Consider the following 72,089-nt stretch of genomic DNA (forward strand, 5'->3'; position numbering starts at 1 on the left):
AGAGTATGTTTTGAGAGTAATCAATTTCAAAACAAGAAATAGACTACTGACATTATTGAAGTTAGAAGGATTTCAACAACCTTGTTTAAAGTCTAGATTTCTTTACATTTCTATTGACGATATTATGGCATGGTTTGCAAATAAATGCTAACATTTTGACTGCTTTCTGTCCAAGAGTAAAGAAGATTTTTTAAGAAAGCTCTAATTTTGATGGTTTTAGCCCCAGCCCTCAGGCTGCCGGGGGGAGATGAAATTTACAATTTTTATACCCCTTTACGCATTAATGCCATATTATAGAATTGGTTTAATTTGTTCGATCAGTAGTTCAAGAGAAAAAGCTGAAAATGTTCATAAGTTTACGATCGTTGGACGACGCACATCACTCAACGCACGACGACGGACGAAAACAGACAGCAATAGGTCAGCTGAGTGACTCTGGTAACCTAAAAACAGACAGCAATAGGTCAGCTGATTGACTCAGGTGACCTAAAAACAGACAGCAATAGGTCAGCTGATTGACTCAGGTGACCTAAAAGGCAAATAGCAATAGGTCAGCTGATTGACTCAGGTGACCTAAAAACAGATAGCAATAGGTCAGCTGAGTGACTCAGGTGATCTAAATGGCACCAAGATTTACACCAAGTTCCAGTATTCAACGAGTTTGTAACACCTGCTTCTTTACCTGTGAGTTACCTCACATTTCTTAGATAATTTCATGCAATCTACAAATATCTAATATAAAACGCAACAAAGAGATATATACAGTGCACATGGTAGGTTATGAATTGAAATACAATCCTATGAACAAAATAAGCTTTTGATATACCTTGATAAAAATGACGTCAAAATTAGCAAAAACAAGCTGCGGTGAACAGAGTACATAAAGAGAAATTATGTTTAAAAAGCCTCTATTTAACTCTATGGGAAACGATAGGGAAAAAAATACTTGTTCAATCACGTGTAATACTACTAAGTTTTCTTTAGCACTTTTATACTATCTTAATTAGCAGATGTTATTCTCATTGGCTGATGATTTAAAGTTATCTTCTCTCCATAAGAGATATCCAATTGCTGACTCGAATTATTTTTTTCATTACATTACCCACGCCTCATTCTTCATGTGTCCCACATTATAATAAAAAAAACCCAAACATTTTTTTACCCTAATATCACATGGCTTAAAAAATGCCATCCCAAATTCTAAACATAAAAATTCCTTTCTTATTTATAAGATACACAATTAGTTTGTAAAAAAAACATTCTCATTGTACACACAAGTACTCTGAAGTTGGCATTAAAAAAATGCTTGAGTTTTTGATTGACAATATCTTTGTTGTTTTTGGAGACCAGGTCTTCCAACAATCTATTGGAATTTCCATGTGTATCAATTGCGCCCCTGTTATTAGCAGACCTATTTTTGCATTCATATGAAGCAGAATTTGTCCAAAATCTTATGCTAGAAGAGAAGAAAACACTTGTTGTGGCCTTCAACTCGACATTTAGATATATCGACGACGTATTGTCAATTAACAATGGTAATTTCCATTCTTATGTCAATAATATATCCTGGTGGACTTGAGACAAAAGATACCACGGAGTCTGACACATCTGTTTCATATTTAATCTAAAAACCAAGCTCTATGATAGACGTGATGACTTTAATTTTTCTATCGTCAACTTCCCTTACTAATGCAGCAATATACCTTATATTAACCACCTACATATGGCGTTTATATATCTCAGTTGATTAATTCGATACGCAAGAGAATGCTCTACGTATGAACAATTTCTAAAACGAGGTTAATTATTGACAAACAAGTTGATGAAACAAGAATATCAGCAGTCTCGTTTAAAGTCATCATTTCGCAAGTTCTATGGTCGATACAATGACCTTGTCAGCAAATACAATTTATCATTGATCAACTTCTGACTGACGTTTTTCATACTAATTGTTAGTCCATTATTTATATTCTGATTTGACAACAGATTTCTCGGTTATTTTCCGTTCATGACAAGGAGCACACGGCGAGTGTGACCGGTCGGCAGGGGATGCTCACTCCTCCATGGCACCTGATCCCACCTCTGATGTTTTGGAGGTTCATGTTTGCTCTGCTCCTATTTGGTATTGTTTATTGGATTTTTTTTAATATCTTGAATGCTGTTTGTTATTTCCATATGTCTCATTACAGCTGACTGGAACTTCCCATTTTCTGCATTTCTCTTTGGAACATGAGTGAGCAGGAGTGTGTTCCCTCGGTTTCCAAACTATTCTTCCAAGGCTGCATTTCATTTTTCCGGAATTTTTTGTAATTATCAACTTTTCATTTCCGACATTTTTTTTCATTTCCGACATTTTCCAATAAAAAATGTCGGAAATGAAAGAAAAAAAATGTCGGAAATGCTATGCAGATTTCCGGAAATGAAATGCAGCATCGTCCAACTTCTAACTCTTTTTGGATCTCAGCAGAGGATCTCTGATCTTCTGTGTGTACCACTCCTGGTTCTCTGGGATTCTCAATTTTTTCTTCGGAGAGTCTTGACAATCAGAGTCATTTGAACTAAACTCTCTTCTTCCGATCCCCTCCCAAGACTACTGACATGGTTTCAATTAATGAAATCATGAACATCATCTGCCGTCTACTGGAGAGTTCCTAATTACTAATTAACTCGAATAATTTATGATCATCACAATCAAGGAATCAGGAATGTTAAGGAAAATATTCGAAGGTATTTTTTCAAGTTTTTATGAAAACTTTCTATAAATATTCTATTTAAAAGCAGTTCTGACAATTCTCCTGGATGAACCTTCATAGAAACAGATCGAGTATTTCGGGGTAATATATACAGAGACTCTTGGTACAAAAAAAATTAGTGTCTTTACTTTGTTCGGGTTTTTTAGATTACCTATTGCAAAGGCATCTGTTCCTATGTTTGAAGATGTTTAGAGTCCATCTTTTTATAGATTCAAGAAAACTACTTCAAAATCCCAATCAGCAACTGTTTATTTTTGCAAAACAAATAATGATCACGCAAATTATCAAGACAGAATCTCTTAAGTAAATACATTAAATAAATGTCAATAAGACTTAGTGACGAAGCATTTCATTTAATAAGGAACATAATAATTGCAATAACAAAATCATCACGTAAGAAAAAAAATAGTTGTTTAAAATACCATCAAAGCAGAAAGGATTTGTTCAGTGTATATTATCAATCAATTAACTTCTCGTTTCTTGACAAAAATATTGGCCAAAAAAGGGAATTAATTGGTTTAAGCAGAACCTATTATTTCCTGAATAAATGATTCAAAAACTTGTCATGAAAAATCACAATCTATTTGGTAAAACGGATGCAGACCAAAGACATACCCGGTACTTATAGCATCAAAATGAAGAAAGATATACAGGTGACCATTTATCAACTAAAAAGGTTTTATACGTCTCCGTTGAAGTTACGAGTGATTGTAGGTCAAAAGCAACAGACTAAATGTGAAGCAAACGTTTGGAAGATGTTCCCTCGCAGTAGAAGATAAAACAAAACGTTTTGGTTTAGACCTTACACAAATTCGTGGCCATTGCCTTTGATTCGAGACTTTAAAACAGATCATGATCCATTAAAAAAGAAAATAAATTAGATATTTACATCATTGGGTTCGTATTAACTAATCAAGGTACTTTCAAATCAGTGGGATAATTTATGGGGTTTCGCCCTTTATGCAAATTATGCCATGTTTCCAACAATCGTTTATGCCCTGGCATACCCAGCAAACTTGACAGTGATTCCTTAATTAAATATAAAGAGTCAACTTTAACAGATGCTGTCATGTACATGTAAGACGGCAATGCCTGCATTTATGTAAATAAATACAACAAAATTTCCGAAGTTTGATTTTGCTGTTCATTTTCTAAAATTAGTATTGTATATGGTGTGTGTATAGCGCATCTATGTGCGCTTCACGGAAGCTAGGTCATCATCAACCTAATTAAATGTATTACCCATGTATATTGCAAATTATGCCATGTTTGCCAAAAATTTCAACTATTCGTTTATGCCCTGGCATTCCCAACAAACTAGACAGTGATTCCTTAATTAGATATAAAGAGTCAACTTTAAAAGATGCTGTCATGTACAGTGTATGTAAAACGACAATGCCTATATTTATTTAAATAAATACGATAACATTTCCGAAGTTTGATTTTGCTGTTCATTTTCTCAAATTAGTATTGTATATGGTGTGTGTATAGCGCATCTATGTGCGCTTCACGGAAGCTAGGTCATCATCCTAATTAAATGTATTACCACATGTATATTACGCACTAGTCACCTTACATGCAGAAGGATCCGTGATTCGATAATTTAATCCCAAATGAGATAAGCAGTCTGTATATACACATACACAGTAAAATTAATTTTACATATTTCCATTTATATTTGTTTTATCTGTGATAACTTTTTGAAAGGTAGTAGAGCTGATTTCTTGAACTAATTCTACCGGAGTGTAAATAATGCCAAAAAAAAAAAAAAAAAACGGGTCAGGAACTACATGTAAGGAGGCCTAATATGCCTGTAAATCTCGTGCGTCTGTCTTTGTAGCTGACGTTGAGGAGGCCGGCATGTAAATTTCAAGCGGTTGTCTTATTTAAGGAATCACTGTCTAGTTAGTATAGTATGCCAGGGCATCAACAAGAGTGGGAAACATGGGATAATTTGCATAAGGGCGAAGCCCGTTATGCATAAATTATCCCATGTTTCCCACTATTGCTGATGTCCCTTGCATACTATACTAACTAGACAGTGATTCCTTATATTTCCATTTTATTGTGAAATAAAATTGTAGATTTAGACTTTAAAATTGCAGACATAGATTTCAATTACACGAGGATTCCCATCCCAATTTCAATAGTCCTCGCCCTCTGACGTCAAACACAACAGCAGCCGCACGAGATTTTCATGCATATTTGGCCTCCTTAGCGTCAGACTCAGAGACAGATGCACACGAGATTTGCATGCATATTAGGCCTCCTTAGCTCCTGACATATTGACCTGCCTAATTTACATTCCGGTAGAATTATCAAGAAATTAACTCCGCTACCTTTCAAAGAGTTATCATCTAGAGAAAAATTAGAAATGGAAATATTTGTGTTTGACGTCAGTGGGCAGGGACTATTGAAATTGACATGTGGGCCCTCGTGTAATTAAAATATTTTAAACAATTAACATTTGCAAAATCTTAATCAATTTTACAATTTTATTTAGCAATGAAATGAAAATATAAGGAATCATTGTCTAGTAAGTAAAGAGTATGCCAGAGGCATCAATGATACAGTATTTGAAAACGTGGGATACTGGTAATTTATGCATAACGGGCTTCGACCGTTATGCAAATTATCACACGTTTCCAACTATCGTTGATGCCCTGGCATATACTCTTCTAACTAGACAGTGATTCCTTAAATCATAGAGGTCTATGCTTAAATTAATTCTGACAAATTTTTAACAAATTTGAAACAATATATAACAGACACCAGTCCTATATATTCTTCCGACATTTTTCATCTTGTATATCTATGGGAATAATTTCTCGAGAGCGGTTTTCTGTTTTTAATGAATAAAATCGATTGTTTCTTCATTTCTCTTTAATCTTATGATTAAAGAAAAAATGAAGAAATTAATCGATTCCATTCAATTATTTTTCTTCAAGAAATTGTTCCTATATACATGATATATACAAGATGAAAAATGTCGGAAGAACATTCAATTCTTTTCTTAGCTTACTTAGTCATGTTATAGTCTTAAAAAGTATTACTAACAATTGAATAATGTACACATGTACGTAACACACCTGGCCGCGGATTTAAATGATTTACATGTAATTAAGCTTTTTTAAGTTTAAAAACCAGCCATTCAATCTGAATAAGATCATTCGTAAGCACAGGCTGTAATCAGCATGCATGGTCACTGTGACATTTTGTATTCAGGCTCATCATGCAGTGGCGGATCCAGGGGGTTTGGTTCGGGACCCCCCCCCCCCCACACACACACACTCATTGATTTTTTTTTTTTTCTTTTTTTACAAATGTCATTTTATCATTTTGTTGCATAGATATTTTTTTATGAATAGGCATCCCCTCCCGAAATTCGGCCCTTTGGGCCTACACCCCCCCCCCCCCACATGAACTTCTGGATCCGCCACTGTCATGCTCAATCAAAGTTCATATCTTATGATTAAAAATAAAGGGGGGGTGACAAGACTCATGCTGAAACAAATAGGGTGCGACTGGTGTCCTTTCAACATGTTTATTGATCATTGGTTCTTCTCAAAAACGACTTTGCAGATACTCCTTGGCTTTATCCTATAGTTACATGAAGAAGAATTGTAATGTGTCACGGAAGTTTTCATTTTTTTTGTATGAATAGAACATTCTGACTAGAAATTTAATCTTCAACTACATATGTACATTGTTTGAATGCTAATTGAAAACGAATAAAAACTTCAAATTATGCTTTCAAATTTCTGTGTGTGGTAGAACAGGAACTACGTGGTCTTTCACATCTCGTGTATACTTGTAGATTTACGGTGTTTAGTGCATCCTTTCCGATCTGGATCAAACAGATGCTTTCATGTTTACAAAACAAAGTTGGTAGAAAGGTAGGTAAGTGCGCAATAAAAATATAACATCAGGAAATGAGTATCAAAATATTTTCACGCTCTAAATTTTATATTATCCGCTCATTTTGGAAATTTCATACTGATGTTCATTTATCAATTATCACATTGCATTGGTGCCAGCAGATTGCTCAATTTTATATAACTGCCAATTTAAGTGTCTAGATATCTTTCTATATATTTGAAGGGCGACGGAAAAAATATATATACTAGTAAGCAAAGTGTATAGATGTAAAAAGATATAAAAAGGTCATTGTTTTAATCTTTGGCTTCTTGCAAAAAAGGGAAGAAAGAAACATATGTCGTGCAGATATAATTCAGGAAATTAATTTTTGATAAAAAATGAATAATATTCTGAAATGTCAATTATTTTGGATGGAATTCATGTTCTATATTTCAAATGAAACACAGTGAAATATATGGAGAAAACAAACACAGGTATTCAAAATCAAAAGTCCATTAAACAATACAAAATAAGGAGCAGAGCAAACACACATCTCCCAAACATCAGAGGTGGGATCAGGTGCTATGCAGGAGTGAGCATCCCCTGCATCCATAAAAACAACATTCCTACAAACCATATTCCCCCCAATTTAATGACTTAATTTTGAACAATTTTGCAACACATTTTAAACAGGACTTTTATGTATTCAGCTTCATTTTATTTTTAGAGAGCCAAATAATCTTTGAAGATTGGCAGTCTTTAATAACAGATCAACAGAGCTTTACAGCCAAGGAAAATATTGTGAGCTTTTGAAATATCTGATTAGTGTAACATGTCAGCAGGAGAAAAATGTTAATGTAAAGGACTAGGTTGGGGCCAAAAACGGGGATTGTATATATATCATCATTTTCCAGATATATACATATGTAAGCATGAGTAATTGCCATATTGCCCTATTGGAGGCAGTACACAAGGGCGACAGCAGTCAGGTCGTCAACTTATTACTGCAAGGGTGTGAACAAGGAGTGATTGATTCAGCACTTTGTTGGGCAAGTCGATATGGAAATGTAGAAATCTTAGAGCACCTGCTAAGAACAGGAGGCGACCCCAATGCCAGGGTTTGGGGAGGATTCACTCCTCTGCTGTGGGCCGTAATGTACTCCTCAAACGCAGATGTAATTCACATTCTCCTCCAAGCTGGGAGTGATGTCAACCATTTCTCGTCAAGATATCGTCAGACTGCCTTACATGCTGCTGTTATAAGAGGCAATGAAATGTTTGCTAGTTTGCTCTTAGAAGCTGGGGCAAATCCGGACCTTCAGGACAGAATGTTCAAGACCCCCCTTCTCCACGCTGTCCAGAAACGTCAACCATCCTGTGTAGCGCTGCTGATAAAACACAACTGTAATGTTGACTTATCAGGCTGGGTGTCAGGACTTAGCACCACTCCACTGACTCTAGCCTTGATACAGGGGGACCTAGAGATCACAAAAATGTTATTACTGGCAGGGGCTAAATTCAGTAACCCAGCTATTTATCACTCATTCACTATCGAACAGTACTATAAAACGGTGGAGGATAATCTTGATATAGATGTACGACCCGTGTACCTACAACAGCAGTGTCGAGTCTGTATCAGACAGCTGCTCAAACCACACTTCCTGCAGAAGCTAAGGGAGCTCACTCTTCCTCGTCCATTAAAAGGCTTCTTAGAAATATCAGAACTTGACAGTGTTAATGAATCCATGGCTTAATTAATCCTTAATGATTGTATCAAATAATACATTGAATTATTTGTTATGAAACTATGACATTTTCAGAAAATATATTTGCAGTGTACAATATTGTACAATATTATACATTTATAAAGAATACTAAGAAAGTTAAGGATACTCGAAATTTGTTTTAGTACTATCACACTGGCTACAATTAAGTTAGCAATTGATAATATGACAAAAACAGAGTAAATGCATTAATATAAAATATAAGGAAACTGCCTGGATATAAAAATTATTATTTTCACTTTGAAATAAAATTGGTCTTATTTGCATTTAATGATGCAATAAATTGTATTACCAGGTAATTTTTATGAGAACTATAATGAGAAAAGTTCAAACAAAGTTCTTTCCTTACTTTGTCCAGACACTGATTATTTATTATCAACTATATATAATTGGCTGAGGATAGATTTGAGACAGGATTGTTCTCTAAATTACCTTTGTAGTGATTACCAGTGATCATGAGCCAATGCTTTGACAAGGGACTTTAAATATAAACCGGTACCCTGTGAAATATCAGGTACAAGAAATGTGTTCCGTTTTTTTGGTACAAAACCCAATTATTATACCTTTGTATCTCAATCTACAATTTTGTTAAGATGTTATTTTTGTTAGTTTTGTTTTGTTTATAAAAAATAAAAGTGTATTTATTTATTGTTATATGTTTTATTTTTTTTCAAAGCTTATTTAATGTCACATACATAAATGGATAAACTATATATAGACATATGTAAACTTGATGAAATAATCTAGAATTTTCCTCCTTTCAAAATGTTAAGAAAGTTACAAAGACAAAGATTTATATATTACAATTTTTGAAGATGAAATATGATTCATTTCATAATCAAGTCACACTGTACACCGTACATGTATCACAATTATCTTTAACTACTGTATAAGTAGAATTTTTAGCGATGATTTAATTTTGGCATTATTAGCGAGGGTGCTGTCATTGCTAAAATTGAATATCGCTAAAAATTAATTGTGTATTATTTGTAACAGCTTTCTTTAGTTAGCATTTTAAAATCACTATAATTACTTCTCGCTAAAAATAAAATACCAGATTTTAGGTAGAAATCGCTAAATTTGCGTCTCGCTAAAATTTCCACTTATAGTACGGTATGTTTGCTTGCCCGCTCTAACCTGAGGATAAAAATATTGGGTCAGTAGATAGGGAAATATTTTTTTTTAATTTAGAAATTACTTAAAACTATGATGTTGAAATAATTTTAAATGAGAAAACTTCCAAAAGAATGAAAAAATGTTTCCTAGAGGTTAAGAAGAGTTATGAGTCCGGGCTCCCTAAATTATTTTGTAAGGAGAGGCCTGAGGGCAATTGCAAATACAATTTTTTTTAAAGGTGTCCTTATTAATTGTTTTATTTCTGGTTTCAAACAACCTGTAAATGTGACCATTTTAAAACCTATCACAGATAAACTGGTAAATTTATACAAACACTCCAAAAACAAACAAGTCCTCAATCCTGAGTTACAAGTTGTATGCAGGGAAACAAATTCAACGTTCACATCCATTCAATGTAACCACAAGAGTTCTCCTTCCTGAAAGTGAAGAGAAATATTTGATAGAATTATTGGTAAACTTGATTATCAATTGCAGTACCTAAATATATACCCCAGTAATTATACACAGTGCTGATAAATGAAGACATTCTTATACTCCTGTCCACATATGAATGTGTAACAGTGCAGCAATAACCAAAATAATTTTTATCTTACAATATTGTAATCCATGAATTTCTACCTTTCCCTGAAGAATTGTAGGTCATTATACAGTAGAAGCATATATTTTCATATGGAAAAATTTTGTTGTTTTATCTATAAAGGATGCTTGGGTATTAAATTTCATTGTGTAGGAAGTAATCCTCTTCAGTAAATATGATTCTGTTGATAATACTTTATGATGAAATAAACAAAATTTAATCCCCAATGAATAGTCTGCTCTTATAAGTTTAAAATTCCAATAATTCGAAAAAAGACTACTACATGTATCTTGTCATTTGTTGAAGAAAAAAAAATCACGGATTACTTCCCCTTAACACAATTTTTATATAAGGCCATCTTTAAAATAAATATCCCATCTCCCAACTTAGGGTAAATATTATTGAGTCAGTAGGTAGAAAAATCTTTCTTCCTGAAAATTTCAGTATAGTTGTTGACGGGATAGAGGAATAAAAAGGAAAAAAATATCCTATCCTGGATTGTAAAAAAAAATGTTTTGAGTCTGGTTTCTTTAAGCAGTCGGCTAGGAGAGGGTAACTAAACATTTTTTAAAGATATGGCCCAAAAGAAATTCCATCATTGTAAGATTCATGTGGATGTAAAAATGAAAGCTGAGGGCTTAAATTGTGTTACAAACTTACCAGCAGAGTTTCTGTGTTCACACAGCCAGAGGCCCTGCCACGTACCTAGATTAAACTTGCCATCTGTGATAGGTATACTGACACCTGTACCTATAAACGCTGCCTTCACATGGGCTGGCTTAATGAAAAGTAAAGTTTAGAGATGAGTCATTTAAAATTGAAGGAATACAAGTCAATAATGTTAATATGATTTTTTTTCAATGAACAAGAGTTGTGGATTATGGATTGTAGTGCATTGTAAAATTGTTTCCAACAACAATAAATTCTCATATTGACCTGTGATCATAAAATATGACACAAGAAGTGACAATATACAAAAATACTGATGATATTTAATGGTTATTTATTAATGCTTTTGTTGCTTGTAAACTGTGGATATCATAGCTATAACTACAATTTATTTGTTGTTCACATTTTACAATAGTTACATGCAGTCACACCTCATTATTCAGATATCTGAAGTTTTGGGATATATCAAGGGTAAAATACTAAAAGATTAGATGAAAGGGACTACAAAATCAGTGTGACATATCCATAGTATTCAAGATATCAGTGTTGGAGATAATGGGAGTTATACTGTCGTTTAAAAACATTGCAAATCAAACATATTACATGTAATCAATAGGTAAAAGTGATAATATTTAAAAAGATATTAAGGCCAAAAAAAATTAATAAATAGTTTCTCAGGCCCAAAAATTCAAAATCCAATGCGGCAGGCAGGCTTTTTTTTTTTTTTTTTTTGAAGCATGTTTTACACTTTTTTTTAAAATTTAATTTGTTCAATAAAATGGTAATATCTACTAATTCTTAAGTTTTGTTCTCTGAAATTAGTTATAATATGTATTCAACTTTAAATAATGTTATTCCAAACATTTATTTAAAAGTTAACTCATAAAATAGTTTAGATTTAGAAGAAATATATTGTTTTTCCAATAAAAAAGGTCTTTCTTTGCATTTATGAAAAGGGGAATAACTCAATTTTCTTTTTCAACTTGGAAAAATAGAAAATTGAGTTATTTCCCTTTTCAATATGTCAATAAAATTGATCAATGCGGCCGTTTTTGAACTGATGCGGCGGTGCCTGAGAAACTATTGATTAATTTTTTTTGGCCTAACGTACCATATCATCTGGACCTTCACAACTATGTTTGAATGGCGTACTCTGAAACAAAAGGACAACAATTCAGAAATTACACATGGTAGTCAATACAACTATTTTACCATATTAAGGCCATGCAAAGTTAATTCCTTGGTTCTCAGGCCTTTTTTCAAGAAATATGATGAGGGAGGGAGGCATTTTTTTCTTTTTTATTGCCCCTAAAACATGATGAGGCAGCTTTTTACATTGTACAAAACCCCAAAAAATGATGAGGGAGGTGATTTATTTTTTTATTTTATTGATTTAGCAATAAAAAGGGTCAATGAGGCACCCTTGGAAGAGATGAGGGAGGGCCTGAGAACCAAGAAATTAATTTTTTTTGGCCTAAAATCAAACAAATGTACTTTATACATGTATAAGGCTTACTGCCTAATATTTAAAGTAATTAGGCTAATGCCTTATATTTAAAGTAATGAATTAAACATATGAAATGTGTCAAAAAAAAAAAAAAAAAAAAAAAGAAAGAAAATGACAAAGATTGGGTAAATGTCAGGTCAATTAGAAGATTTGATTTCTGGAACCAAAACAAACTTCACTTGCAGACAAACTGTTTTATTGTGGGTTTCTTTCTGGACATTTTTGCAATCTAATTAAAATTAGATGTTAGATCCGCTCGCATACTCGCTTCACTAACATCTAACAACATCCCATTAAGGGTCACATCAGAGGTCAAATTCTATTAACCAATCAAATTGTCGCCTGCAACATCATTATATATTGTTGAAGCGAATAAGACTAGAGGTGTTCCGAATTTGACCCTCTATGGGATGTTGTTAAATGTTAGTGTAGCGAGTATGCGAGCGGATCTAACATCTAATTTTAATTAGATTAGACATTTTTGTAGACACTAAGGTAATTAAATCTTGGAAAATTATATACTGTAAAATCACATATTTTCGTGGGGTCAATTTTTCCTTTTCTCAGGAAAAATATGGGTTCATGGGGATTTGATTTTGTGGAAAACAATGAAAATTAAACCCAACAAAAAATAGTAATTTCACAGTATATCTTTCCTTCTTATTACCGTGTATGTGTAATTGGTTATATTAAAGGTACCAAACTAATTAACTTTTCACTATTCTAAACGTGCCAATCTCAACTGCAATCTTCATTTAATCATCAAATAATGCCCCTACCTCTGGAATCAACTTGTTCATCATCATCTCCATGTCCACTCTAGTAAAACATTATTTGAGCATTAACAACAGAAGATGAGAATGATGTAGTATGATAAAAAAGATTTGGTCTACATTATTTATGATTATTAAATATTTATTAGTTTTGTATTTTCTCTTACCTGACATCAGGATCCCAGTTCTACAAAAAAAAAAAAAAAATCAAAACAAAATCATTTCCTTTAATTATCACTTAATTTCTTTAATTGCCTAGATTGTGTGCATGCATATACAATGTATTAGCAAAATTACACCATGTAGACAGAAGAAAATCAGAACTTTGTATGTTATCTACTTATAGAATGCATCTTCCTCTAACAAACGTTTCAAAAAACTGTAGTCTCAGATACTGTGAGCACTGAGCTAAGAAAATGATACTCTTAGCCTCCCATATGTTTAAAATGACAAGGTCCATGTTTTGCTATGGGAGAATTGATATAAGTGTCCAATCAAAAAGTGAAATAGTAGGTGCACAATGGCTCTAAGAAACAACAAATCTGTGATCATAAAATTTTATTCAGGGGATTTAAACAAATTTATAACTTCACTTTATATTGAAGTTTACATACAAGTTTCATTTTTTCTGGCCAAAATAGTTCTTTAGAAATTTCTTTTCTAGATTGCCATTAAATTTAATACACTAATTCATAATTATCTCCCCTTGAAAGTAGGAGTAGATGTGTGTCTCTTCATGTTAAAGAACTTAATTCCCCTATAGCTATATCTAAGAATGCTTTGTGGCCAGTTTATAGACATATATACAAATAAATCATAATTTAAAACTAGAACTGTCCAAATGGGACAAAATACCCCCTACTGGGTTTTTCAGAAGTGCTAAATCATGAATATTTTATGGATCTAAGAGAAGAAAGAAATGCTAAAACATTTTTAGTGCAAATGTAGTTGCTCATTATATTTTTTATAAATGAAACGAAGGCGCAGCCTAATAAAGAAATTAGACTAAATATACGGACCAGACACGAATTATGAATTTTTTCTGTCAGTGACCTTGAACTTGCATAAATGACCTTGGTTCAAAGTCATGACACAACCTCATGTCATAAGCAACGTTTGTGTGAAGTGGTAGATTCATGTTTTCCCAGAATAAAGAAGGATATGGACCGGACACAAATTATAAAATTTATTTCCAGTGACCTTAAACTTTCCAAAATGACCTAGATGCAAGGTCATGACACATCCTTAGGTCATGAGCAATCTTTGTGTGAAATGAGAACTTACCATGTTTATCCATAAGAAAGATATGGACCGGGCACAAATTAAGAAATTTTTCTTCTAGTGACCTTGAACTTCCCCAAATGACCTTGGTTCAAGGTCATGACACACCCTTGGGTTATGAGCAATCTTTGTGTGAAATTAGAACTTACCAAGTTTATCCATAAGAAAGATATGGACTGGACACGAATTATGAAATTTTTCGTCCAGTGACCTTGAACTACACCAAATGACCTTGGCTCAAGGTCATGACACACCCTTAGGTCAGGAGGAATCTTTGTGTGAAATAAGAACCTACCAAGTTTATCCATAAGAAAGATATGGACCGGACACGAATTATGAAATTTTTTCTTCCAGTGACCTTGAACTTCCCCAAATGACCTTGGGTCAAAGTGATGACACACCCTTAGGTTATAAACAATCTTTGTGTGAAATTAGAACCTACCAATTTTATCCATAAGAAAGATATGGATCGGACACAAATTATGAATTTTTTCTTCCAGTGACCTTGAACTTCCTCAAATGACCTTGGGTCAAGGTCATGACACACCCTTAGGTTATGGGCAATCTTTGCGTGGAGTAGCAGATTCTAATGTTCCTCCGTAAGAAAGATATGGCCCGGACACGTTTGCACAGACAGACCGACAGATGGACAGCTAGACAGACGGACAGCTAGATGGACGGACAAGGTGATTCCTATATACCCCCCCAAACTTCGTTTGCGGGAGGTATAATAAAATTTATTTATTTCAAAATAAATGTTCTACATACCTCATTTAAGCATAGACTTGCTGATGTGTGCTTGACTGAAAAATTAGGGAAAGAAAATTATTTATACATGACCCTTTAATGAAAAGCTCTCTATCCCAAAATGTCAGTTACAGGTATACAATAACTTGCATTTAAGCTATTCAATTCCTTTCATTTTCCAAGGTGATGAAAAAAAAAATTCTCAGCTGTGACTCGAATCCTGTCAGGTCCTCTGTTGTACCATGCCACTGAGCTATTGAGACCCGGGTCCGCCGTCATAAAACATACTTAAGTCTGAGAATGCTCTCAAGTCTGAGAATTTTCTCAAATCCAAAATTATCAGAATCAGCGGCCGTCATAAAAAGTTGAGAAAAACAAAAATACTTTAAATTCTTTTATTCTCAAAATCTCAGCTGAGTAATTCTAAAGAGTTGAGTGGAGAATTTTTTTTGAGAATTTCCAAAGTTTTATGACCCCGATTATTTATTGACTGACTTTCAGATACATGTGAACCCTATGACATATTCCCCCTCTCCTTAGCCCATGTTGGGCGCCATGAAGAAAAAAATCAAATCACAACCAGGACTCGAACCCAGGACCTCTTACCACTGAGATATTGAGACCCAATATATTGAGTTGCCAGACTGACTTTCACACACCTGTGAACCTGGTGACATATTCCCCCTCTCCATAGCCCATGTTGGGCACCATGAGGTGAAAAATACAGTCACAACCAGGACTCAAACCCAGGGCCTCTGGCGTACTGTGTCAGCGCTCTAACCAATGAGCTATTGAGACCTGATATATTGAGTAACTGTTGTCAGACTGACTTTCACACACGTGTGAACCTGGTGACATAATTAGATGCAATGTGCTTTCGGTATTTTTTGTAGTAAATGCATTTTGCGACTCAGAGCATGATATCCAATTATTACCCATTTATTTTCCTCCTAATCTACACGTAGTTATTAATTAACCTTGAAATAAATGGTTATATAATATAGTCCACTGTAACATTGGAATATGTCCGAGTTTCTAAAACTAATGGCATTCTGAAGGCTGTGTTTAAGGCTTATTGGCTATGCTGATACATGTAAATACACACGTTGAAGAAAATGCATATGCCAAGAAAAACCCTAGGCCTAATGTAAAAATTTTAAGGGGTCAAATTTCATTGTCTTCTGATATTGTTTATAAATTTCTGAAAATTATTTTCTAAAAACTTCTAAATTAAAATAATAGCGAGCGCAGCAAGCGTCGCGAAGCGACGCTCGCGAAGCGAGCTCAATAGACTAACGTGTATGAACAGAGGAAATTCGGATTGAAATCTGTACATACGTCAGCCAAATTTCTCTGTGCAACATTCCCAGAATTCCTGCACTACCCAATGTCCTTTGCGCGAATAAATCAAAAATAGTAAAAAAATAAATCTTAACGAAATGATTTTGCCTTACCTTATTCAAAAAAATACCCCCATGCCACAACACCGGCCTTCACCTTGCCCTTCGGAAATGATACAAATGACGTCACCGGAAACTTACGAATTTTGACGAAGTTATGTCAATTGCTTGTGTGAAACTAAAAAAAAAACATGTTGCAGTGCATAGCAACATGGTGGCTAAAATACAGCAACAACTTACTTGAAAAGAACGATTTAATGCAATCTCTTCTCCATAAAACTAGCGTTTGCGTCCTAAGTCAACAGAACTTTTTATCTGACGTCATACTTTCGTCACTTCAACGGTTCGGGCATTTCCGATTTTGTCGGAAACTTCCGAGAAGTTTGGAATCTCGATCCCGATGCTTTGGAAATGATTTCTTTTTATTGTTTTGTTATTGTTTTGTTTTATTCTTTTTGCTTTCTTTTTCTTGAATGATAGACAGTACATGTGTAGGTTTATGATAGTAAATAAACTGCGCTCGCCCCAACGGTCACACCGTAAAACATATTAAAGCTATAAAGGGATGTCTAAAAAACGTACTATGTATATTTGCGACTCCTATTTTTATCTTCTTTATTTCTGGGACCTGATGGAGAACATCGTCTGTAATTAAGTGACATCCCCGTTTCTTGGCAGCTATGGCAATCTCTCGCTGATACCACACACTTCCTCCCGACTGAGACATTTCTGGCTAAATAAAGCGTCTTGGAGACAAAGACTTGGTACAGCTAATAGCAGAAATCACAAGAATCTTTAGGTAAAAGATAATTAATGATTCTGAAATGTAATTTAACCCATGCCTTGCTCAGGGTAACACTGCAAGCGCTTTTTATAAATAAAAAATCACGACGAACATTGGATTTTTTTTCAAGTCGGAGGGAAATATTTTATTTATATTTATGAATATTAATATATAGTTGTCAGTGAGATAAAATATGATGAACAGAAAAAAAACTATGCGAAAATACGAATAAATCAAAAGTGTAATTTTGAAAATATATTTTCTATATACGACCTCTATATATTGTTATTTTTTCCGTCATCATTCAAGACTTTGTAAATTCTGAAATTAGACCAACCCTTGCGACAGAGACTGGCAAAACGGAGGTAAGCTGCCTACTTGGTAAGGATGTGTTCAGTGTACTTTATTGTTCTAGCTTTGTTGGTGACATATATTGTAATTCCTGGACTTATTTTTAACATGTTGTGTGTTTAAATCCTCTCATCATCTGCACTGATGCGATTTTTAAAATTGCGTTTCAGCAGTGATGTATCATGTAGGCAGGTCCAGCTGGTAGGCGACCCTGGTTTCAGTAAAATCAATTTATATTTGTAAAAAATTATAAATTGAAGAAAAACACTGCAGGAGAGGAGAAAAACAAAACCAGGATTTGAACCCCCCCCCCGAACCTTCAGTCAGGCGCTCTACAAACTGAGTTATCTGACCATTTGGATTTAACATGCTGACCACTACATTCCTCCCTTTTTAAAGGTCTTTTGCCCTGAAAACTCCCCCCTTCAAAAATCTTTAGCACCCAAAAACACCAACACAGGATCTTTCTTGGCAGGTCTTTCACCTCCCACTTCCTGGGCATATGGCATGGTACCAAATGTAGTGATTGTGAAGGCCAAGAAGGTCAATGGGACTATGGCCCAACTATCAAAATTTTAAATGTTTTTTTTTTTTAAGTAAATGGACTGTCCATGTATTCTGAAAGACCCTTTTGAGAAATAAGAAAGTGACAAACAAATATGAAATAATGAAATATGAAAGAATAAAAAAAAAACAAATCTTAAAATAAGCCTAATTCTTATGAAAAACTAATCATAATACCGTATAAGTAGAATTTTTAGCGAGGATTTAATTTTGGCATTATTAGCTAGGGTTCTGAGATCGCTAAAATTAAATATCGCTAAACAAAACTTTGTTTAAATTGTTATAGCTTCTTTAGTGATCATTTTAAAACGCTAAAATTACTACTCGCTAAAAATAAAATACCATTTTTTAAGGACAATTCGCTAAATTTGCGTCTCGCTAAAATTTCCACTTATACGGTATTATAATCTATGCAAGTTATCATACTCATCATACACACCAAAAATATTATGCATTACCTGATTAATTATTCATATATTCAAATGTTATATATCACGTACAGTATTAGTATGAACCATGATAACTATAACCCTATACACCTGGAGCAAACTAGACACTTATAGAGAGTAGTTTATGCATACTTCACAAAAACTATAAACTGTATGCAGGATTATTTTCGCCCTTTTACACTTTCAAACAATATTGCCCCATTTTTTAAATTCGCCCAGTCACGATTCTGTTTATCAACTTCAACTGTGTGCTTTGAATTTGTACCGTTTTACACCTGTGAGGAGGACTAAAGGGGTGAAATCATGGACTTCTTAGGAAAATAGCTTGCCTCGTAATAATGAGCAACTCTAATAGTTTTTCCTTAAATTTACAAAATACATTTGTCTTGGGTTCAGGCAACAGGATTAGATTATAGAAATTTAAATCATGTTTATTGTACACATTGTTAATTATAAAGTGAATCTTAATTAATACAGGTGACTCTCGATGGCTCAAAAATATCCGATCTCTCAGATTAGTGAACCTCATATATTCAAATGTTATATATCCCCTCTGTATAACTAAACAAATTTACTCCTGATCTCTGAGCTTCTATCTCTCGAAACTCACTATCTCTCGAAACTCTCTATCTCTCGAACCAAGACATGGGTCCCTTACACATATTTCATTGATTTTTACTGTCTATCTCTCGAAGTTTTGATTGCGCTTGTATACACACCAATCAAGCGTAAAATTGATGCAGCCTGGACTTACCTGGAAAACAGTGAACGCCTGGGGCTATCATGGAGGTGTTAATTGGATGCTTACATAGATGACACTACACGTGTGGGTCGTCCGTGTTTTGATAAAATTAATTGGTGATTATAGATAAATTATAAACAAATTCACAACTTATTTAGACTTGAATCCGAGATGATAATTTTTAGAAAATAATTTATAGACGTTCGTTTCAATCAGTTTCCATAGACTATGAACTTTTATTAGAGTCTAAATAATCCCAGTATTGCAAATATTGCACAAGAAATTCATTTCTCAAGGACTGAATACCCTACCTATTAAGAAAAATCTGGTGTCAGTGGAGAACACTGGTGAAGGACCTGATCAAGCCGCAGAATAGCAAAACCGACAATGTTGCTTTTCGGGTTTCATTTAATCATGAAATAAGAACAAATAAATTTTGAAACGTTAGGAATTCGTTTTAATTATTCGAAATACGAACATTGTCGTTGAAATCATTAGACAAGAGAATTACCTGTAAAATACGATTAAAAACGTGCAAATGACTTTATTTACATATACTTCCGGTATCTATAACTATAATAGAACATCGATGATCAGAACTGAAAAATCCGAATTTTATTTTCTTTCTATCTCTCGAACCCCTCGATCTCTCGAACTTTTCTTGCGGTCCCTTGAACTTCGAGAGATCTAGAGTCACCTGTATTGTCTTATCCAGACATCCCACTGCTTCCAAGGTTGTGACGTAATGCAAAACTGCACACATAATTGAAATTGATAATAACTAAGTTTACTATAATGCCCTGGACTTAAAGTGTACATTGTATATTTAGGCAAGGTTTTGGAATACACAACAGCTGGATTAACAAGTTTCACTGTACCTTAAATTATTTTCTTTAAATAGAAATTAGTTGCAACTTGCGTGAGTATGATAATAATTATTTAAGTCCTTACCAAACTGAAATTTTTTGATCTATGTAAATAGACCTGAGGCAAGAGTTTCATTATATGCTTAAATCATCATGATCATTGTAAATGTTCATTACCCTAGAAACTTGAGATATTTTTGGTGATTCTCAAGACCTATAGGCCTAATAGTTTTTAATTTTCTGTTAAATATCTCTAAACATTCAATTTTCTTGACACCTTTTTCATGGTTTTTAATTTTCAAAAACAGATCTCGGGTTACTTACATAAAGATCAGGTTATAGAAAAGTATATGCTTTTTAAATCTTATCTTTTCTGATCCTGATTTTGATTTAAATAGAAAGAGCAAAGGGGTTTTGCATTTTGTAATTTGAAAGAGCACCAACTAGACCGATGAAAATGGGGCAACAATTTAAACGCAACAAAAACGATATAACTGCGTTTGTAAGATCTCTGTAGAACTAATGTAAGAGAGGAAATTTATGTACTTTGTTATTTAACAGACCGCATTGCATGTAACTGGGACTCATAAGATGAAGAAAAACTAACACTAAAATTGCACCGGTTGTACTTAAAAAAATTTAATAAAGTATAATTGATATGTAAATTCTCTGGACAATTTATTGAAAGTGTACATACTTTGATAAATTTTATTGTAATATGTACCAATTCACAGTAAACAATAATAAATGTGAAAATACAGTACAGCTAGAGTACCATTAATTAATATACCAATGTATTAATGAACATAAATTCACTTTGTGACATATACTTGTACAGGTATTAGCCTTTTTGATTCATGTATTCATATATTACGATCTGAATTAGACTATACATGCAGTTCAGGCATGGATTTTACCTGACAATAAGATGCAATGTCCATATGTTCACCGAATGCAGTATAAATAGCCCGAAGACATTTTTTTACACTTAAAATGCTCTATTAACCTTTGAATAAACCAGACCTTTTGTCTGCCTGTTGACTATGTACAGTAAGGCTTACATAGAAATAACAAACTTACTGGACAGTTCCCATTGAGTGACCTATGTTTTGACCGCTTCACTTGCCCTGGCGTACAAGTTACTTTTTAGTACTTTTGGAGTTAAATGACCTCATGCATTGCTTACTTAGAGTTGGAATGTTTCTAAACATGCTAAAGGCTTAGGAGTATAATTTTCGAACCAATTTTTCTGGAATATACTAGCTGATACTGAATGAGTTGAATATATACCTTTGGGTAAGTGCTTAAGTTGTGGATTTCAACACAGTATCTAATTCTTTGGCTGTTATCATGTACATTATAGATATAGATTCTTTAATGGCAATATACTCAAGGATGTTTTAAAATGCAGTATTTCCATAATGGGAAATGTGCCATAGTTTTTTATAGGCATCTTGTGATTCCCCATATGACTGTATATGAGTACTTGTCTCTCTATGGAGTATATACAGTACTTATAAGTATACTGTTGAATGGGATTGCTTTCATGAATGAGAAATATATTAACCCAGTTTATTTACATGTACACGTACTACTCTATTTATACTTCCAGGAAATTTATACCAGACTTTTAATAGGATTGTATTAACCGTCAAAAGTGGTGACAGTCTTCGAAGGAATGTTACATATACAGGAATATAACAGAATCCTTCAATTATAAGGTGGTTATGTGTAATATATATGTTAAACAATTGATATCAATTGATTAAAGGGATTTTGACAGCTGGCACAGAATATTCCAAATGTTTCAATACATTATTGTACTTTGAAAGGGTTTTAAAATCATGCAGTTTAAGAAGTCCTCAATACATTAAAAATTGAGAGGGAGTTCTTCTAGCTAGGTGTCAGTTTTATTATCCCTCTGTTAGATAACTGTAAATGTATAATATTTAGCATGTGGAATAGTGTGTAATATTTGGTGAATATTGAATTAGGACAAATAAGTGTAGATTTGATCTAGTGCATTTCTTCAAGTTCCTGTTTATGTATATATAAGTGCAATACATTTATTATTGTCCTAGAAATAGCAGGGATCGACACTAACTTTCAAACCATAGTTGTCAGCAGGGCTAGCCATTTATAATTTCCATTAGCCCTGTTCATGTATTAGTTGTCCAGTAGCCGAAGCGGGGTGGGGGGGGGATTGGTGCGGGAGGGGGTTTCCCCCTCCTGCTTGTGGGGGTACGGGGGGCCTCCCCCGGGGAAATTTTGAAAATAGAGATGCCAAATCCTGCATTCTGGCTGTGATTTATATGTCACTCTATGATTGTACCTAAGACATTTTTCTATTAAAAAAATTCCATATTTATAATCATTTAGGGTATTTTGAATCAACTTCAAAGTTTTACATTTTGACTTACAAAAATAATAAGTATGATGATAAAACATATGTTTGAAAATAAATTTAACAATGATCAGGTACATTGTGTGTAATTAGGTCTTTCCACCTTTCTGTGGAAAGACCTAGTCCTGCAGGGCAAGTTTAAAGGCATGTTTCTGTAGCCCGACCTTTTTTTCCTTTTGTACCCTGAATTTTTATTGCTTTTTCCAAAGGCCGTACACAGTGATTTTGCATTTCACTTCAAATTTATCGTAAAGATTTTTAACCTTCATAAGAATGTACTTCAGTAAAATATTTTCACAGTTGATCCTGTGTATATGCGCGAAACTAGAAAGTTTGCACCATAGGTAACATGCCGGTAGAATAATTCGCCCTATTCGAATTAAAATATACCATTCATTAACAAATCGCACTTTTAATTCTGCATACCGCATTTACATATTCATTGGCAGATCCAATTTTCTCTCTTTTACATATACCTTTATATACAAACTAAACATTGATTCTATGGTATAAGAATTTTAAGAAGTTATATGTAACTTAGGAATCTGAATGAAAAACGTCATTCAACGAATAGAGATAGCTTTTCAAAGATAGAGCAAGTTTTTGCCGGCATTAGTTTTGTGCATCAGGGCTCGCAAAATAATTTAGTGTTTCAGCAAACAAAATATCGTTTGATAAAGGTCTATAGCAACGGCTTTTAATGTGCGTGTGTGTGTGTGTGTGTGCCCGACAAAAAAATTTAAGAATTTTACAAATATTTCTCATGATAAATTTCTTCATAAATCCAGAACAGATGTCAAGTCCAAGTCAGTATGAGTTACACGAAGCAAAATAACCCGATTTTTTAAACTGACAAAACTAAAGGTCGCTAATCGGAGATAAAATTTCACAATTTTGATTTGACACTTGACTACAGTCAGTTATAAGTAGGCAGAATTGTAGAAAAAGTGAACAAAATGGTATTCCACACCTAGAAATTTTCTAATTGAATTTATATCTCTTTTGCAGTCTTTTTTAAAACAGCATACTTGTTGACAAATGCATTTTAATGCTCAATTTTTTTTTTATTTTGAGTATGTTCTCAATCAGAATTTTCTATTGCATGGTCTTTGCATTAAGGAAGCCAAAAACCAGGGGCTGTTTTACAAAAGAACTTCCAACTAGGACCCAAATTTAATTATGCCTTTAACTTTCTAATTAAAATTGACATCCCTAACCTGGTAGTTGTAAGCCCTTATTGAACAGGGCCAGACCTCTTAGAGCCTCGATCAGTAAGGCATGAAATCATTCAAGTTGAAAATCTGGTCAAATCTCAATTTATCTCAAATTATACATTTCTCCTTCCTTTTCTTTCAGTCTGAGAATAATGTCATTCAGCAATTTTCAGCTTTTAAGCTCACCTGAGCCGAAGGCTCAAGTGAGCTTTTCTGATCAAAATTTGCCCTTTTACTTCTCGTTGTCGTTATTATTAAACACATTTTCATCTTCTTTAAAAACTACCAATTTCAACCAAACTTGGTACAAAGTATCTTTGGGTGAAGCATGAAGGGCCAGGCCCTTTTCCAATTGATAATTATGAATTAGAGAAAAATTTGACATTTTTAAAAAATCTTTTTCAAGAACCACTGGGCCAGGAAAGATGAAACTCATGTGGAATCATCCTCAGGTAGTGTAGATTCAAGTTTGCTTAAAGAGAGTTTTGGCCAAAATTCAAAGTTTTACATAGGAATATATGGAAAATCTTTAAAAATCTTTTTCAAGAACCACTGGGCCAGGAAAGATGAAACTGATGTGGATATAAGTGTAGACAAAGTTTTCAAAGACCCCGGGGGGTAGGTGGGGCCAAAATGGATCAAAGTTTTACATAGGAATATATGTAGAGAAATTTTTTAATAATCTTCTTCTCAAGAACCTTTTCAGGAAAATTATCATTTGGAATCATCCTCAGATAGTGTAGATTCAAGTTTGTTAAAATATACCCCGGGGGTAGGGTGGGGCCAAAATGCAGGGCAAAGTTTTAAAGGAATATATAGGGAAAATCTTTAAAAATCTTCTTGTCCAAGAACCTTTGGGTCAGGAAAGATGAAACTCATGTGGAATCACCCTGATAGTGTAGATTCAAGTTTGTTTTTGCCAAAAGGTCAAAGTTTTACATAGGAATATATAGAAAATCTTTAAAAACACAGCCAAAAGATGAAACTGATGTGGAATCTGCAGGTAGTGCATTTCACTTCAAATGCCTACTATGGGGTCTTTCAAAAACTTGTTAATTTTTAACCTCACATTTATTGACAATATAGGGAGCATTTTAATGCTCAATTTTTTTTTTTATTTTGAGTATGTTCTCAACCAGAATTTTCTATTTCATGGTCTTTGTATTAAGGAAGCCAAAAACCAGGGGCTGTTTTACAAAAGAACTTCCAACTAGGACCTAAATTTAATTATGCCTTTAACTTTCTAATTAAAATTGACATCCCTAACCTAGTTGTAAGCCCTTATTGAACAGGGCCAGAAGTTTTACATAGGATCAGTAAGGAAACCATGAAATCATTCAAGTTGAAAATCTGGTCAAATCTCAATTTATCTCAAATTATACATTTCTCCTTTCTTTTCTTTCAGTCTGAGAATAATGTCATTCAGCAATTTTCAGCTTTTTAATGATAGTTTTAAGTTCAGAAAGGTTATTCAGTACATGTGACCTTTCTTTAATTTGCCATCTGTCATCTAAACTGAAGATGTGTCATTGTATCAAATATGCCCCTGTTGTCTTCCTCCTCTCAAATTCTAATGTGTCCAATTGATTAGATGTTTGTCACTTAAGCATTTGATATCTCAGATTTCCAAAGTTGAAAAGTTTACCAGGCAAATTTTGAAGGAAATCTCCTCCAGTTGATTTTATAGAAAATGTAGTTTACATATACATACAGGTGAGCTTAAAACCTCAGGCCAAGCTTAAAAAATTCTTTGTTTGCATGCCGACCAAAGGCATTCTTTTTTTTTTGAAAAAAAAATCAGTTTTTTGTTAGATAACCAAAAAAAAGAGGTTTTCATACACTTACTAGCCATGAATAAGCTCACCTCTTGTTATTAACCACTGATTGATAAAAAACGTCAAAATTTATGAAACTGTTTTATTCTGAAAAATTGAAAAAAAAAAAAAATTACCAAATGTCCAAAAAAAGGTTTGGGTCGTGTGCATTTTCAGTGGGTCGGTAGGCAACTGCAAACAAACTTAATTTTATTTTAGGCCTCATACTTTTATTTTTTCAATCACTCACACAATCTATGGCAACACTATATTTTAGTGCATTTTTCTGGGGACTGATAAGATAGTCATATCCCTAACAATTAATTATGATTATCAGTTTATGAATTTTGTGTGAATGTTTAATTGCTTGATGACAGTTAAGATATACATATTACATTAATAAATTGATAATTACACTTTACATGCTTATTAAAGTTATGTCTATATGTTGAATGTATGAAGGAAGTCATATATTATTCACATAATAATAATATGATACATACACTACACTCTGCATTCTAGTTTGTGAACCCACTCATAAATAAACACAAAAGCTTCTTTTGTATAATTCCTGTAAACATTCTTGACAATAAATCAGACATCGTTTAACATTACATAATTCATTCCAGATTTTAACCTTTATCATATCATTAGTTTCTTCTGTCGGTTTGCAAATTGTATAGAAATTAATAAATAATGAATTTTATGATTTCACCAATACTCAATTAATAATAATTATCTATTGTGTATTTTTTCTACCCATACAATTTTTATACTGGCTTTGTAATTATATAAATCCTATTTTAATTAGCAGATACATGCATGCATGCAGTCATACATATTATTATATGTATTACATGTACATGTATATTCTGAGTTTTCTGCCCTATATGGCATTTGATTTTAAGGATGGCTGCAGACGATTTAATTGGAAATTGCTTATACATGTATTGTGTAAACAGTAAAATGAATGCATATTCAGTACATGTAAAACCCTTTCGAGTCAAGGTAAAACAGATTGGTCACATGATAGTTAATGTTTAGAGCGGAAAGGGGAATGTCAAATCGATTGCATTTTCTTCAGTCTACTTGTTCACCTGTTTTGTCACAGATACTAACCTTTAAATAGACTTATATTTATAAAAGAGTTAGAAAAGGACAAAAGGACATCTCTATATTTCTTACTACAGCATATGCAGCTTCTTTTTAGCAAGCATAGTTAAATGTTTTTCTAATGAACAAAATGCACATAGTATTGGGTAAATGTCAAAAAAGTGTGAATATTTAAGGAATTATCTCAAAAGATTTAAGAATTAATTAATAGATCATTTATTAGTTGGACTTTATTGACCTTTTCTTTATAGGTAAGTAATTTTTTTTTTCACTGTTTTCAGTCTGTACTGCACATGTTTGCATGTGTACAGCAGGCCTGTTTACAAAAATTTCCTAGTAAGATTTTTTTTTTAATGAGAAAGTATCTCAAATAATTCTTTACTCTGCAGTGAATATAAGAAAGATTTGAAATGGGAAATGTGGTTTTATAATGTTGATTTTGTAAAAATATTTTTAAGAGAAATTTAAGATCACTCTTTATAACATTTTCTGTATAGAGCATGGTGCAAATATTTTCCTAAGGGATAAAATTTTGTTGGTATGTCATCTAAAAAGGTTGTGTAGATATTAAAATATTCTGTATAATTATATATCATGTATGTAGTCATGTTAAATTTTATTTATTTTTCAGGGATCCATAGAAGAAAGGGACCTTGAAGTGTATAAACAGCAATAAACCTTGTGTCCACGATAAAGAGGATTTAAGTACAGGCACGTGTCTATACAGTTGAACTTTTTATTTATATGAAAGAGGACGGTCAGTTAATTTAAACTTTTATTAAGAATGTGAATATAAATTGAATGTGGTCAAGATACTAAGAAAATCTACCATGTTTGTCATGTTTATGGAGGAAATTTATGAAGAGGACCTATTACATCTATTGAACAGTTGAATTCACATTAAAATTTAGAATAATTTCCATCAGTGAAGACCTGAGCCGTGTGTCAATCAGTTTATAATGGAGAAAGAGAATACACAAATGTCTGCATTGACCACCAATGATGTCATCATGGACACAGAAAAAGTGGTTAACCCTAATGGTGTGTCGGTGTCAAATGGACATGCCGAAAATGGAGTTCTACAGAAGGAAATTCTCGAACCAGGGAAAGGTCAGACCAAAGTTACCATTAATCCTGAAGTAGAGGTCAAGAAAGTGAAAAAAGGCAGACAGAAGGAGAAAATACAACATATAGGATTCTTTCAGCTGGTAGGTCTAAAATCATCACAGCCATTCTGGGAATTAGAGCTGCAGTGATGTGCATTCACTAAGTAGTGAGAAAGTTTTCTGATTTTTTTTTTTTTTAACATAATAATGACAGGACAGCTATTTCTTTTCAAAGGAAAAATTGTTCTCTGAGGAGAATTAATTATTTTCCAATTAACACCAGTACTTTTACTCCCACTAACCAGCACATGCCTTGGGTTTTTCCTATGATGCAGGGATTTTATGAAGTTAGTTAAAGAGATTAAATATGATTTTGGTTGACAAATATCATTTTATAAAGAGAGATTAAAGGGGGATTAATCTCAGACTCACCTCTTTTGATCCTCATTTCTCTAAAATCCCCACCACTTACAGCAGAAGCTACATGAAGTAGCAGAGGAGGGACATGTTTAATACATAAATTGCCTATCTCTTTAACAAAGAGTTAGTTCAAGGCAAATGTGCGATGTTCTAAATATCAGCATAAGAAATGTTTTACCAAGTGTTTTTTTTTTTTCAAAATTATCTTAAAATTAATCAATATGACCATGATGACTTAATTTATATATAAATAATAGAGAAGCCAATCGTAATATTTTTTTTTCAAATATGAAATATAACGAAATTAATATTTGGTAAACATGGTAAAAGAAAACATTTGGTAAATGGGTAAAGAGATCCATAAAAATGTTGTATATAATTTGATGACTGAAAATTTCTAGGTCATCATGCAAATTTTAGAATAGAGACTAAGATTAATATTTTACACATTTTTTTAAAAAGGGGAAATAACTCTTACAATTAACACTTTTACATGCACACATTTCATTTAGTTTATGTTGTTATCATCTCTTACCACTTCATAATGTTAAAAGTATAGCTTTCAATAAGAACAAAACAATTTTCAAACAGAATTTAATAGGAAAACAATTTTCAAAGGTATAACTAAATTTTTATATTTCCCTTCTAGTTCCGTTATGGCAGTGCCTGCGACAAGTTTATCCTGGTCATCGGGATTCTGTGTGCCATGGGCGTTGGTTGTGCCACACCTATTAACTTTTTCGTCTATGGAGAGCTCGCTAACACTTTTATTCTGTATGATGTTGCCAGTAAAATAAACTTCAGGTAAGATGATTCACCTGTATTAAAACTATACTTGCTTATTACTCTAATGGTCTTGGTATAGAGGTACCGTACCAACTACTATTCACGAGCGAGAAATATAAGCGAGTTTCTCGAACTAAAAATTTAACACACGAATATTAAATTGCTTCGGACCATTTATTTTGCTTTGTATTGAGGGAGACTCAGACTGTTTCCTCAGTCGCAAAAATTGAACATTAAGGACTAATTGCAAACTGACGAATTTCAAATAAAAGTTGGTTTGCAGTACATTAGCCTCAAAGAACTCAGTAATAGAGTTTTTTTGTGGGAAGCAGGAGGCCAAAGGTTCAAATCCTAGTCTGGCTAACATATTTTTAGCATGTTTGATATCTAAATTCTTAAAAGTTTTAGATTCCTTTATTTGTAATAATTTTTTCTTGAAATATTCTGTTCTTATTTGGTGCTGTTTTTATGGTCCATGCTATCAGTACCATTTATGCATATGCTTGACATACTATAATTTGGACTTTTTAAAACTTTTGTAGTGATACGAACCAGACACTGTTATTTAACCGCGAGGAACTACAGAATAGCCTGAATATTCTAGACATTGCCAAGGAGTATGCTCTGTATTTCTGCCTTATTGCCATTGGTGCCTTTGTTCTAGGCTACGCCAGCATCTTTTGTTTCACGTTGTCGGCAGAGAGACAGATCCAAGTCATTCGAAAGTTTTTTTTCCGCTCCATCATGCGACAGGACATGGAGTGGTTTGATACACACGAGAGCAGTGAACTCAGTACTCGGTTTTCAGAGTAAGGATTATTTAAGAAATAAGATATCATTTTTAACCATCTTTCGGGCTATAAATATGGGTTGGTCATGAGATTAAATTCCATAAAGCCCGAAGGGCTTTATGATGAATTTAATCTCGTACCAACCCATATTTATAGCCCGATAGATGTTTTAAAATGATACCTTATTACTTATATTTACATTTGTGACTTATTCATACTTTATATTTGCCTGATTTTGACTTTTAACATGTGAAATGCGCTATTTTTCAAACACAACCGCATGTATGTAATCCACTGAACGCGCGTCGATCCTTTATGACGTCACAGAGAAATTACGTTGAACGTTTATCCATACGTACATCTATGACCTCTTGACCCTGTACCTGTATTTATACAGTTATAGATGTATACGCATTGCTTTCTGTAGTGTTATATATATAAAGGAAAACATTTACAAATGTAAATATATAATTTTGGTATCCTACGTTGATCAAATGTTGTCAAAGTAAAGTTAAACTTCAGTATCTTGAACTCGAATATCTGGAATACCATGGATATGTCGAAGTGATGTGGAAATCCCAACCATATATTCTTTAAATATTATACCCTTGTTATCTCGAATCCATAAATGTGATTCTTCTGGCGGAAGGTAAAATCTCCCCCCTTCCGCCCCTCCCGATGAATTTTTAAATCTTCCGTGTTTAAAATCATTCTTCAAATTAAATATATTTTGCATTAATTTTTATCATGTTTCTTATAATTGCTTAGAATGACAATACATTGAGATAACAGCGGCAGTGCAATAAATTTTACAGCAGTAGGCTTCTTAGTAATCAGAATAAGGTTGTATAATTGGGTTGTAAAAATTAGTGATATATCAATTTGATAAATGACCATCGATGTTTTATTGCTGAATTTCTGAATGGAGAACATTGTAAATGGTTGCTAAAATACCCAATTGCCATCTTCCAATGCTGCGGTGGTCATTAAAAGATGCAGTTATAATATGGGTCACACTTTAGTTAAAAATAGATCAAACTACGGGTGTTGCTAAAAAATATACCTGACTCGATCTACTTTGTTGTATTTTTAGAGAAGTTACTTTTATCTCTTCATATTCTATTTAAAAAAAATTACTGACAAAAATTACTGACATAAAATATGTTACACAAGACCTATGTTTTACCTAATCACTTACTGCTAAAAAAATTTTCCTCACTCTACTTTGTTGTATTTTTAGAGAAGTTAATTTTATCTCTTCATACTCTAATATTTACATTTCCAATAAATTTCCCCTATTATTCTTTACAAAATAAAATGCAGTTCAATTAATGCCCTGTTCACAAGACAAGTTTAATTCGCAGTAAATTAATGCGAAGTAAACTAATGCAAATCAAATTAATGCGAATTAAATTGCGTTCACACGACAGCTAATACGAAGTAAACTAATGCGAATTAAAATTTTTCTTCTACAGTCAGATGTCAGTAAGTCTATTATGACGTCGTTTGTAAATTAGTCATGTATGCAGAGCCATCCTTTGACACATCATGTAGTGGCTACAGTTTCTCATTGATTTTAGTGATTAACATACTTTCCCTCAATTTTTGAAACAAATATAGCACAAATACCTATATATAACCACCAACACGTGTCCTGTGACTTAATTCTGGCCTTATGCATGCGTCAAAATTTGATTCGAATTAGCTTCGCTTAGCGTTCACATGGAGCTAATGCGAAGTAATGTAATGCGCAGTAAATTAATTCGAATTAAACTAATTCGCATTAAATTCTCCGCGAAGCTAATTTGCAGTAACTTTATGTTTAATTCAAATTAAACTCTCCGTGTGAACAGGGCATTACTCATGAACTCATGAACTACATTACATATATACTACAAATAAGCATAAATATCTCTATTGTTATGTCATAATACTGCACTTGACGTCAAAAAATATTGTGCACACTGTTTTGCTTTAAAATTGACAGTTGAATGGCATAAATTTATTGCAAGTCATCAGAAAAATAATGTAAATATAAGAAATGAATTTAATTTTTTAAGATTCATGAGGTATATGAACTACAACGCTTCATGGCTGGCATATTTATCATGAAATATGCCGTCGTGAAGCGTCATAGTTCATAACCTCATGAATCTTCAAAAATTAAATTCATTTCTTAATTTTAAAACAGTTAAATTACTGACATAAAATATGTTACATATGAACTATGTTTTACTTAATTTACTGGTTGATGTATCAAAACCAAATCATAAATAAAATTTTATTTAAAGCTTTAATGATGATGTTAACTCTTGAATTAATTAATTTCAATTTCACTTCTGATCATTTGAATAAAAATTCTAACATATTATTTTAAAGCTAGACTTTATGAAATAAAAGTTATTAAGTAATAAAGAGGGAGACGGCATTTTCTAGGGGGTTGGGTGGTCTTTTGCGATTTGAAAAAATGTCAATAAAAAATCTCCAGCTTTGAGACCCAAACTCCAGCTGAAAAATTTCAAATCTCCAGTTGTGATTATTCAGTTCTGTCACATGTATGCAAATCCTAGGATATCTCAAAGTTTTTTCAAAGCATCATCAGGTTCGAGATAGTGAAGTTTGACTGTATTTGAAACAGAATATGAAAATTAGGTATTTTTTTTTACTTTGATAAATAAAATACAATGTTTAATAATACCATTTTAACCTTTTATTTTAAGGGACATGCATCTAATCTATGATGGAATTGGAGATAAAGTGGCCACCTTTATCCAGTGGACCACTACGTTCCTGGTATCTTTTGTCATCGCGTTCGTGTCAGGATGGAAACTCGCTCTGGCCACTGTAGCTCTCTGTCCTTTGGTTATTGTTGTCGGAGGAATGTTAACGAAGGTGAGAATGCAATACTGTATAGCACTTAACTTTCCAGACATCTTATTTTTTCCCCAGACTGTTATTACCAGGGTGTGTATTTATTAGAGAGACACAATTTTCACAAATTTTTGTCATTGTACCATTACAATAATTCTTCGATGATAAAACTCTTATATGTTTGAGATTTTCAGAGGCAAACAGTCATGTGTAATTTTGTGAAAATAAGTTCTAAAGTTATTTACAGTAAGTGCAGTCCCAGAACAATCAGTGGAAATGAGGGAAAAGATATGCTTTGCAATAAGTTTGCTCCATAACTTTCAAGCTTCCTTAATTATCAAGTCTTCTAAATCCATAATTCCACAATATTGCAAAACTGTTCCTGTATGAAGGATTCCTTTATGTGTAATGATTTAAAAATCTTCAATGCCAATTTTTTTTTTTTATCTTAATTTGATCTATTTCTGCATTTTAATGGGTGCATAACTTTGTCAATGGAAGAAAGCAGTGGACTTATTCCGTAGTTGATTTTGATCTCTTTTTCAGTGGGTGCGCAACTTGTCTATGGAGGAATCACAAGCCTACGCCAGTGCTGGTTCGGTAGCGGAGGAGGTGTTTTCCTCCATTAGAACCGTCACTGCCTTCAACGGTCAGGAAAAAGAATGTAAACGGTAAATAAAATGTCAGGTAAAACAAAGTGCATAAGAAAGAGCCAAGAACGTATTAAAATGATGAATAGAAAGTCTGCTGAAAATAGTGTGTAAGGAAGTCAATTGGAACAAAGTAGATCTATTAGGAAATGACATGTCCCAGGGCTGATCCAAAAGTCACAACTGCAGCCATAAAATCTTGAAAAATCAAATTTTATCAATAACAATAAAGAAACTTTAAATATTTATTCTTTAGCAGTCAATTTTTAACTCAGTTTGGGTTAAGAAAAAATTTGTGATTTTTGGATGAAAATAAAGGGGTAAGAATGCAAAATACTGTGCAAATTTTAAAAACTGTTTAATTTTAGTATATCAGAGAAAATGTTCAATACATGTCATGTACCACAGTGTATAATAAGCACATATAACTGTAAGCACATATAAGTAACAGAGAGAAGGTTTAATTTTCACAGTTAAAAAAATGACAATTGAAAATTTTATAATTGATAATAGGTACAACTTGAACCTTATGGATGCCAAAAATAACTCGGCCAAGAAAGGTTTGGTCCTTGGGCTTACAGTCTGTGCCTTCTGGTTCTTGATTTATAGTGCCTTCAGTGTGGCATTCTACTATGGTGTCAAACTCATGCAAGACCCTGATGAAGGCTTTGATCCAGGAAAAACTTTAACGGTAAGTAAAAGTAATAAAGTGTCATACAATACATGTATGTGAAATACGGAGATAAAAAATAGTATGTAAGCTCAGGTGTCAATTGATACAATACTAACCAGGAGCAGAGCAAATGCAAATCTCTAAAAAATCAGAGGTGGGATGAGGTGTCATGGAGGAGTGAGTATCCCTTAACCGAGCGGTCACACCTTCTTTGTGCTACATGTATGACATTACAAGTATTGAATAATTGAAAAATTATCAGAATTACGTATATGAAAGAGGCTGTGAATTAAAATGAAAAAAAATAATGAATTAGGAGGGGATGTAATCACAAAGCATTATTTTTGGAGGCTGCTTTGGAGAAGTTGTCAAATCGTAATGGTAAAGCATCTGAACTTTATGAAGCTGGAAACAAAACATGCTCTTGTTGAACCTGTTGATGTGGATAATTACATTATGGATAAAATGAAGATAATTCAAATTTGGAAATAATTGTGTGTTCTTGAAAAGAAATACTGGGTACCAATTAAGTTTGATTGATTTTTAATTGGTAGAACAATTATTTTTTAACAGATTGCATGTTAGAAAAACTCTGTGTCTTTAATTTGGATCATGTCTTTTCTTTATTTCCAGGTCTTTCTAGGAGTTATGATTGGCTCCATGTCCTTGGGTCACGCCTTCCCGACCCTGGAGGTCATTGCCAATGCTAGAGGTGCAGCCACCAAAGTGTTCTCCATTATCGAGCAGAAATCCAAAATAAATTACGAAGTCAATGACGGCAAGGAATTGGAAAAAATGGAGGGAAATATAACACTTAAGAACGTACATTTTCGGTACCCCGCAAGGCCAGATATACCAGTAGGTGAAATCTTGTTCTTTGTCTAATATAAAGTTATAAAGTAACATATATCTATATGATGATTCAGTTATTTATGAGAACTGTGAACTCTACATAATAAATATAATAGTTGAATAGCGTAGTTTATTAATTTTGTAGAATTATGTAAGAAATGCAATGTCATTTTGTTTTTATTCGCTTAATTGGAATAAGGAAGTGAAAAGATTTAATGCAAAATTTTAAAACTAACCTCATTTAAATGGAATGATCCAAATCTGCTGTGGCTTTTCAAATGACTTACAACATTCCATACAAGGTCAAGTCAGAGTGCAGACCTTTTTGTTAAAAATAACCACGGAATATTGACACATCAGATGTTTTGTTTTAAAAACAGTAGCATATTCCGAACATCATCTCATTTTTAATTGATTGCTTTGAGATATACATTGTTTGTATATTTTAATAACTAAGACAAATTGATTTTTTTTTAAAATCAGATTTTACAAGGGGTGAATTTGGAGGTCAAGAGGGGACAGACAGTGGCTCTGGTGGGGTCCTCAGGCTGTGGGAAAAGTACCATCATACAGCTAGTACAGAGATTCTACGACCCAGAGGAGGGGCAGGTAACTCTATCATAATATACGGTATTCTATGATCAAAAGGAGGGAGCGTTTCTGAGTGACAATCACATTTTGTGATTATTCTTTAAATTCTGTTAAAAATATTTAGTTTTTTTAACCTCATATGTGATCTACATGTAAATATACAAGAACAGCTTTTAAGGGTCAGACAGATGGATTCCTTGCTCAGCTCTGTTCTCTAGATGTATATTGATTTTACTGTGAAATCACTAATTTTCGTTGAGGTTTAATTTTTATTGGGTGTGTTACTTTAGACAGGAAAGCTAGCTTACTCTTTAGGTATTGAGTGACCCACAAATTTATGACCACCACAAAATGTTAACTTTTATATGCATTACAGCTAAATATTTTCCAACCACGGAATCAAAACCCCACAAACCGATATTTTTTCCCAAAAAATGATCTCATGAAAATATGTGATTTTGCATTGAATTAAATGAAAAAAAGATCTTGCTTTATCTTGTAGGAATGTACAACATTTTGTTTTTCACTCATTCTGAAAGTTCTAACTGCTTTCTGTAGGTGTATGTAGATGGGAATGATGTCCGAGACCTGAACGTCAGCTGGCTCCGTCAACAGATAGGCGTCGTCAGTCAGGAACCCGTTCTGTTCGCTACGACCATATCAGAAAATATCCGTTATGGTCGAGTGGGCGTGACACAGGGAGAAATAGAGCAGGCCGCCAAAGAAGCTAATGCTGAGACATTCATCAAAGAACTTCCACAGGTCAGGGTTTGCTTTGTTTGTTTTCTTTGTTTGTCTGTTTTGTTTGTTTGTTGTTTTTTTGTTGTTGCCAAAATATGAATAATATAAAAATGAATTTTTGAAGAAAAAACATTTGTTGATTAATTCTTTGAATCGCAAGAAGTTTTTTTTTTTTAGTCATAAATGTATATTCATGTCAAGTACAAGTACATGTATATGTGCATTTGATAGTAACAATAATTCAGTAAATAAAAATGTTGTCTACAGGACTGGGTTTTTAAGCATATCTTGCCCGTCTATGTAAATGAAACAAAAAATTTATACCAGTGTTTATGTTTTAAATAACACAGTCTGAAAAGATCTCTTTAATAAAATAATAGTACATGTAATAAGACATACCGGTACTTCAACTTCACTACAACACTTGTTTCTTGTAAAACAAGTACTGGCTGTCCTCTGGTAGTGTAATTGGGAAAAAGACATGAGTTTCAATGATGCTACTCTGCATTAAAGAATGATTTGTGTTCCAGGGGTACGAGACCTTGGTGGGGGACCGGGGAGCCCAGCTGAGTGGGGGACAGAAACAGAGGATTGCTATAGCCAGGGCCCTGGTCAGGAACCCCAAAATACTACTGCTAGATGAAGCCACCTCAGCCCTGGATAATGAGAGTGAGGCTGTGGTTCAAAAAGCCCTAGAAAAGGTTTGGAAAGCTTAAATTTTTAAGAGCCGTTCTCTATAATGACTTGAAATTTTATGTTGGAGCTGTGGCACGAATAGTCACAGAATTTCTCCAAACTCTCTATGATAAAAGTCTTTGATACCCTAAACTAAAATCAGACAATAATTGGTTGCTGGGTATTACGATCACCATGGCTACATGTTTTAAAGTTTGAAAACGACATTTTTTAACATGGTTAGAGCTCCATAGTTAACATTTGTGGCAAAGAATGATTATTGATCGTTTAATAATACATGTACAGTGCAACCTTCTTATCCCACATTCACTGGGAGTGTTGTATCATCTTGCCTCTGTTAATGATCAATGTCAATAAATCCTTTAGGCAGCAATAGGCAGGTCAACCTTAGATGTCAATTTCTTTATGTTGTCTGGTATTGCTCCTGTTAACGATGTTATCACATCCTTCAGGCAGAAGTGGGTAGGACGACCATAGTGGTAGCTCATCGTTTGACAACGGTCAGGAACGCCGATGTTATATTCAGTATGGCTGACGGACAGATACAGGAGAAGGGCAGTCACGAGGAATTAATGGCCAGAAAGGGACTGTATTACACTCTGGTCAACTTACAGGTCAGCAGCTGTAATCATTTCAACTGGTCAGATCCACTGACCACAATTTGAAACAGTCATGAAGAAGTGTGAATTTGAACAAAGTATTCCTTCATCTTCATATTTTATTCAGTAGAGTTTAAAAAATGTTTAAAGCTATCCATGTACAAGTATTTCTTGTTTATAGACGTACAATGATTTTTTTTGTTACAGTCTCAAAGTCACGAGGAGGCAGAAGAAGGTATGAGCAGTGTATTTTTACAGTTTAATTCATAATCTTAGCAAATAATTTCTTTGATCTCTTTTCTGTTCTTAAGGGAGATAACTATCCATTCTCATTGCTTTTCCTCTTTTAATGAAGTCAACAACAATCAAATTTGTTGATAATTGGATGGGTTCTCTGTCTGCTTTTAATCTTTTAATTCAGTGTTCATCTATGTTTAAGAATGTGAAGAACAATTTAAAAAAGAGAAATTAATTTTGCATTGCTAAACATTTTATAGCTAGAGCTGGAATATACTGTAAACCAACTTTTATTTGCAAATGGACATTTTGCGATGTTACCAGGGATAAATTTTTTTTGCGATGCCATTAATTTTGAAGATCAATCTTTTTGGATCTCTGGTTAATAGACACAAACACTTTAATGAACTGTTCACGGCGGAAAAAATTTTTATGTTGATTTTATTTTGCGAACTTCAAAATGCACGTTGATAAATTTTTGTGTTTCAAAATTTTGGGCACAATGTGCACCATAATTTTTTTTACATTTTCTTATTGTGAATTATTTTAAAAATATAAATATTTTTGCGAATTCAAGCTTATATCTAAAAATTTATTAAAGCAAAAATAACCAGATTCATACATGTATATACCAAAGGATCTGGTATTTGTTTAAATAAAACTGAAAGTGGATTAAACAATTTCCATTGCAACAATTCTGTATATATCATAAAAACTAAGATAGAGATAGAATATTTCTGTACCTCCTTTGATAGACATTTTATAACATTTCACTTTTGAATTTTCTGACCATAGTTGCATTTGCTTTGGGGGAAAGTTCACCTACAGCTAGTTTGTTTGACAAGCTGGCTTGGGTGAGCACTGAGAGAGGTAAGTATTTATATAAGTATTAATGTTTCTTGTTGTAGTCTGTGATGATGGCATGAAGGCAGGGTATGATATAGTTTATCGAATAAATCCTCAAGAAAAAGACAACCTTACTTGTATGGAAAATTGTTAGAGAAGTCTTTGTAATATAGTAAATATATGTACCAATGAAAAAAAATCTTGATTATTATGAATTTTTTTTTTGCAAAAAAGGATAAGATTTTTGAAAGAATTTTTAGAACAAAGGGGGGGGATTATTATGAATAAATTGGAATAAGTATTTCAACAAGTTGCAAAAAAGGATAAGATTTTTGAAAGAATTTTTAGAACAAAGATTTACCCAATGAAAAAAAATCTTGATTATTATGAATAAATTGGAATAAGTATTTCAACAAGTTGCAAAAAAGGATAAGATTTTTGAAAGAATTTTTAAAACAAAAATTATTATTATGGGTTATCCATACCTTCATCCTTCTTTCCACCTGTCCATACATTTGATTAAAAAAACAATGGGGATACCCATCTCTTCTTGTCTGCAACTTCTCCTTTACCACAGAATAAAATTCAATGCGAGACTTTCAGGGATTCTTTATTGCATATTAAATTCCTATTTTACGTTGGACAGATATTTGAGTTTTTTATAGCAAATCATTGAAGCTTATTCTTTCTATAAAATTGGGGTGCCCATCTTGTATCAGCAAAACCTCATACCACTCATGACTTAATAAAATTTCATGAATTATATTGAATCTTAAGTACAAAGAGCCATTGTGCACTCTTTTCTTCATATTTATTTGACGAATATTTGGGTTTTCTTAAAAATGGTATTTCTCATATCTGACATACTTCTATGAGAGGGGGTATCATTTTTTGAGCTCAGTGCTCACAATGTACCTTTAGTTTAGATAATGTAACATGTTAGGATGTGAAAGGTCAATAATATTAAAACAAAGGACCTTAGATACATTGCTGACAATTTTCCATACATGCATATAGAATACCTCTTTTTTTTTGCTTTTCGTAAATGAATCCTTGCAATATTTGTTTCAGCTTTGTGAATTGCATGGAAATTTTAATTAAACATGTTTAATGTGCTGAAAGTTGGCATGAACAATAGCTGTGTTTCATTGTACTTTAAAAATGATGCGATATATGTTGGTCTTGCATGTGGAATTGCACGGTTAAAGCAAAAATGTTGATTGGTGAGGCTAAGTGACTAAACAGAAATATTGCATGAAAAATTGAATGCAGTGGTATATTCCATTCATTTATTGTTTTGTGGAATTTGTAATTAAGCTACACACAATCAGTATATTGGATGTTGTTTCTGCATGGAAGAATTTTTCATTTCATAAAATTAAAGAAATTTTACATCGTTCAGTACATGTAGCTGTTGTATTAGTCTGAAATATCTGACATTTAATTTCCAGGCTTTTTTCATGATTTTGATATTTTATATGCAAGGAAAACGTCAGACATTTCAGACTACTGGCTCCGGAGCCATAAAACTGACATGGGCTCACTTTTGATATAAGTGTCACTTTTGTACTACATGTATTAATCCCTATTGAAAAAGTGAGACTGAGACCAAAAGTGAACTCTTCTCAGTTTTACGGCCCCAGAGCATGCTGTTTATGTCTGTATTAGTTGTAAGTTAAAAATTGCCTTAATGTACATGATAAAACATTGAGATACACTTGTGTGTTCATATGCATGTTGTAGAAATTATTTATTTATTTATTGGACACATGCAACTGTCCTGACACAGCAAACACCAGAGCACTTCAATAAAGAAAGCAAGATCTTAGATCCACCACAAAAGTTATTACAAGGAGTAATAGATGCACCTAGTTTAGAAATCAGTTCACCTAGATAAAAATAATTTCAGCGATTGTCAACTAAGTAAGAGATATTAGTTTGTTGATAAGCAAAAAAAAAATTAATGAGATACCCTTTTTATTGCTAAATCAATAAAATATAAACACCAAATCACCTCCCTCATCATTTTTTGTTGATGTAAAAAGCCTCATCATATTTTGGCGGCAATAAAAAAGAAAAAAAAATGCCTCCCTCCCTCATCATATTTCTTGAAAAAAGGCTTGAGAACCAAGTAATTAACTTTGCATGGCCTAAGCTTTATAAAGGAAGGTTAAATAAATTGCTTTTAAAAATGAATTACATATATTCTATACTACCAATTTTCTTGAAAGTTTTTGGTAGTGAAAGTATTATATGACCTGTATTAGAAAAAAATAATGATTTTATAAAATTTATGTTCTCTAAAGATGGTCAATGAAAAGTGAAAGTAGAAAAATATTTAAGATGTAAGAAGGATGGATATGATCCTATTATATTTTGTTAACCACAAGCCTTTTAGAAACTTTCCATACTGCTGATTTTCTCAAAGGACCTTTCATCTCAATCAAAACTTGCCATTCAAACATCAGTGGGTGAATGTCATTCAAAAGAAGAGTAAATCACAATGTTACCTAGAAGGGCCAATCAATTCTCTTTCAAATAGGAAAAAAAATTCTGCTGAACTGCAGCAAGATCGCAATGAATCAAGATTTAGTAATTTCCAAATTTACCCAAAATTGAAAATTTCCTCTTTTTTGTCTTTTCATGGAACAGTGGTTGAGGAATTGGAGCATGAAATGTTTGATGAAGCAGAACCAGATGAGCATGTTGCTTTGATGCAGAAGGTCAAAGGTCAGAATGGTGTGCCGTATGACAGACAGATGTCATCAGTGAGTGGGCACAGTGCCATTAGTCACCATGAGGTCACGGAGGGAAAAACTGAAGAGGAGGAGGCAAGTTATTTACAGAGGGACATTAGCTTCCACCTAAGAGCTCATGACCTAAGTTGTTAGATTGACCCAAGGTCATTTGGGGAAGTTCAAGGTCACTGGAAGAAAAACAGATTTTGTGATAAATGGTTATTTCACACAAAGTTTGTGTGTCATGTGTTGACAAGGTCATTTCAGTTCAAGGTCACTGAAAATTTTTAAAAATCATGTTTGATACATATCTTTTATAGATAAAGACATTTCACACAAAGATTGCCCATGACCCAATTGTGTCGACCTTGACCCAAGGTCAATTTGGAACCTTTCACTTTAGATATAATCTTATGGATATATTTTGATAAATGTAATATCAAAAAAAATGACACACCTACTATTGATAGAGCAATTACATTTTGTACAGAGGAAAGAGTGTGAAATGTAAACAGAGCATTTTATTCAAAGTAAAAAAAAATGTTGACTTCTCAGGAGAGCAATTTCACACATACATATAAGTTTGTACATAAGAAATTTTCCGCCCCCTTTTTTGCCTCTTTGGCACTACTCCTTTGTGAAAAAATTTAAAATGAGGTAGTTTCAGAGAGCACGGTATAATTATTTTCTTCAACAGAATGTAATGAGTGAATTTGAAAACAGGCAAAATTGAATGCAAATGTTAAAGGACAAAAATAACATGGGGCAAAGATTCCCTGGTGTACATACAGTAGATTAAAGTTATGTTTATATTTTTAGGAGGAAGCAGAAAGTGATGTACCTCTTGTTCCGATAGGAAAAATCATGAAGATGAACTCGCCTGAGTGGTTATATATCACATTAGGCAGTATAAGTTCTGTGATAGTGGGGGCTATCCAGCCAGCATTTGCTTTCCTGATGGCTGAGTTCCTGAAAGTAAGTCTTGCTGTTGAATCATTATAAATAAATTTTATGGGGATCGGTGCTCTTTGGCTGTGAGAATATATGCATTGCAGTTATAGTGATCAGTCATAGAAGAGATTTTCAATGCAGAATTTGTGTCACTACCTAAATTCTTTATTTTACACAAAGAACTTAACACATCTGTATTGCAAAATGGATTGAGACCTCGTATTACAAGAAAACTAATATTAAGTTGAAGGTTGATCACAAGATTTTACATGGATTTCAGAACAAAAAAAAACAAAAGTCAATAATTTAATTTTGCAAGTGCAGCTTGTAGGGAAATGATGCAAAAATGAATTCCTCATGTTTACAAAGGAATCTACAGAATTCACTGAGAGTCTGTAATTTTTCAGGTATTTTCAATGACCGTAGATGAACAGAATGAAGTCATTGGTGTGTTGGTTGGAGTCGTCATGGGAGTAGCTGTCTTTACCGCATTACTCAGGCTTACTTTGGTAATTATAATTAAACCATGCATTTTTAATTAGTTTATGATTTTATTCTAACTTAAGAAAAAAGAAATAAAGAACAAAGGTAATCATAAAACAGAATTGGTTAGAAATGAAAAATGGGAGGGTATTAGTTAGGGTTCAAGAAAGATAAAGGATCTGATATAAAGGAGAAATTAAAGAGAAGGTAAAAGTTTGGAATGACATTGGGGCAGGGAAAGGAACTTGGAAGAAAGTTGAAAGGAATAGGGCCATGTGGACAGAGGGAAAGTTGGAAGGAATAGGGTTGTGTGGGCAGGGGAAAAATGGAAGGAATATGGTTATGTGGGCAAGGGAAAAAATGGAAGGAATAGGGTTATGTGGACAAGGGAAAAATGGAAGGAATAGGGTTATGTGGATAGGAGAAAAGTTGAAGAAATAGGGTAATGTGGGCAGGGGAAAATTGGAAGGAATAGGGTTATGTGGATAGGAGAAAAGTTGAAGAAATAGGGTAATGTGGGCAGGGGAAAGTTGAAGGAATAGGGTCATGTGGAATGAGGAAAAAATGGAAGGAATAGGGTTATGTGGATAGGATAAAAAAGTTAAAGGAATAGGGTCATGTGGATAGAAGAAAAGTTGAAGAAATAGGGTAATGTGGGCAGGGGAACGTTGAGGGAATAGGGTCATGTGGACAGGGGAAAAAATGGAAGGAATAGGGTTATGTGGATAGGATAAAAAAGTTAAAGGAATAGGGTCATGTGGATAGGAGAAAAGTTGAAGAAATAGGGTAATGTGGGCAGGGGAACATTGAAGGAATAGGAAAATGTGGGAAAAATGGAAGGAATAGGGTTATGTGGATAGGATAAAAAAGTTAAAGGAATAGGGTCATGTGGATAGGAGAAAAGTTGAAGAAATAGGGTAATGTGGGCAGGGGAACATTGAAGGAATAGGAAAATGTGGGCAGGGGAAAAATGGAAGGAATAGGGTTATGTGGATAGGATAAAAAAGTTAAAGGAATAGGGTCATGTGGATAGGAGAAAAGTTGAAGAAATAGGGTAATGTGGGCAGGGGAAAGTTGAAGGAATAGGAAAATGTGGGCAGGGGAAGAGTTGGAAGGAATAGGGTCATGTGGACAGGGGGAAAAATGGAGGGAATAGGGTTATGTGGGCAGGGAAAAGTTGGAAGGAATAGGGTCACGGGAACAGGGGAAAAGTTGGAAGGAATAAGTCATGTGGAAAGGAACTCCTCAAGTTTTACAAGATCATAAAAGGGTAGGGGATGTGGGGATAAGTGCTATATGATGGGGGAAATTTGAAAGGGAATTGGGAAAAATGTTGCAAGTTCACAAGTAAAAAAAATATGTGTTCACTGCGAAAAAATTCCAAGCAATTATACTCCCTATTAAGGTTCATTGATACTGTGATAAGAGTGATAACTCTAACTGGTATATTATTATTCCTTTATAAAACTGTCACGTTAACAGGTCATTTTTGTGAAAATTTGCTCCGCAAGGTATGCTGAAATTGTGTGAATTTTAATCATGAATTAGATTTTTTTTTGGAAAAACAGGCATTATTGAAATATTTATGCCCCCCTTCGAAGAAGGGAGGGCATATTGCTTTGCTGTTGTCTTTAGGTGGGTCTGTCTGTCTGTCGGTACATTTAGTTTCCGTTCATTTTCTTCACAACCGTTGCACATGCTGAAACGAAATTTGGTAAACAGATTAATTAGGTGAATATCCAAGTCAGGTTCTGTTTTCAATATATTGCCCCATTTTTGACAGAGTTATGCCCCTTGGACTTAGAAAAATTCCATTTATTTGCAGTTTCCGTTCATTTTCTTCGCAGGGGTTGCACATATTGAAATGAAATTTAGTATACAGGTATTTCAGATAAATATCTAGGTCAAGTTCTGTTTTGAGTACAATCGTTTCCTTTTTGTTAGAGTAATGCCCCTTGGACTTAGAAAAATTCCATTTATTTGCAGTTTCTGTTCATTTTCTTCGCAGGGGTTGCACATATTGAAATAAAATTTGGTATACAGATTTATGAGCTGAATATCTAGGTCAAAATATGTTTTGCCTTTATGCAAATGATTGCACCATTTTTGTTAAAGTAATGCCCCTTGGACTTATAAAAATTCCACTTATTTGCAGTTTCCATTCATTTTCTTTGCAGAGGTTGCACATATTGAAATGAAATTTAGTATACAGATATATCAGATAAATATCTAGGTCAAGAAGTGTTTTTGGTACGATCGCTTCCTTTTTGTTAGAGTTATGCCCCTTGGACTTAGAAATTCCACTTAATTGCAGTTTCCATTCCTTTCTTTGCAGAGGTTGCACATATTGAAATGAAATTTAGTATACAGATTTTTCAGCTGAATATCTAGGTCAAGAAATGTTTTGGGTAGGATCGCACCATTTTAGACAGAGTTATGCCCTTTTGGACTTAAAAAAATTCCAATTTGGGGTGAGGGGGGCATAAGTGTCTTACAAACATCTCTTGTTTATATGAGTAAGCAGAGGAATGATAACCTTAAAATTTGTCTGTATTTTCATCAATGTAATTTTGAGTTTATTTAAGCAGGTTTGATCTTTTGATTTATTAATGATGACCTAGTTTGATGTAACCTGTTTCTATGTCTTGTTTGCAGTCCATTTGTTTTGTGAAAGCGGGTTCTGATTTGACGTTGAGGATGAGGAAACTGGCATTCAAATCTATAGTATGGCAGGTAAACAAACTGTTACATATTCAATATATAAGACTGCAGAATCAAAGATATGCCCACCATAAATAAAATTTACTTGACTGAACTGAATAATTAGGCCCCATTGTTCAAACCTAGTAAACTTAATTGGTATGAATTTGTAATCGTAGATTATGATAAAAACGTTCATTTTAACATCCATGTCCTGAAAAATGTTCAGTAAATACACTCAAAAGAACCCAGAATCGGTTCTAGTTTCTGGCAGAATGACCCTACAAAATAAAGGAACCCACTGTAGAAATATATTTATGAGAATACTTACATTTCCAAAGTCATTTTTGGAGATAAAATTACAAATAGTTAAAGTACTTTATTTCCTCATCAATGCACTGGTTCATTGATAGGTGCGATTAAAAAATATCAAGTGCAAGGTGGGACAATTAGAGACAAGAAGCGGGGCTTCTAGCACGTGGATTGGCGGAATCAATACCATGTAAATATAAGGAATAACTGTCAGATTTTTCGATTTCATAAGGATAATCAATCGATTGGTTTGTGTGACAATTTTATGCATAAATGCCTTTATGCAAATGATCACGCAAGCCAATCAATTGATATCACATCATGAAATCGAAAAATAAAGACTTATTCCTGAATTAAATGTATTTTTTTATTCGAAGAGACATGTTATGTTTGTTACTTATCTTTGTCAAGGGCCACAGGTTTTCGTCTGCCTCTTTTCTACCAGTGTGAATTAGAGAATAACTACATGTACTTGTGAACTAAAAAGTCTATACCATTGGTTTACCTGCAAAGATGTTGTTTTGTTTTGAAGGATATAAGCTTCTTTGATAGCCATGAGAATCGTGTTGGTGCTCTGACCACGAGGTTAGCCAGCGATGCTGCTCTTGTTCAAGGGGTGAGTTTATCTTTATACTGTCAAACCTCGTTACTGTAAATCACGTTTTATTCGCGAGAACTTTATTTTCGCGTAATTGCGCGAGACAATGAGGTCATGAAAATTTCATTCTCGCATTTAAAAGTATTCCTTACGATTATATAGAGGAAAAACAACAATTCGTGAAAATTATGTCTTGCTAATAAAGAGTCAATGACTATCTCGCGAAAATAAGGTGTAGCGAAAATTTAGTGATCTACAGTATCTTAAACTTAATGAGACCAAGAACATACATTGATATATCCAGGGATTCAAGACTTTCAGTGTAAATTGATTAGGGAAAAAACCCATATGAACTTTCAAATCAGTTCAACTTCTCCTTAAAATTTCTCATCTCCTTTAGCATTTATAAATTTGCACAATAAATATCATAATCTTGAACTTATTGAAACCAAGATAAACCTTTGAAGTTAAATGCAATAAGAAAATTTCAAATCATTTCAAATCCATATAGTGTTGGAGTTATCAAACTTTGAGGTATCAAAGTTTATATATTAATTTTAATAATTGCACAATAGATTTTGACATTTTTGCATTTTTCATGTTCTATAAAATGAGCCAGGGAAATACATTTTGCCCATTAAATCCTGAATTCTATTATTGTTTTGGACATGCAGTGCAATTTCTAATTGAAAATTCTCTACACATTAGAACTTGGCTCATCTACTGAATTGGACAGTGATATGGATAGTCATTTTACTAAATTGGTCAAGGCCATAACTAGCTCAACAGAATGACTCTTTCTGGATGTCAATTTTTACAATTTTTTATTTGAATGTATTTAATAGCTATACTTATTCCTTATTTGTAGGCCACAGGAACTAAGATAGGCCAGGTATTGGAGTCTGTAGCCGTCCTCACCACGGCACTGATAGTGGCCTTTATCTACAGCTGGAACCTCACCCTGGTCATTCTGGCCTTCATGCCCCTGATGATGGGGGTGGGGGTCATGCAGTCCAAACTGGTGGCAGGCTTTGCCAAGGGGGATAAAAAGTCTATGGAAGAAGCTGGAAAGGTTTGGAATACTTATTTATCATAAATTCTGCAGTGCAGCAAAACTTCTTGACACAGGACAATTCTTTGATATCAATACATGTAATCAAGATAGATTAGGATTAATTTAATGATGGTAAGTAATTTTAAATTAAATGAAATACGCAAAAATGGTATTTTCTTGTGCAGACATTCTATCTTGTAGCAATATTACACAAAAAATAAAAAAACTATATTAAAGGTGATTTAAAGTATTCGAATGAAGCTTAAAAAAATACTCTTTGTGAACAAATAAATACCTATACCTGTACAGTGTTCATATAAAACAGGTGTGTGCAGACTAAATAAATAAATTATGTGTATCTGTTCAACATTTTTTATAATTGGACAGGTGTGTACAGAGGCCATAGACAACGTGAGAACGGTTGTATCACTCACAAGGGAGAAAACTTTTGTCGATGAGTACTCTTCACATGTTGACAGCATTTATAAGTAAGTTAATAAATATAAACGTCAAAATTGATTTTTTTATAAAAAAATTGTTTATAGAAATGATGTTGCTCTAATAATTGAATCAGTAAAACTTGTGCGTCGGTAAAACTTGAATGAAGTGCCTGAAGGAAAGACATGAAATTCTAGGTCTTAACTTCAAAGGAAAAAAAACCTTATTCTCTTTCTGAAATTTGATGTAATTGTATGCATTGTTATCAATAGGTCGGGTGTAAAGCGAGCTGCTCTCTATGGCCTTGTGTTTGGCACTTCCCAGAGTATTATGTACTTCGCGTATGCGGCAGCGTTCTCCTACGGGGCCTACTTAGTGACTCAGGGACTCCCATTCCAGGATGTGTTCAGGTAAAGTTCTTTTACAGTTTAGCATCTCTTCATATGGAGTACATGTATAGAGCTCTTCAGGATGAAAAGGTCTTCTACACTTTTCATCCTGAAGAGCTATATACTACACATGAAGAGATGCTAAATTATGATAATTATTATGATTGCAGTACTGCAAATTCCTCATTTTACTTTATTACTTAATTTTGCAAAATGGCTCTTAGACATTAAATCACAAGAACAAAAAAATCCCCCAAGTGGATGCTTGTTCTGTGTGGTTTTACATGGAATGCAGCACCAAAAAATAAAAGTGAGTACATGTAATTTACACGTGTGGTGCTTCGCCCAAAATTACCCAAAATTATGTCATAATTACCCGCTTAGATTTAGGAATCTTCTGTATACTTTCTCTTTACTTGACTTTACCTGGAATTTTTTCTGGTTTGTGTTTTAGGGTATTTGGTGCTATTATATTTGGGGGAATGCATGTAGGAAGAACCAGTTCCAGTGCACCGGATTTCACAAAAGGAAGGCGAGCTGCCACCAGATTGTTTTCTATCATTGAGAGGGTACCAGTCATTGATGCTCAAAAAGAAGAGGGAGAAAAACCAGTAAGTTAATTTTTTTTTGGGGGGGGGGGGCACATAAACATTATTCAGATTAATTTTTTATAATCATGATGTTACTCCCAGACTTTGACTGGTAGATTTAATTTATGCAGGTTCACTGCATATGTTTAATCTAAATAAGGGGCAAAGACTCAATTGGAACAAAAGTATGAGGATGCTAACTTTATTTTTACATCAACCATTCACTGCCAAACATACAGTTTCTCGTAGTACTTCCTGCAAGGTGATTTTTCTGCAGCATGCTACAAATCTATATGCTCAACATTCTGTTTGGATTATTTCTTTCTGGAAGGAGTAAAGAGTTACCTAGCCAATTAATTTTTTGATGTACATTGGGAAGTTCATTGGGACCATCTCATTCAAAAATGAATTATCAAAGGACAATTTAGACTGGACTTTCTTTTCAATACACCATGTTCATTATCAAACTTCCAGAAGCCTTAAATGCATTGCAACTCATTTAACTGATTGGTCAATCAGTAGAGTAAACAGATAGCTTAACCAAATTGCAAAATGGTGATGTCAGAAAATACTGTGATTTTGACCTGTTCAGTATATACTAATTTTTAATATTAAGGTTTACATACATATATTTATACTTGATGTTTTAATTTTCTAAATTGTATGAACTTTTTACAGGAATCCTTAACTGGAGCAGTTGAGTTGAATGAGGTCCACTTTACCTACCCTTCTCGACCTGATGTGAAAGTTTTAGAGGGCCTAAGTTTGTCTGTAAAACCCGGTGAAACTTTTGCTCTAGTTGGGACAAGTGGTTGTGGGAAAAGCACCACTGTTCAACTTATAGAACGGTTTTATGATCCCAGCAGTGGTTCAGTGGTAAGTGGTTTTCCAGGAATGGCTGTAGTAAAAGTACCACTGCTTAACTTATAGTTCAGTGGTTAGTGGTTATACATGAGTTGCTGTGGTAAAAGCACCACTGTTCACAACTTAATATAGGATGATTGTATGATCCCAGCAATGGTTCAGGGGAAAGAGGTTGTGATAAAAGTACCACTATTCACTTTATAGAGCTGTTTTATGTTCCCAACAGAAAATCTTCAAAATTGAGATTGCTTATAAACAAGTTGTTAGAAAAACTAGCATTTGAAAATAATTTTGAAGTTGAAAAGATGTATTTGATTTTCTGCTTCTTGCAAACAAAATAAAATTCTCTTGTTTAAATTTTCCTAATTTCCTGCAACTGTTCAATTGGAAGAATGAATGAATTCAAAATAAATCAATAAATAAATAAAAAATAAATAAATGAAATTAATTAATTTTTAAACAAGGAAGTTTCTATGTAAAATTAAGATTAATGGTTTGAAGTTACTTTGCAGATGGTGGACAAGTTCAACCTGAAGTCGCTGAACCTGAACTGGTTGAGGTCACAGATAGGAATCGTTTCCCAGGAACCCATGTTGTTTGACACCAGTATTGCTGAGAATATAGCATACGGGGATAACTCCCGAGAGGTTCCCATGGATGAAATCATCAGATCTGCCAGGAATGCCAACATCCATAGCTTCATTGAAGGTTTACCTCATGTGAGTTTATAGTTTGAATTTTAGCAGATTATTGATACCATTGAATAAATGCTCATTACAGACTTTGGAATTCTGATTTTTTCCTTTCTTTTTTTTTTTATTTTTATCTATATTAGAATTGTAAAAAAGTCAAATTGCAAATTTCAATGTACCAAAGAGTCCACAATTGGGATTTTTTTGTGGAACTTACATAATTTATATGAATATGCTTTGGTTTGTATTCAGAATGGAACATTTTTTCATACTGTTCACATGTTGATAATTTTGGCATAATTTTTCTACATTACAAATATTTCTTTGTTCAAAGTATTTCAGTAATTATAGTTCATCATAGTAATGAAAGGTAATAGTTTTGTCATTTATATTTGTAGGGCTATGAAACAAATGTTGGCGATAAAGGTACACAACTCTCCGGAGGTCAGAAGCAGCGAATCGCCATCGCTCGTGCACTTATCAGAAATCCTAAAATATTACTTCTTGATGAAGCCACATCAGCATTAGACACTGAGAGTGAAAGGGTACTGTTTTACTATATTACAGTTTAACAGAACACTGAGCAAAGGAATAACAGTTTAGATATATTACAATGCAACACACATGAAGTGAACAATAATAATTGAATAAATGCATGCATTGAAGTAATTTTCATGCAATAATGATTAAATATTAAATGCATACATTGAGGTAATGTTCATTTCCAGTACACAACTTCAAAGTCATTAATGTGCAGTCATGTATTTTATACAGAGATTAAGAAAATTTGAAGTTGATCAAAAGCTTTTTTACTGAACTGATCTCAGAAAATTTTAGTTCAGGAAGCAATATTAGTTATCCAGGTTCAGGTTAGGGAGTATGGATAGGAATACAACCCACGGTAAATCTGCTCATTTCCTATGTAGCTTGTAACTCAAGCTTTGATTGGTTACAAATTCGGGTGTAAATTTACGTACACCCTACTTGAGCCGAGGGAAAATAACCTAACGTCACAATGCATAGTTTTTCTATGATAAAAATTAAAAAGCAAATAACATAACGTCACAATGCATTGTAGTACATATTAAATCTTATTGATAATTTGAGACACTGTTGATTGGACTTATGTTTTCAAAGAATTTATATGGAACATAGGAAATGAATTCGTTATCCAGGTCCAATCAGTCGTGTACGGGGATTTACCTTGGGTTGTATTCCATACACCCTTTGGCCTTCTGCTTCAGGGTTTATGGAATAAAACCCGGGGTAAATCATCGTACACCCTTGATTGGACCTGGATAACTAATATTACACCTATGATACACTCAGGATAGGAACTGAGTGTAAATCTTTCACGTCAAGAATCTATTATTTTTAGAAAGTTTTATGCACTTGAATACCGTCTTCTTTCAGATTGTTCAGGAGGCATTAGATAAAGCTAGAGAGGGCCGTACTTGTGTTGTGATTGCTCATAGACTGTCTACAATTCAAAACGCAGATAAGATCGCCATAATACACAAAGGGCATGTGGTAGAATTAGGAAGCCATTCCGAATTATTGACCAAGAAAGGTGTTTACTGGAAACTCTGTCAGCATAATGTGAAGAAAAGCTGAATCAAACATAGCACTACTTAGATCTGTTGACAGAATGTTTCCCTTAGTTAGATAAGAAAAAAAGATAATCCCCCACCCAGTACTGCTACATGAAGTTCTCAGTTTTCATGGAGACTGGGGGGGGGGGAGGGGGGGATTGGAGGGGTTATTGTGATAAATATATATTATTGGGACCATAATATGTACCAATATTTATTTGACCAGAAGTTTTACCATAATATATACAAATATTTAATTGTCCAGTTTACTAGCCTTTTCTAAATATAATCTTACAACTAAGACAAAACTTTTCCCCTACCCCAACATGTATCTAAGCTGTAGTGGGACATAAAAAAAATCTTATATCCCTATTACATTTAGTTACTTAGTAAAAATATTTAAGAAAAAATATACATATTTATTTATAAACAAAAATTACAGAAATATCAAATTTTCATCTTAGTCATATAATTATTTGTGAAAATGGCCACAGGAAGTTTTCTTTAACAGCTGTTTTTTCATCATTATCATAATTTGGATAATTGTTGAAATTTGAAATATGAGTGTCATTGTTTTATCTGCATTTATGTCGTTTTGAAAAATGTCTATTTTTTCATTCTATCTATCAATGACTATCATACGAGGGCTGTTCAATAAATAATGTCCTCGGTGCTCGGAAAGAAGCAAAAGACGCTTTTCAATGATTTAATCTTCATTATTTTACTTATTAATCTCTCTTGATTAAAACACATGTCCATAACATTTTGTATCCAATTTCTGATTGTTTGTAGAACTCATTTTTGGGTATGACCCTTAGTATACTGGAAAATGGCAGATCCAATGATTTCCTGGACTTGTTTCTTCCTTATTAAAGGTGTTTTTTTCAAATTTGGAAATAGAAACAAGTCAAAAGGTCTAAGATCTGGCGAATATTGTTAATGTGAAAAATATTAACTATCCGTTTATCCCGAAAACCCTTTACTCATCAGGGCATGCGGGTTTGGACGCTGTCATGGAGAAATTTAATGTAGTGGATTCCTGATTCTGGGTCATTCCTCTAGTAAACCTTTCAATTTTTTTTGCAAACAATTTGCTTTTTAAACTCCTCTAGAAATTAAACTGTCTCATCGAATACGAATTTGAACAACAATACCACTAATATTTAAGAAAATTGCATATAAATCTGTCTTTGTGCTCTTGCAATTCTTTGTTCTCACCAGACCTTCGCTGTTTTGTCAAGTACATCTTATCGTAAATTTTGTTTTGAGGATTTTAAGCAATAGATTCAAGTTCCAATATCCGTTTGAATATCTAAACAACATGGATAACTCCAATTATTGATATATTTTTTGAAATGGTAAGACATTTGTACACGCTAACGTTTTAACTCATTTTTCAAAATATAGGGTGACCTTTGAGTACTAAGCTTTTTTACCGTCAAACGTTTCTTTAAAAAAGTTTAAACTAACCCCGATGTGATGTCTATCAAATTTGCTATGTGTTTTAAAGTCAATCCTACATCATCAAGTATTATTTGGTGAAATTTGGCAAACAGTACATAAGTTGTTGTAATTTTTGTTGGCGAGGATGGTACCCATTTTTGATGCCCATTATATAATTTTTTATCATTGAAATCCACCTGCTTATTTGTCTATAAAACAGGCATTAGTTGCTGTAAATGTCACATATTTCAGTGAATATTTCTTTTGGATTTTTAACAAGTTTTACAGCTGATTTGATGAAGCTTTTATTTTCTCTTGAGTTTACCGATTCTTTACCATTCATTTATAATGCAGTGTCTCGAAAAGCCCTTGTTTCCCAGCTTCTCACGATGAAACTATGTGATGAAAAGTGGTCACATAAACTGTTATAAATTCATTAAAGATTCAACTATTAGAAAAGGTAAAGTTTAATGTTATATGATATCTGTATTGTATGTCATACAGTTCAGGACATTATTTATTGAACAGCCCTCGTATATAATGTGCTGAACACGTGTATCTTTTGTCCTTATTTTCTATTTGTATGTGTTTATTTTTTTTCACCTTATTTATTTTGAATTTTATATCCAGGCACTTAAACCATTCAGTGGACATCGATCAATTCTTTTCTTTTCATCAAATTATTGAACAAAATAATTCTATGGAACAGTGGCCCTTTTCACACATTGTTACTGTCTTAGAATAAACATAATGATAATAGAATAAAACTATAATAATCAAAAATTTAATTCTCGCGTATAAAAGTAGTCCTTGAGGTTATTTAAAGTATATATTTTTTTTCAATTAAGCTTATTTGCTGTATCATTTACTTCATTTAATATAAAACAATGAACAAATAAAGTTGAAAATGGACATTTGTAAAACTATAACAAAACCAGCTGAGATTTATATGATGCAATATATTTGTTCTTTTTCTTTTTTTTAAAAATATTAAAATAGTAATAAAAGTGATTATTTGATCAATGTAAACAGTACTTTAATCAACTTATAATTTTTAAAATCGTGGAAGTTTTAATATAGATAAATGAAACACGTATAAGTGATTATCAAATTTGGTGTTCTAAAGTTGAATATAAGTGCAAATGTTTAAATTATTGAATTATGAGATGCCCTTTAAGTACCTCAAACTGTATTCTTGCCATTTTTTTGTCAACACAGTCTTATTTTTTTTATAACATGAAGTTCATATTATACCTGAAATCAATCTTTACATCACAGAACTTTAGATTATATTTTTCTAATCACACATACATACACAAATGTTCTCCACAACACCGACACAAACACCTGCACACATACATGTGTAATATGCTCTCAGCAACACCCACACAAACACCCACACACATACATTTTTTTAGGACTGTTTCTCTAAATTTAGACTTAATTTTATTACTTGTCTGAATCTCGTGATGAAATTTTATTGGGTTGCTAAAGAAGATTTTTAATCAGATTATCTATACAGTAAAACTCGTTTAGTACGAACACGGATATAGCGAATTCACGGTTATAGCGAAGTTTTTCTGGGTCCCCGGCAAAATTCTTAACAAATCGTTGTAAAATTTTACGGTTATAACGAACTCTGATATAACGAATTTACAGATATAGCGAACTGATTTGGGGTCCCGTTGAAGTTAAATATAATGAAATTTACATCTTTTGTAACGAACGTTCAAAGATCTCAAAATTTGATGAATTGAACTGACTTAATTTTGTTCATGGAATTGTATATCTATAATTCAAATCACAATAAAACCTTAGTTATCGAAGGTTCGTTTTGTAATATTTGCTTCCCTAACATATTTGGTAGTAATACTTGAAGGAAAACATGCATATTGCGAATTCGCTTTATATGGTTTTACGAATTCGTTATACGGTTATAACGAATTACGGATATAGCGAATTAAATTCACAGGTCCCTAGGACTTCGCTATAATCGAGTTTTACTGTAATACTATGAGAACTGCATAGATTATATTTTTTATTTGGTCAAATAACTTTTTTTCTCAATTGCTTGTATAATATTCTTATGATCTGTCTTGCATTTCAAACTTATATATATATATATATATATATATATATATATATATATATATATATATATATATATATATATATATATATATATATATAAACGAAAATTACATACATTTGTAATATCAGTTGGGGTTTTGAATTATACATTGTGCAAGTTCAAGTAAATTTGCTTCAGAGAATGAGCAAGACAAGCTGTTACTAAAGGCTTACCCAAAATTGATAAAAATTACAGAGAGAGAGAGAGAAAAAAAGAAATGTTATTTTATTAAGAAATGTATAGAAACACATCAAAAAATATTTTTTGAAAATACGTACATACATTTGTTGGTTACACATAGATGTTTGCGTTGTTTTCTTTTTCCGTTTCATGTTTTGATGTCTCTTTAATGGCAAATATTTTTTACTATGTTCTTCACATATACCGGTAAATTACTATATAAATTTTCTCTGTTATTTTTAAAGATTTTTTGTTTGATATTTGGATTAATGCTGTCTGTGTATTTTATTATGTGCATTTTTGTCTAAGATCTGTTCAATTTTGTTTTCTTTGTTGTTGTTATTAATTGACAAACACGTCTTCAAGTGGTTGTTACTATTTATTTTATTATAACAGTTACAGTACTCCCAAAATAAAACTGCTACATGTACATGACTGCAGTGTTATATACTTATTTCAAATAGTTCATTTAGGAAGGATTCTTCTTTTGTTGCTAACTAAATGAAATATTCAATATGTGTTTTACTTTAAAGTCTTATATTTACAGTAAAACAAACTTAAAACTAAATGCCAGGGGCAGACTGTATTTTTTCATAATAGATAAAATTCTTTAAATCTTTATTCTGTGTACATGATATATTTTATAGCCACAGAGAAAGAATATTACTTCACTGTAGGCATAATTGTGTTTACTATAGATATGGATAAAATGAACAGTTATCAAACTCAAAAAAGTCAGTTAAACAATTCAAATTGCAATCAGAGGAAATACATGTACAGACCTCTGAAAGCATTAGGGCTTGGTTCAGGTGCCATGCAGGAATAAACATCCCTTGTCGATCGGTCACACATGCCATTATGGATTTTGAAGATAGTGTTTTTATTTCTCACAATAATTTATTGTTCCTCATGAAGGAGGTTCCATCCTGAGCTTTTCAGCAGATTTTTATTTCTAAAATTCTGCATTTTGATGATAGTGTTTTTATTTCTCACAATTGTTCCTCATGAAGGAGGTTCGATCCTGAGCTTTTCAGCAGATTTTTTTTTTCTAAAATTCTGCATCATTTTTAAGTTCTAACATTAAATCTTGGATTCTACGATGCAGATTAAACTATATGAAAAAAAAAAAAAAAGCAATTAAATTTCATTCAAATGGGATTAAGCCAGGAACTATATTTTATGTCGAAAGTGTTGTTTTTTTTTTGTTTTTTAGCTCTACTGGTCAGAGACCAGAAGAGCTTATGCGTGTGTTATCGTCCGTCCATCTGTCTGTCTGTCCGTCTGTCTGTAAACAATTTTTCAAAACGCTACTCCTCCTACAGTTTTGGTCTGATTTTAATATTACTTGGCACACAAGTAGACTACACTAAGATACATAAAATAGTGCATCGGTTTTTGATTTCAATGAACGGTGTTGCCATGGTTACTAAAAATAGAATTTTCTGTGAAATTGCTTTAAAAGGCTACTCCTCCTACAGTTTTGGTCTGATTTCAATATAACTTGGCACAGAAGTAGACTACACTAAGATACATAAAATAGTGCATCGTATTTTAATTTTGATGAACGGTGTTGCCATGGTTACTAAAAATAGAATTTTCTGTGAAATTCTTTTAAAACCCTACTCCTCCTACAGTTTTGATCTGATTTCAATATTACTTGGCACAGAAATAGACTACACTAAGATACATAAAATAGTGCATCAATTTTTGATTTCGATGAACAGTGTTGCCATGGTTACTAAAAATAGAATTTTCTGTGAAATTCCTTTAAAATGCTACTCCTTCTACAGTTTTGGTCTGATTTTAATATAACTTGGCACTCAAATAGACTACACTAAGATACATAAAATAGTGCATCGGTTTTTGATTTCAATGAATGGTGTTGCCATGGTTACTAAAGACGCTATTCCTTCTACAGTTTTGGTCAGATTACAATATTACTTGGCACACAAATAGACTACACTAAGATGCATAAAATTGTGCATGGGATTTTGATTTCGATGAACGGTGTTGCCATGGTTACTTAAAATAGAATTTTCTGTGAAATTCCTTTAAAACCCTACTCCTCCTACAGTTTTGATCTGATTTCAGTATTACTTGGCACAGAAGTAGACCACACTAAGATACATAAAATAGTGCATCGATTTTTGATTTCGATGAATGGTGTTGCCATGGCTACTAAAGATAGAATTTTCTGTGAAATTCTTTTAAAACGCTATTCCTTCTACAGTTTTGGTCAGATTACAATATCACTTGGCACACAAGTAGACTATACTAAGATACATAAAATAGTGCATGGGTTTTGATTTCAATGAATGGTGTTTCCATGGTTACTAAAAATAGAATTTTCTGTGAAATTCCTTTAAAACGCTACTTCTTCTACAATTTTGCTCTAATTTCAATATAACTTGGCACACAAGTAGACTACACTAATATACATAAAATAGTGCATCGGTGTTTGATTTCGATGAATAGTGTTGCCATTGTTACTAAAAATAGAAATGTCTTTGAAATTCCTTTTAAACGCTACTCCTTCTACAGTTTTGGCATGATGGCAATGGCTTCTTTTCTCATCCTTTGTTATAAGTACAGTGTACAAACCAGTAGAGCTACAGTCTCGACAGAGACTTCTGGTTTTTTGTTTTGTTTGGTTTTTTTTTTAAAGAAGAAAATGATAAAAAATTTTCCCTTTTGAAATACATGTATTTACAGTACTGTTACCTTTTTCGCAGTGAAATGTTTTATGCTGGTTCTGAAATATCTTTTGAATTATGTCTCAAGAATTCGTTCATTATATTGTGCCAAATATAGTAAATATATTCTGAAAGTCTAGGGAAAATTTGAGCCAATTTAAGCATAAAATTGGCATATTTTTATCAATATCTTTAAAATTCACATCATAGACCCCACTTTTGTTTTTCATTTTGGAATGTATAAGATAACTGATCAATCTGCTTAAATTCAGCAAAAGCTTAAGACGTTAAAATATTTTTTATTTGTAAAATTTTCAATGCTAGAAAAATCACATTCTGTGAGTGCAGAAAGGACAAATGATTATTTTAAGCAATTTGAATATTTTTCTTAGTCAAAATTTTAAAGTGACTTTTGTAAAGTAGACTTATAGATTATTTTGTCCCTTTTTTTTATTTGGATAAAACATTGGAGTGAAAATGCCAGAGATGTGATTTTTGATTAAGACCAAACTTTCAGGGCAAAAAGATCATTTTAAATGAAGTGTAACTGTAAAACTTTTTCTCAAGAACATTAAAGCCATGATTAGCCATAGTTATAGGGAAACATCATGGTAGTATAAATTAAGTTTGTTCAAATCATGACCCTGGGGGGTAGGGGGGCACAATAGGAGATCAGGTTTAACATAGTTATACATAAGAAAAATCTATAAAAATCTTCTCAAGAACAGCAAAGCCATAATTGGTCATATAACTTTATAGTTCTACCTAACCAGTTGGTCATGTGAATGATGAGGCCCCTGCCAGGGCTCTTGTTTAAAATACAATTTAATAAATAAATACACACTTTTCAAAAGTTTTGTCCCTTGGCCGCCATCTTTGGGGAAAAACTCATAGAATCCTCACAGTAGCCTTTATAGTTTTCTGGTTTGTAACTTTGTCATCTGACTAGAAGAATTGTGTGCATCGTGTATAATGATTCTCCCAAGATGGGGCTACCCATATATCAAAATAAGAAATTAAACACAGTGTATTTATCGGAGCACGCTAAAATGTTTAGAAGCATAAAGAGGAGAAATGTCATTGCTTTCCCTTTTGATCTTTTGGTTGAACCCGCAAAGGGACATAACTATTGCAAAGTGTGGATTTGACTATTAGAGGTGGTTTCTCTTTTCCCATTTTCAACATTATTTTTGATTGAAAGAGGAAAAACTTTCTCAAGCATTACATGTACTGTGAAGGTGTTTTGGTCTATAATGGTTGAATACCATTCGTAATTGGGTCTGTTTACCGGATTTGGATTTATACAGGTTTTGTTGAACCTTTGTATAGTTTACATATATGTTTTGCAGAGTCCACTGTTTTCAGTATTATTCTGTCTAACCTTGAAGTTTAATTTATCTTGTAACAAACCTTTTCAATGTAATTTTGTTCATAAAGTATTTTAAAGATATCACATAGTCTTTAAATTTTCTTGGACCCCCTCATATAGAATAATGATAATTTCATAATGCCAACTGCATTTTTGATAAAATTCTACCTGTAAAATCAAGGCCACTGACTTTCCAGTGCATTCAGGTGAAAAGGTAACAAAGGTGCCTCAAAGGTCAAAACTCTTTGCATTTGCATTGGAAATGTTACTGGTAGAGACAAAACACAATCATAAAACCTAGGTTTCCATTAAAAGGAAATGCTCTTAAAAGGAAATATCCCAGATTTTGTAAACAAGTTTCATAATAAGGGGTTATTGTCCTTTGCTTTACACATAAACTGTATCAATTATACGAGTATATTTTATTTCACGATATTTAAAAAAAACATAAATAATACATAAATCATTTATGAATTAAATCAACACTAAACTTTTTGAGGCTTCTATAGGAAGAAAGCTAACCCCATGATCTTCAGTTTGTACTTTATAATGTCTTTTAACTTAACTTGGATTAAAGCAATGTTTGTATTATTAAGTTAATGGATATATTATATTTACATCCACTGAATATTTTCCCTTTATTTTCTTATGAAGACCATTGCCATCACCGCGGTACATGTAATCAGTGCATAAACGACACTAAGCACGCCACGAGCATAGATTTCTTGCACAATGACTGTTCCATCAGTTATGCAGTTATACATAATGACATATTCATCTTTTATACAATTTTCAACATATTTAATTTTACTTCGAATGTGTTTTTTAAACAGATGTAAATATAAACATTAAAATTCTTTCTTTGTCGGTACGTGAATTAAGATCGCAGCCTTTGCAGAAACAATTACATAACCCGCGTTTTTTCTGCAACAGCTGCGACATTAATTCCCGCACTTAAAACCAAACGAAAGCATTTTTAATTATTATTTAAATTGCTCTATAGTTTAGATCAGTTGCTGAATTGTTATAAGAACATTCTGGCTCAATATAAATATTGAAACATTATTTTCCTTATTTATTATAATAAGAAATTTAATACTATAACTTTTCTTGTCTCATAACAATAATTATATCCCCATATTAATTCATGGTGAAACTTTATTCCTCCTAGAGTAATAAGAACGTTCAGCCATATCCAATTAAAGATTTTTTGCAAAATTGCAAAATTACCCTTTCTTACATATCAGTGGCGGATTTAAAGGGGGGGGGCGCCCCCTAAAACTGTCAAAGTTAGCATAAAACATAGTTTTGTCGAGAAAATGTTTTAAAATGTCTACTTGGTAGACCTCATTTTTACCCTACAAAACCTCTAGAATCCATGAGCTTCCGGGGGCTTCGCCCCCTTGGCCCCCACCAGGACTTTGCCCTGCACCCACTGGGGGCCTCAAGGCCGCCCCAGACCCCCTGCCTAAATCTTGCACCCCGCCTAAATTCAATTCCTGGATCCGCCCCTGCATATTGTAAATACATGTATTTCAACATATATAAAAATGCATAAATCGGCGGTTGTGACCTCTCTGCAGGGGGATGCTTACTCCTCCATGACCCCAGATCCTAAAACAAGTTTTAGAGATTCAGATTTTCTCGGCCCCTGATTTTTATTGTTTCATTGTACATTTGATTTTGATGCTGTTCTTTATCTCCAAATACTTTAAAATCACACACTTTTCGTGGGGGGTTAATTTTCGTTGTTTTCGACGTATTGAGAGAACCACGAAATTATGACCACCACGAAATGTAAATTTTCATACGCATTTCTTACTAAACATTCTCCACCCACGAAATCAAATCCCCACAATCCAACATTTTTCCTCAAACCTCGAAAATTTCACCCCACGAAATTTGTGTTTTTCCAGTATCATTAAAATTAAACGTCAGCCACTTTTCTTTATACATGTACATCTATAAACAAGGAACATTTTTTTTAGATTTCAGAAGAGGTGTGGGCTCCTCACGCTCTTTTTCATCCTTTAATAGAAAAATTTAATTAGCGTTAAGTGATTACTTTTTAATGAAAATATCAGCAACCGAAGGGATGCATGTATTTAAAGTATATGAATACACGTATATTATATGCTAAGGAAATATTTTGAAAGATCTCCAACTGATCATATGCATATATACTGCTTTTACTCTGAAAGATCTGATTATCGTCTTGGTTTGTTACATGTACATAGCATTATTTCAATCGCACCAAAGTCTACAAACAATTTTCATAACTTGTCGTTATTATCAAGGATAAAGTGAACTTTTAATGACACTGTAAATGTGTTTGTAAACCGCAATCCGTTGTGTTTAACACGATTGATGACATTCTTTTCAAATTTGGGACCTTTCAGAGTAGCGTCTTGATGTGTTTTACATGAAAATTTATTTATTTCCCTAATTATTTAAAGATATTTATCTACGGAATGTCTGGATGAAAAAAAATATGATTATTCTTTCCTGTCATAAGAACGCTCCTGGCTTTGAGAAAAAAAAACTCTTTAAGCATAACACATTTTTTTTATGAAAAAAGAATTTCATCAATCGTGAAAAACGCAACGGACGATTTTTCCAGGTCCATGCATATTTAAAGTGTCACTTAAAGTTCACTCTGTCCTTGAGATTAACGAGAGGATGTGTAAATAATTGGTAGACTTTGATGCGATAAAATTGATACAATGTACATGCTGTGCTCATAAAATTTATGAGATTCATAAAACAAGGAAAGGTAAAGAAGTATTGATGGCTTCATCTTGATACGTCGATAATTTGGCAATTAATCTTTTCAAATGAAAAACATCATGATACTTTCACCCGGCGACCGCCAGTTAGTTTCATGACGCTTTTTATTCCTTCTGCTTCAATTTATACTCCTTTCTAGACAGGTACCATGGTGTCAAGCCCAGTTGAAAGAGAAAGGACATGCGTTGGGTGTGAATGCACCCTCTTTGAAAACAATTTACCTTTCAGAATAATTTTTAAACATTGCAAGATTTTAATTATTAATATTTTGAAAAACATGAGATTATGAATGAATGCACCCGACCATGGATATTTTAATGGAATAGACCTTCAAAGTCCTCTGGGACAGTGGGTCAGTAGACCTTCATCTCAGAATAGACCTGTAACTGAGAGTTTGGGTTGAACCCTACAGAGCTCTAGCTGAAAGGATACCGACTTAGACCGTCACAGTCTTCTAGCTTGGAGAATGAGTAGGCGTTCCCAGTTCTCTATGTTACAGGATACATACGGGTAGACGTCCCCATTCCTCTGGTTCAGAAGATGAGTAGATTTTCTCAGCTCTCTACCTTAGAGGTTGGGTAGACGTTCTTAGTCCTCTAGCACAAACGATGGGTAGACGTTCCCAGAGGATGGAAAAACCCTTTCAGACTCAGCTCAGATGATGACTAGCTATGCGTTCTCAGTTCTCTGCCTTAGAGGATGCATTTGGGTAGAGGTTCCCATTCCTCCAGCTCATAGGACAAGTAGACATTCCCAGTTCTCTACCTTAGAGGGTGGGTAGACGTTCTTACGAAGCAAAAGCGTGCTCTACGTATGAACAGTTTTAAAAATAGACAACTATTGACAAATAGGCCGGTGAATCAAGGAAATATACTGTCTTATAAACATTTGGAAAACTCTATGGTCGAAACAATAACCGTGTCAGCAAATATATTCAATCTTACCGAGTTTTTCCATTACATATTTTTAGACTATTATTTACACATTGAATTGTCGACAGATTTTTCTTTCTTTGCTTGATAATGACAAGGAGCACTTTGCTTTTTGATAATGACAAGGAGTTTTCCTTTTCACTACCATAAAATGGACTAAGAGGATTAGACAGAACTTGAATATTACGTGTTTTAAGAATTATCAAAACCCAGCAAGTGCTACGTTTTTAAAATTTTTAAAGGTTAAAGAAAAATCTAATAATGTATTTGACATTTTACAATACTTTGTTTAATTTATATGTAAATGTCCTGATTAGAAAACACAATTTTTTTCTTAACCTGAACTAGCTGTATAGGCTGCATCGCTGTTTGTTTCATTTCGTGTCAATGAAATATGGATATAACAGGCTGAAATTTACAAATCTCCAGAAAGGAAACACGGAATTTCAAGAACATCAGAGGTGGGATAAAGTACCATGGAAGGGTAAACAATTTCCCTGTGGTGCGCTTAGATTCGTAGAAAAGTCAGTAGGACCTTGATTCAATCCATTTAAATATCACAAGCTTTATTCTAAAGAATTAAAGTTATCATAAATGAAACATAAATTTCATTTATTGATAGCAACTAAAAATATACAAAGTCCAAAATAAAGAGGACAAAAATAAACATTGCATTGGCTGCTAGATATTGAATGAGTAGTTTACAAGCAAAAATTATCTTTTGTAAATAAAGATAACAAAAGTTACAACACTTCATAAAGTTTTTGTCCATAGCGAGATATACGACATATACTAATTAATCAGCTGCTGATAATACATATATAAAAAAAATATGATCATACTGTTATATTTCTGTTTGGATCTTTGGCTCAACTCAAATCACTTTGCCAATATTGTACATTATTTTACTTTAAAAAAAGAATTTTTTTTTTTTCATTCGGAAACAAGCGCCTTTTCATCCTCCATTCGTAGCTTTTAAATCTTGCGATAAAAAATAGATTTCCATTCTTCTTTCTATTCTCTGTCAAAAAAAAAAAAAAATAAGCCATGAAGATGTAATAAAGACTACAATTGTTTCATTGATTTTTGTTTGATTGATTGTATTTTGTTTTATGTCCCATTCGAGAATATTTTACTCAAATGAAAAAATGAAAAAAGGGTTACATCAGCGGCTTCAAATTTTGACCTTTACCAGAAACTATGGGCGTAACTTTCACGTCTAACGGCGAGTGCATGGCAAAGGAACAGTTGCTTCCTATTTTTCATCAACTTAGGACAGTCGCGGTCGAAATTCGAACTCATAACCCCCCGATCATGAAGTTCATTGATGAAATCGAATAAACTTTGTCACGAATTAGTTGGTAACCAATGATATGTTGTAATTCTTTCCTTGTTATTTAGAAGGAAAATTTGTTTTATGTCAAATAGATGAGATCTTTGTTTCGATATACTGATATACTTCTCCAATTTTCTGTCAGTAATAGACAATAATTTTAAATTCGAAAAAAGCGATATGTGACAATATGATTTAGAAACATACAAAAATGCTCATGCACTGAGTATTATGAATACCCTCCCCCCCAAAAAAAAAACCCTTGTGAAGTGTCAAGATTTGTCAGGGTCGCTTGGTGGTCCAGTAGCTAGCACGCACCTGCTTTAGAGCGGACGTGGAGATCGATAGTTCGAATGAGACCTATAAACCGAGTTCTCGTGCCGCCTTAAGTTCCTGCACAAAAACGACCCTTCACTGCATGCCCAGTGGCCCTAAGTGTTGAGTATAGATATCAATTTGCAGCCCCTCAACGGCAAGTGGTCGAGTCTTTATATGAGTGAAAAATTATCAAGAGGGAACATTTCGTTCACCGTAGCTTAGTCGGTAGAGCGCTCACCCCATGACATAAGGTGATAAAAAAAAATGGGTAGCAACTGTTCCTTCGCCACGCGCTCGGCACGTGAAGTGAAAGTTTATTGTGGGTCTTTCGAATAAAACTTTTAAAAAACGAGGTCCCATATCACGACAGGCGTTTGAACGATAAAGATCCCTCACTGCCCAATGGCTCGGAATGTCGAATAAAGGTAAAAATTTGAAGCTCCTCACCGGTATGAAACGTCTCTACATGAGCAAAAAATTCTCGAATGGGACGAAAAGCAAGATACAACATACAATGAATAAATCTATCTAGAGGGAAAACACATGACAATAAAGCTAGACGGTCTTACCTCTATTTGTACATCTATTGTTCTTTGGATCAATTCTAAGGAACGTTGGTCATTTACCAGTTTCTTAAGATCGTCATTCTGACATTTCATTTCCTTTATACATTCTATCCACAATCCCAGAACATTATTACATAATGCTACGCTCCTAAGTTAAAAATGATAGAGAAATAAAAAATATTATATATTACAATAATGAAAAAAGAAACAAATCATTTAGTCAACAGATATTTTAGGCGTACTTTCATTTACATGTTAAATAAATGTACACTACTAAATGAAATTTGAAGAGCTTTAATAATTAAGAAATTGTCAACTTAGTGTTTGATAAACTACATGGTCTTATTTCTCGACGTTTGTTGTCTGACGTCTTTAAAATCAAAATCAATTGTGGTTTATCAATGACTTTATACACATTTACTCAAACATCATATTTTCTACAAAAATAAAGTACATGTACAGGAATACCGTTCAAACTTTGTCTCGATATCAATTAAATTACAAACCAGTGTGTCTTCAAATAAGGGCATGATTCTGTAGTGAGACTAGTGGAGACAGTTTTATTTAAGATTTGAGTATTTATCGTCCACGTCCTACTTTTTGTCGGTTCTCTGAAGTAAAAAGCGATTGTGAAAATGTAGCCTAAAATAACACTGTGTGTACAGATGTTTTAACCTAAAAAGTCTAGATTTACAAATGTTTTCAACGGGCGGAGAGGGAAAAGGTGCATCTAGAATAATCTATTTCTAAATGATTTAAAAGGTTTCGATAGTGAACAGACACATTTTTTTGTGCCAAATCGCGGTTTGGGTGCCTCAAGTCAGGCACGTTGCGTGTGGTAGAAACTGAACTCCGACAAGTTCTTTTAGTTGCTTGATTGTGGTAGAAATTATTGAACTCAAAAAAGTGTTTTTAATTTTTAAAAAATGAGGGTCTCTCTCTCTCTCTCTCTCGTTGAGAATGTGTGTGCCTCTCTCTCTCTCTCTCTCTCTCTCTCTCTCTCTCTCTCTCTCTCTCTCTCTCTCTCTCTCTCTCTCTCCGTTATTAGCAGACCTATTTTGTTATTCATATAAAGCATAATTTGTGCAAAATCTTACGCGTGAAAAGAAGAAAACACTTGCTACGGCTTTCAGCTCCACATTTTGATACTGTAAAAGTACTTAATTCCAAGGGGTCATACTTAAGTAATTCCGCGGAAGTAGAATTTCTATTCAATCCGCGGGTATGAAATCACGCGGATATCTTGGATTGTCGTTATATGTCCTTAATGCATTTTTAGTACACTGTGACAAATTTCCGCGGAATAGAATATGTTCGCCTACATCGCAGAAATTAATCTCACGAAGAAAAAAGTACGTCTACAGTATATCGATGACGTACTGTCAATTAACAATGGTAATTTCCATTCCTTTGTCGATACATAATATCCTGGGGAGCTTGAGATAAAAGATACCGCAGAGCCTGACATATCTGTTTTATACTTGGATATTTTACTTGAAAAATACATTGATGGTAATCTAACAATTTAACTTTTCTATCGTCAACCTCCCTTACTTATGCAGCAATATACCTTCATCACCTGCATACTGAGTTTATATATCTCAGTTAATTCGATGCGCAATAGCATGCTCTACGTATGAACAATTTTTTATACGAGGTATATTATTGACCAAAAGGTTGATGAAACTAGAATATCAGCAGTCTCGTTTAAAGTCATCATTTCGTAAGTTCTATGGCCAATATGTTGACATTGTCAACAAATACAATTTATTAATGAGTCAAATGCTGACTGACGTTTTTCACACTAATTGTTAGTCCATTATTTATACACTGAATTGACGACGGATTTCTCCGTTATTTTCCGATCATGACAAGGAGCACACGGCGGGTGTGACCGGTCGGCAGGGGATGCTCACTCCTCCATGGCACCTTATCCCACCTCTGATATTTTGGAGATCCGTGTATGCTCTGCTCCTATTTTGTATTGTTTTATGAAATTTTGATCTTGAATACTGTTCGTTATCTTCGTATTTTTCATATACGTGTAAATGATGAATCCGAAACGTATTGCTAAAATTTATTTTTCCCCTAATCTGAATAGATTTAACTTTAAATAAGAGCAGAAATAAATCACCAGTTACATCCTTTGAGCCTACTTTTTGTCAGGTCTCTGAACCTTTATAGTAAATCCTAAAGAGTGTGAAAAATTGGTTTTAAAAATGACAATTTTGTGTGTGCGTGTTTTAAAAACCTTAAAAACGTCTAGACTTTCAAATGTTTACAATGGTGGGGAGCGAAAAAAATAAATCAAGCTTAAAAGGTTTTCTGTTTTAATCTGTGTCTGTAATGATTTAAAAGGTTTCGAGAGTGAAAACACACTGAATTAAAACTCCCAATGCAGATTCTTCAAATAATACAAAAAAGGATAGAAAAAAGATTAAGAATCGCTAGTGGGGAATACAAGCGCAATAGATAAAAAAAAACTTGAATGAACGAACTTTTTGAACTTAGGTTTCATACCACTTAACAAAGAAAATGATAGAGGGAAGTAAAATTCCAAAGATTTCTCGCCTTGGGGTCAGATTTTTCAGCCTCGTTGCAAAAATGACCTCTTCCAACGTGAATGAACATTCACCAAGGAACGAAAAGCAAACAACCAACCAACCAAAAACTGTCTTTGACATATAGAAATCCTAGACTGACGATAGAACCATGTTGTATCAACCAACAAATGTCCTTGAATTAGCTATTGCTCCGCACTTTAATGAACAAACGAGAGAAAAGAACCATGATTTCTAACGAACAATTCTCCTTGATATGAAATTAAATATAAACAAAACGATAAAAAAGATCAGACCAATCACTGAATCTGTACTAATGCATGTATATACTTCAGTAAGTCATAACCTCAGTGTACTCAAGGGGATAACACTGGGTCAATATACTTACTTATCTGGCAAACATTTGGATTTTTTCCTGACAACACCAGGATAACTCTGTCTGGATGGAATTTCACCTGAGGAAAAAAGTGCATATATTTCAAATTTATAAAATATCTTCGATTTTGCTTTTCTATTTTTTCCCCAAACATACAATAAAATAAAGATGTCAATATAAAATTTACCTGATGTACCGTAGGGTAATATCTGTCAATGTTTACCTTTCAGTCTCTTTGTTTGATGTTTTCTATTCTTTATAATCCCTTTATTATGGCTTCTGTGCGCTGTTACTCTAACTCGCTCCTTTAAAGCTTTAATTCTTTTCCTTTGCATCTCCTAAATATGTATTAAAACAAATAAATGAGGAATAATCAAAATAACACAATCCTTTTATTTGATTTGATTTCAATTAGTCTGACTAAAGCCAGCCCCTACTATATCACTTGGTTAGTACTAACGAAGTGATATAGTAGGGGCTGGCTTTAGTCAGACTGGATTTCAATTAACATTGTATAAGACTAAAGAACAAATGCTAATCAACTAAACGACTTAAGAAGACAATCGAAAAACAGCACCATTTTTTTGTTGTAGTACAGAAGTAATAAAAAAAAAATTGAAGCTTTTAACTTATTTATATTGCATGAATTTTAACATGTCCTTTAAATTCAATTTTCAAAATCTCAATATTCTTGTTGACATTTTACTTAAAGATGAAAACGATGATTAGAACTTTTAATTTCATGCTGAATACCAAAGACAGAATGAAGGAAAAAGTTATAAAAAAGGGAGAAAATGTGTTCTAGCAATCACCTGATCCCACCTCTAATGTTTTGGATGACCATTTTTAGTAATTTCAAGCGAATATGTTTCAATTTCTCGAGTATGCTTCGTTTTTGGTTCAAAACAACTACAGATACGCTTTTATTTCATTTAATAATTATATTGTTTTACGAATAAAACAACATTAATACATGAATATTTTTACTTACGCTTTGATATTTATTGAATAAACATTAAAATCTAAAACACAAACATCACGTTTTTTTTTGATCGGGCGCCATTTTGAAATTAAACCTGTCCGTTATCCTCTGTAAAATGTAAATCATTCTAGCATACTAGTATTTTGTCATTTTACCTGTGACTTGATACCAAGTGCATAAAAAAACTTATAGGGAAAAAACCTTTGACATTATTGTATCAAAAAATATTAATAATTTCAGATATTCACAATATTTCCCAATGTTCAAATAACTCACGTGCGGATCAAGATTTTTTTTTAATTAGGACAATTGTAAAAGCATTTTAGAGATGAGCAGTACCTATTAAAAAGTGGAAATAAACTTAAGGTGTTATAAAATATTCAAATACACATGTGATAAAACCTGTAAGAGACCACCTGTTAGGTACAATTTTTAGGAAAAATCTTTGAAAATCTTCTTCTCAAGAACCATAAAAAGTTAAAACCAAAAATTTTACATAGAAAAAATATCATGGGGAATATTGTCTAAATTAAAATTATAACAAGGGGGAAATCTGGTAAAGAACAGAATGGTCAAAAGTAATTTTTTAAAGATGATATAGTCTTATTGATACTTAATATGCTCCCGCAAAAAATGGTCAAATACAAAAACTTAGAAAAGCATGTTTTTTATGTTTTATTAAAAAAAACAAACAAATATTTTATTCCTATATAGAGCACAGAGAAATACGTTGATCATACATTTATGATAAAAAAGACATCAAGTAAATGTTGCAAAACCAATATGCATAAAGTATTAAAGTCAGCAAAATAATCTTCATGAAGCTTTATTCAGTAAGGTTATAAAGTTGCTAGGACTTTATGCACTTACCATATTTGTTAAACTATTGCTCCTAATTTTGTGGACATTTTCTTCCTCTTCTCTAACGTCTGTTTCCTCGTTTCTTGGTATCATATTGAGGTATTCCATGGTCATGTGTTCCGTGTTAAAGTTAACCACAGACTTGATATTGAAAAGACATAACAAATAGCATTTACTACAAATTCATGTATTCTTATAAATGGACAAGAACCACAATTATTTTCTCCTAAAATTGTCTGCTAAACACTTAATTATTGTGTTATGATTGCTTCCACTACGTGCATGATAAAGTGTTGTAATGAAATGACAGGTTTTTTTTCTTGGCACAGCGAGGAGAGTTAAAGGCAACAGCGCATTACAAATGTCCCACTAGTGACCCTCTACAAATTGTTTGATAGATAATTCTAGAAATAGTTTCAATAATACAAATACTGAAAGCTATGTAAATAATTCCAATATTAAAATGTTTTTGTAACATTAATTATGTTCCCCAAACGATGTTGGGGAACATATTGTTTTTACTCTTTTTCTTCTTACTTCTTCCTGGGTATATATTTGTCTGCGAATAATCTTGTAAACTGTTCATCCGATGTAGGTAAAACCTTTTTAGGGTAAGTAGACATGTTATGTAGATTTGTAGAATCAAGGTCATTTTGCGGGCACGTGCTTGCAAGAGCGCGCACGTGCAACACGTGAAATGACCAATATAATAGATGTAGCCGTAACTTTTCTATTTTTTGATGAAATGTTTTGAAAAATAATAATATAAGTATATATTAGTATTATAGACATGGTCAAATTATCATGAACTCACGCGCATGCACGTGCGCTTCGCTCTGATTGGCTGAAACTAAAGTCTCAATATCTTTGTTTTTTTGACAAAATACTTTGAAATTTTAAATATAGTCATACATTCGAAGGTTCTACAACAAGATATATAAGAATTGTCATGAAAGCACGTGCATGCTTGTGCGCTGCAATCTGACTGGCTTAAACTTTAAATGCCTATAACTTTCTTAATACTCAATAAACCAGGATGAAATTTAGAATATATTCATATAGATTCCTACATTATGCTACTATCAAAATTGAATGCATGGACATGCAAGTACGTGCGCATGCGCAATGCGTAAAATGAGTAAAATACTTGAAAAATAGTATCATTTATATCTGTATTATTTTCTTTTGATTCTCAGGAATTCTTTAGCCAACATGCCATGATCATCTTGCATATACTTGTGTGTGCGCGTGCATGCGAAACGATAAATGATATATAGTTGATATCATTGTAACTTTTATATTCTAAATGAAATCCTTCGATACTGAGCAAATAAAAAAAAAACGTATTACAGGAATAAGGCACAAAAAGGGATTTGGGGAGCGTTTGGGGAACATCTGTAACGGTCCCCGCTACAATCAACACTAGTTTTTTTAAAAATGCATTTAAAATAAGCAAAATTTTGATCAACATACATATATAGCCACAAAATGAATAACCTTTGATTTTGAT

At 33.1% G+C, this 72,089-nt stretch overlaps 3 protein-coding genes and 1 long non-coding RNA gene across 8 annotated transcripts; 2 read left to right on the plus strand and 2 right to left on the minus strand.

Annotated features, from left to right (window-relative positions):
- The first annotated feature begins 7,338 nt into the window (after positions 1-7,338).
- LOC134236664 (ankyrin repeat and SOCS box protein 11-like) lies at positions 7,339-9,044 on the plus strand. The gene has a single exon (XM_062718838.1). It carries the CDS (start codon positions 7,544-7,546, stop codon positions 8,363-8,365), a length of 822 nt encoding a protein of 273 aa, XP_062574822.1. The 5' UTR covers positions 7,339-7,543; the 3' UTR covers positions 8,366-9,044.
- Positions 9,045-9,103: 59 nt separating this feature from the next.
- Positions 9,104-17,258, minus strand: LOC134236665 (UPF0047 protein YjbQ-like). 3 transcript variants are annotated; one of them, XR_009985661.1, is made up of 8 exons: positions 17,069-17,258; positions 15,108-15,142; positions 13,226-13,245; positions 13,065-13,104; positions 11,890-11,931; positions 10,766-10,887; positions 9,508-9,944; positions 9,104-9,280 (listed from the first exon to the last, which is right to left on the minus strand). XR_009985661.1 is itself a non-coding variant. In XM_062718839.1 (7 exons), the coding sequence occupies exons 1-7, from the start codon at positions 17,211-17,213 to the stop codon at positions 9,905-9,907; spliced, it is 444 nt and encodes a 147-aa protein (XP_062574823.1). In that variant the 5' UTR covers positions 17,214-17,254; the 3' UTR covers positions 9,295-9,904. The 3 variants fall into 3 exon arrangements, 1 of the variants encoding a protein (XP_062574823.1); XR_009985660.1 differs by having other exon boundaries at positions 9,508-9,948; positions 10,770-10,887; positions 17,069-17,254; XM_062718839.1 differs by lacking the exon at positions 9,104-9,280 and having other exon boundaries at positions 9,295-9,948; positions 10,770-10,887; positions 17,069-17,254.
- A 4,595-nt stretch (positions 17,259-21,853) lies between these two features.
- Positions 21,854-52,588, plus strand: LOC134236666 (ATP-dependent translocase ABCB1-like). 3 transcript variants are annotated; one of them, XM_062718841.1, is made up of 27 exons: positions 21,854-21,963; positions 27,419-27,995; positions 28,963-29,117; positions 29,642-29,908; positions 32,611-32,782; positions 33,308-33,432; positions 33,925-34,102; positions 34,718-34,942; positions 35,420-35,545; positions 36,086-36,289; positions 36,799-36,969; positions 37,417-37,578; positions 37,771-37,798; positions 38,596-38,670; positions 41,299-41,481; positions 42,211-42,359; positions 42,743-42,844; positions 45,474-45,551; positions 46,363-46,446; positions 47,297-47,500; positions 47,870-47,970; positions 48,193-48,330; positions 48,764-48,920; positions 49,578-49,775; positions 50,276-50,482; positions 50,854-51,000; positions 51,869-52,588. In XM_062718841.1, exons 2-27 carry the CDS (start codon positions 27,747-27,749, stop codon positions 52,067-52,069), a joined length of 4,086 nt encoding a protein of 1,361 aa, XP_062574825.1. In that variant the 5' UTR covers positions 21,854-21,963; positions 27,419-27,746; the 3' UTR covers positions 52,070-52,588. The 3 variants fall into 3 exon arrangements, with proteins under 3 accessions (XP_062574825.1, XP_062574824.1, XP_062574826.1); XM_062718840.1 differs by having other exon boundaries at positions 41,299-41,477; positions 42,204-42,359; XM_062718842.1 differs by lacking the exon at positions 38,596-38,670 and having other exon boundaries at positions 41,299-41,477; positions 42,204-42,359.
- Positions 52,589-64,256: 11,668 nt separating this feature from the next.
- LOC134236676 (uncharacterized) lies at positions 64,257-68,811 on the minus strand. Its single transcript, XR_009985662.1, has 3 exons — positions 68,749-68,811; positions 65,803-65,947; positions 64,257-64,603 (listed from the first exon to the last, which is right to left on the minus strand). It is a non-coding gene; the product is annotated as an uncharacterized LOC134236676 (long non-coding RNA).
- Positions 68,812-72,089: the final 3,278 nt, after the last annotated feature.

Source organism: Saccostrea cucullata, unplaced genomic scaffold (assembly GCF_032062105.1).
Source record: "Saccostrea cucullata isolate Sc308-1 unplaced genomic scaffold, CSIRO_AGI_Scuc_v1 ctg443, whole genome shotgun sequence".
Taxonomy (NCBI): domain Eukaryota; kingdom Metazoa; phylum Mollusca; class Bivalvia; order Ostreida; family Ostreidae; genus Saccostrea; species Saccostrea cuccullata.

Bases quoted from the DNA above. Each gene is read 5' to 3' on its own strand.
- LOC134236664 (XM_062718838.1), top strand. From the start codon at position 7,544: ATGAGTAATTGCCATATTGCCCTATTGGAGGCAGTACACAAGGGCGAC.
- LOC134236665 (XM_062718839.1), bottom strand. From the start codon at position 17,213: ATGTCTCAGTCGGGAGGAAGTGTGTGGTATCAGCGAGAGATTGCCATA. The intron at 13,105-13,225 runs GTAAGAGAAAAT...ATGTTTTACTAG, and splicing joins AACTGGGATCCTGATGTCAG to AGTGGACATGGAGATGATGA. The intron at 9,949-10,769 runs GTAAGTTTGTAA...CTTCACTTTCAG, and splicing joins TGAACACAGAAACTCTGCTG to GAAGGAGAACTCTTGTGGTT.
- LOC134236666 (XM_062718840.1), top strand. From the start codon at position 27,747: ATGGAGAAAGAGAATACACAAATGTCTGCATTGACCACCAATGATGTC. The intron at 35,546-36,085 runs GTAACTCTATCA...TGCTTTCTGTAG, and splicing joins ACGACCCAGAGGAGGGGCAG to GTGTATGTAGATGGGAATGA. The intron at 50,483-50,853 runs GTGAGTTTATAG...TTATATTTGTAG, and splicing joins TCATTGAAGGTTTACCTCAT to GGCTATGAAACAAATGTTGG.